General features: G+C 35.1%; 1 protein-coding gene and 2 long non-coding RNA genes across 5 annotated transcripts in view; 2 read left to right on the top strand and 1 right to left on the bottom strand.

The window, feature by feature from the left end:
* Positions 1 to 21,322: 21,322 nt before the first annotated feature.
* On the top strand, positions 21,323 to 39,193 carry LOC145090205 (F-box/WD-40 repeat-containing protein At3g52030-like). Its single transcript, XM_079028529.1, has 8 exons — positions 21,323 to 21,404; positions 37,794 to 37,833; positions 37,931 to 38,018; positions 38,116 to 38,232; positions 38,354 to 38,457; positions 38,625 to 38,714; positions 38,813 to 38,952; positions 39,141 to 39,193. The coding sequence occupies exons 1-8, from the start codon at positions 21,323 to 21,325 to the stop codon at positions 39,191 to 39,193; spliced, it is 714 nt and encodes a 237-aa protein (XP_078884655.1).
* Positions 39,194 to 42,520: 3,327 nt separating this feature from the next.
* LOC145088969 (uncharacterized) lies at positions 42,521 to 44,752 on the bottom strand. The gene is made up of 2 exons (XR_013701348.1): positions 44,342 to 44,752; positions 42,521 to 42,859 (listed from the first exon to the last, which is right to left on the bottom strand). It is a non-coding gene; the product is annotated as an uncharacterized LOC145088969 (long non-coding RNA).
* Positions 44,753 to 71,281: 26,529 nt separating this feature from the next.
* Positions 71,282 to 72,089, top strand: part of LOC145088967 (uncharacterized) — a 2,492-nt gene continuing 1,684 nt past the window's right edge. The window contains exon 1 of one of the 3 annotated variants that reach the window (XR_013701347.1): positions 71,282 to 71,887. This is a non-coding gene — a long non-coding RNA (uncharacterized LOC145088967). The remainder of the gene's footprint in view (positions 71,888 to 72,089) is intronic. The other 2 variants (XR_013701346.1, XR_013701345.1) reach the window with 2 other exon arrangements.

The following is a 72,089-nucleotide window of genomic DNA, read 5'->3' as shown; positions in this document are numbered from 1 at the left end:
TTTTATAAATAAATAAAATCAAAAATTTTCTTTTATTTTAAAACTTTGCGGAAAAACTTATCCTTACAATCCATATGAAAACTTGTTGTTATCTATTCCTAAGTAATATCTCATAACTCCTGAGAAGTAGCTCAAGAATCCGATCTTCAAACTACGTGATAGAAATCCATCTATGCGATCAGATTCAGCATATTCTTTCTTTAAGTTTCTTCACCTTTTTCTTTGATTCTTAAAACATCACCATGTGACCCAGTCACATCATGTATCAAGAATCTCAGAATAGAAACTTAACAGAGTTAGATAGTGGAATTTACTTGAAGTAGAGTCAAACTTATTGACTTTAACATCCTTAGGTAAATTTGGCAGCTTCGCATCCAATGCCCCTTCCTTTGGCAATATAAACATATGGACCCTTTGATAATGGTACACGAGACTATCACAGACTTAGCTTTTCTGTTTACCATTTGGTCAACCGAGTTGACTATGGCCGATCCCTTTCCATTGGGAAGAGAATGCTTTTCTGGATTTCCTGTGTCACTATTGTCAATGTCCATAAAGTTTCAGGAAGTTGATCTTAGCAAATAGATAAGATCATTAAGGGTCTTTTCATAGTCTGTTTCATAGGTGTTCCAAAAGAACTCACTATGTGACTTAGAAAGTAGTTGAACCACCAACTTTCTCAAGACTTTGACACCCAACTCTCTCGGCTTGTCAATATGTGACTACATCTCCAAGATGTGATCACACCTAGACCTTGCCTTGCCAATAGGGCTTGAGTGACCTTAAACTTTTCAAGAACTTGTGGGTTAGGGAGAATAATTGGAGGAGGAGAAAGAAGTATGATATCCATGGGACATCATCCTCATTAGGAAACCTTGTTTCAAGAGATTTGGGAAGATCATAGGTGTCTATTACAGACATCTTTTGGGAGATATTCAAGATAGTTGATTTAAAGTCCTTAATATGACACCTAATATGAAATATTAAGGCTAGGACCCAACAAACTATTTTATAACTTAGAAGAGGTATGCCGTAATCCAAGCTATAAAATATTTGAAGGTAGGTGAATGACGATTCACCAATTTCCACCAAGATAAACGAAATGTATTATTAGGTCTTAATTGGTTTTGAAACTCCTAGATCTTTGAGATTCATTGAACTGTTCAAAGGCATGTTTCAATCTCGAGTGTGCCCTTCAGTTTTTGTGACTGGGATGCCGAGGATCACAAAACAAGGTGTGAAGTAACCATGCAAATTACTTGGTACCCTTAAGTGTTTACCCCTCAATCGATGTGCCGGTTAACCACACACGCTCCATCGATACTATGATAAACATTAAGTCACCCTTTACCTACCTTGTTAAGTCCAAGTTAGTGTGCCGGTTAACCACACACGCTCCACTAACGACTTAGACAAAGTGTAAAGTGTAATTTCATGGATTAGCACCTTATTCACATTTTTCCTAAGTAACTAAGATTGGGTATTATTAAGAGTTTAGTTACTTAGTATTATCATTAATACTTTTAATGAAGGGAGAATTATAGTCCTGTCAAACCCGTTCGGCTAACGACCCTCCACCAGTCAAGCAAGCGGTGGGTGAGAGTGGACACCCATTAAGTTGCCATTTTATAGGCAACAACCTTATACCCACCTTATAGACCGGCTTCGTGAATGAGGCGTACTAGCGGTAAGACTGACTTTACTCTTATACATATATATATTATTAACTTATAATATTATAAAGTATAAGGGTTGAATTTTAACTTTTAAAATTCTAAGGGCTAACTTGGAATTAAAGTATTCATAAGGAAAACTTTTCAAATTCCAAAACTTGAGGGCAAGTTTTGAAACTATTCAAAACCAATTAATTCCATAACTTATGTGTTTAAAGTAGTTTTAATCCAAAAACTCTTCAAGTTCCATAACTTGAGGACAAGTTATGGAAGACTTTAAACTAATACAAGAACTAACTTTTTCTTTATTTTATAACTTATGGATTTAATTATGGTTACATATTTTCCTTTAAAGAAGTGACTCTTGAACTTCCATAACTTGAGGACAAGTTATGGAGTCATAAAAATTATTCAATGACACAAGACTCTTCATTTTGTAACCATTGCCAACTCTTATGAATTTTATGAGTCTTTAATGTGACTCTTCATGTAACTTGAGGACAAGTTACACAAACACATTTTAAACTCAACTCTTAGATTAAAATGGATTGAAAACAACTATTTCACTCAACATTTCTATTAATCTAAGCAACTCATAAGAACAAGATAATTCAAATCAAACTTTTTCATGTAATTAGTCTAAACCTTAAACTAATACAAAACATGAATCTATTGACAATTATCTTTGAAAATGGATTAGCATGAACATTACCACATCAAAAACAAGTTTATAAGTTCAAAAACAACTTAGGGTAATGTTCCTAGTCTATTTCTAGCCAAAAACGTCGAATATATGCTGTCTGGGGCTCCTACTCGGCGAGTGGCATCAACCTACTCGGCGAGTAGGATGATTTTACTCATGTACTCAGCGAGTTCATCAGTGGACTCGGCGAGTACAGTGCCCAGAAAGCCAGAAATTTCAGCATTTTTCAGCAATTTGCATCAAGTATAAGAGAAAGCAAGCCTAGGCTCTGATACCACTGTTGGGTTTTGAGCATTCTAACACTCCTAAGTGTACATGCAACCCTAAATACCTTGGATCTATGTTTTCTCTATTATACATGCAAATAAGAACTTCCAAGGTATTATCCTAATCTAGCATACAAAACAATAACTATAGCAAGATAGAATACATACCTCTTTGGTGTAGAAAGTCTTCATGAAGCTTGAGTGCCAAGTGCCCCAAGTGTGACACCTCAAATGGTTCACACAACACCAAATACACATGGATTAACTTGAGAGAATTCTACACTTCATGAAAATCGGCTAGCCCTTTCTCACTCTCTCTAGTGACCGATTTTTCCCAAGAATGTGATCTTTATATAGTGTTACAATTAGGGTAAACTCTTAATTGTCATGGCTTTCCATTTCCTTGGATCCATGGGTTCAAATACACCATGGAGCATCCATGAACCATCTTATGGGTTTTAGCCCAACTTGATTATCCATGGAGCATAAGCCCACTATACAAGTATGGATGATTTACACAATCAACCCATATATTTAATTAGTCTTCTTTTGATCACTTAATTAATCCTAGATTAATTCTTGATCAATACTAATTAAATAATCTCATTATTCTTATTATTAATATACTAGAACTTATAATATATTAATAACCATAAGTGTCTTATTTCTCTCATTTAGTCTATCCAAGTGCATGATGCCATGCAACCCAAATGGACCATGCCGGGTCGGGTCAAGTCTTACCAATTATAGTTATGGACTTAGACATTAATCCAACAATTCTCTCCTACGCTTAAGGGTACTTAATCCTCTCTAAGGTTTAAAGAGCTAATTACCTCTTTCACACAAACTAAGGTTTATACACCTCGCTTGGACGCATGGTATCTGACTATGGGATACGGGTAAGGGGATCATTTCACAGTTCAGTGGCTTGGTAACCCTCTTATCTTTGAACATAAGTTGATATCCTTAAGGCTTATAACATTTTCATGTTATCCAAAAATCAGGATCCTACCCCAATGATTACTTAAAGTTTATAACATTTTCATGTTATCAAAGATTGAGATCTTGCCCCAGAAACTACAGAAGCTCTATAACATCTTCATGTTATCACATATTGGGAATTTTCCCCAGAAAATACACTCGAATCATAACATTTTCGTGTTATCATAAGTAAGGATCTTTCCCCTAAATTATATCACAAGTTGGGATCCTCCCCAGTATATAACATTAACGTGTTATCTATTGAACCTATGGTGTTGCACAATACATGTTATCCTAAGGAGAAATTTCCCATATGTGATCTGAGATCCTCATCTTTAAGGATCTCCAACAGTAAGGATCCTTGCCCTTAAGGATCCTCATTGACCCTCATTGGTAAAAAGCTTCATTATCGGCAGTGAACCGAAGTTCTCTCCTAAGTTGAGATTTATCCTTTGCAAATTTCAAAGCTTAAGAACAAAATTGGAGATAATTAGTTTCCATCTATCCTTATTCTCAAAGAGGTTTAGATAAACTCTAAGGATCATGAACTTTCCATGATCCTAAACCAATCGTTGATTTATGAACTTTCATCACTTCGGAGTTATTCACTATTTAAATTGATATCTTTAAATAAGTTTCAAAACATATTAAAAACTATTAAAAGAAACTTTTAGGTTACTTAACAAAGTCAATTCTTGTTATTTTTAGTTGTTCAACCCTTATCAAACCATTTTATTTTAAAAAATATTACTTACTATTTTTAGGATCTTAAGTACGCAAAGATCTTAGTATCATTTTATACAGGAAGCGTACGGAGATAAAGGAAAGATCAACCATTATATTTGAAATAAAAAAGCCTACAGTCTTACAAGAGTCATGTGTTGATATCAAAAGATTATACTACCCTAATCACCTAAAAGGCCTAGACCTTAGCCTGGTCATCCTCGACCTTCTTCTTCTTCTTTCTTTCTCTCTCTCTCTCTCTCTCTCTCTCTCTCTCTCTCTCCCCCCGGTCAACCGCAACACAGGATCCTGGCTGGCGGTAGTAGGCTTTCCAGTTAATTTAGCCAGTGCCTCGCGCCAACTAACCATGTCCCAGGAACCTGCATTTTTAAGATCCTTTGCAAGACGGATCTTGGCCTCCCAAACAACCACTACAACACTAACTTTCATGTCGAAGATCACCTCCTCCATCTCATGTATGTGCTACTACTCTCACTCAGCCTTCTCCTTGCTAAGAAGCTCCACCCTCCTCAGAAGATCCTCATTGGTCGCCTTCCACATCTTCTCCTGTCCCTAAAGGGCTTGTTCAGCTCGATCCGCCAGAATCCTTAGATCAGCGAAAACATGATCAGATACCTGTGAGAAGGATATAGCAAGTCAACAAAAAACAAATTAAAAAATGAAGCGAGATTGAAGTCAGCATAGCCTGGGAGAAAGAGACCAACTTCTGGAGCACTTCCTTAGCTCCAAGGCTCTCCAAAGATAAACCTATGGATTCAGCAGTTTTCCTTTTCGGGGATCCCAAAATCTTCACTGTCAAGTCCATGGTTGATATTTTAGGAGGAAGAGAAGACAAACTCGTCTCCTTCTTTACCGCCAGCTGATCTCCCGACATTGTCGTATCAAGATCAGCAAGAGTAAAGCGAGCACTGAAGCGGGTGACTTTGGATCTTGTATATAGAAAATTTTCATTAAGGATCTTTATCACAAGCAAAACAAACTAAGGATACTTGCTTATCAACATGAGGTCAGTGGCAGAAGAGCTTTCCTGCAAGGTGCTTTGATCGAACCAGAAGGATCTCTCGACTTCAGACAAGACCAAGAACTTCTCAATCTTCTCTTCAGAATCCTTAGCAACAGGAACAAGCTCCTCGAATTTGAAAGCTATAAGGAAACAAACAAAATAAGAATAAGATTTCAAGATCACGAGGAAAAGCATTGAAATCCTACCCTTCTTAACCCAATATGTGGGTAAGAGATCCCCATTGGGAACAAAGTCACGTCTCACAAAGAGGTATCTTCCTTTCCAAGCTCCATCATTGTTCTTGGTTTTCAAGACTAGAGAGGATCTGAGGGTTTTGGCCTTGAGGAGGAAACGAGAATTCCCAAAGTTTATGAGGTCATACACGCAAGCCAGTTTAGAAAGGCTTATATCGAGGCCTTTTGTATGCTTTGCCTGGTCGATCCAAAATAGGATCCTCCAGACAATTGGCATGGCATGGATGTACGAAATCATGGTCACCCTAAAGAATTCAGAGATGATCCTGGGGAAAGGATATCTCAAACCTAAGGAGAAAGGATACTCAGGAAAACACACCCAAGTGGGAGAAACAAAGTCAGGCTGAATGAGAGGATCGAAGGGTCTGAAAACAACTTCGGGAGGAAAGGCTCCATTGAGTCTTAGAGACTCAATATCATCATCACCAAAAGAACATGTCTCCTCATAAGAGATGATCCCTTGGTTGATAAAATCATTATCGGGGAGGGCCAAAATCCTTTTACAGGAAACAACCATTATTCAACCCATGGTAGAAAGAGTAAAAGCCTAAAAGAAAAAAGATAATTACCTTCTAAGTTGCAAGATAGAACGAGAAAAGAAGAATAGGTAGAAGATTGTGGGACTGATTGCCTCTATTTATACTGAGAAATTAAGTCTGATTTGACTGTTAACAACTAGTTATCCACCTATTGGATTTTAAAATTACCTAGCCGTTAAGGGTTAATTTTGAAAATTACTATTCCCTTCTTTTTCTCTTTAATTCAATTTAAGTTATTCCTTTAATATTTACAAAACTAACCTTACATTTTCAGGAATAACTTGGGGGCAATTGTTAGAGCCAGGATCCTCAGCTACCTCAGGATCCTAGCTATCACCGTTGTTATTTTTATTCATATTTATAATAGTCATATTTTGTCCATAACTAACACGTGTGCAGAAGTAGTCAAGGGAAGACCAATTTTCAATGAAGAATCATCTCAACTATGCAAAAGACCCGGAATACCTGGCCAAATAACGTTCGTGAAGCTGGTCATAAAGGATCCCGGAAATATTGGACATCTTGTTGGCTAGTTTAGACTATAAATTGACACTTGTATTTGTTGGGTTATGAGAATTCTAACACTCCTAAGTGTACATGTAACCCTAAATACCTTGGATCTATGTTTTCTATATTATACATGCAATTATGAACATCCAATGTATTATCGTAATCTAGCATAAAAAATAATGAATATAACAAGATAGAATACATACATCTTTGATGTAGAATGTATTCATGAAGCTTGAGTGCCTAGTGCCTCAAGTGTGACACCTCAAATGGTTCACACAACACCAAATACACTTGAAATAACTTGAGAGAAACTTGAACACTCCTAAAATCGGCTAGCCCTTTCTTATTATTCATAGTGGCCAATTTTTCCCAAAGAATATGATCTTATATAGTTGTTACAATTAGGGTAAACCCTAATTGTCATGGCCTTCCATTTCCTTGGATCCATGGGTTCAAATACACCATGGACCATCCTATGGGTTTTAGCCCAACTTGATTATCCATGTAGCATTAGCCCACTATACAAGTATGGATGATTTACACAATCAACCCATATATTTAATTAGTCTTCTTTTGATCACTTAATTAATTCTAGATTAATTCTTGATCAATAATAATTAAATAATCCTATTAATATATTAGAACTTATAATATATTAATCAACCTTAAGTGTTATTTCTCTCATTATAGTCTATCCAAGTGCATGATGCCATGCAACCCAAATGGACCATGCCGAGTCGGGTCAAGTCTTACCAATTATAGTTATGGACTTAGACATTAATCCAACAGTCTCCCACTTGGATAAGTCTAAAACTATTATTGCAAGTATGACTTCAAGAACCGACTGGCAATCGTAGCACTCAAAAGCTTCTGTCGAACTCTGACCTTGCCGATTAACTCTGACCTTTGTCAATGACTTGTCCATTAGATAAGTGATCATATATTCCTCCATTCTGGATATCGTATGGACTGAGACATGGATTATCAATCATTATCTCTGTCCATTTGTTGTTTCCCGATTTCCGATTCATGATGACTGACTAATTGAATAAATCAAATCAGTCATGGCTTGGCCAAGCACTCACACGTGTCATCACTAAATCATCGAGGGGCCAACATATATCGCTTTTATCCCGAAGGTAAAAGGAATGGATAAACTTCGAATTATATGGCTTGTTCTACTACTTGTTAAATCATACACAAAGGCACGTTTTATAACATCGAGTTACCAATGTGTTTTCGTGCAATCAATGTACTATCAACTCATAGTAACAACTCATATATCTAGGTTTGAAAAATATAAGATATTATCGTCTCATGATCACTCGTGATAAAATCCATGAAGTGATTCAAATGAGCATGGGTTGAATCCAATACTCAGAACTTATGAGCACTCATGAGTGTTGTAGCACAACTTTGTCCACCAACTTGGACCTCTACAAGCCAACCCATGACAGTCTTGATTCATATCTACTTCCAACATATGATCGACTGTGGATAGTTTGAATAACTTAGTCATTCAGAAAGAACAACCTAGTTATTCTAGAAGTCAAAACATGCAAAGTGAAACACAAGAATAATCGAATCCAATATGGTCTCAGAACTTATGAATATAAATAAACACACCTTTTATTTATCACCATATTGATTACCCATCATTCATTGCATACTGTTTCAAACTATCAACTTTATACTAGAATTAAAACAATAGTTGTCCCATGCTCCAAGCATGTACACTATGTTTTCTAAACACTAGTCATGCCATACACCAAGTATGCATACTATGTTTGTCTATGACCCTTACTTTGTGAAATAAACCAATTGACCAAACTTTCAATGATTCTAATTTCACACTCCCGAATTCTTATGGCAAATGTAGGAATTCCAAATTCATGCCATTTTACCTAAATCTGTTAGATTCTCAACTTATATGCAATGATTCTCTTGTAATGATTATGCACAAAGTCACAAAGATTTGACAACAAACATTACAGAGCATTCCAAAGGAGATCAACTCCTTGGAAACATCCTTCTTGCATTAAGTTTCCTAATCTTATACAGACTTATTGAACAACTTCCACCAATGGGATCATTTCCACATTCCCTTTTTCTGAACAAGAGTTGCCTCTTTTCAGAATATGTCAATATGGTCCTTCCAACAATTAACACTATACTTCCAATCGTCCATGAGCAACCAATCTTTGGTAAACCTTAGATTGTCTTCGACAATTGCTTAATTGTTTTAGTCATATCCAGTTCTAGACCTTTTCCCTTCTTAATTCCCCAGGCATCTGGAAAATTTTAGGCAGGATGAATATAGCACATGTAATCGATCCTATATCTGAAGCATATGGGACACGATTCATGATGCCTCACATAAAGACTAAACCAGTCTTTTGCTATAATATTTTCATTTCTATTTTCCAAGTTCTCATAATTCAGATTATGAAAAGGGATGCCGTAATCATAATCAAATTTTAGAACGCAAATAATGAATTATATATATAGAATTTCCTTATGTTGAGCCATTCCAACATGAAATTCGTATATTTTCTTGACTAAATTTGATTAAAATCTCAATCTAAGCTTTTAGAATTGAAATGAAGTATAATTTCCTCTCCCTTAAATATAACAAAACAACTTTTTCAACCCCTGCAACCTCAAGCATTGAAATTTTTGTTTTCTTTAATTAACATTGTTGTTTTTAAATACTTATCATAATTATCATGCTCCCACTAACATGATGATTATTAGCATAACACTTATGCTCCCACTAGCTTTGACATGTACTCAGAAATTAGCTGAACTTCTAGAAAAACCAATACTTTATTGAATTTCTTACCAAAGTTCAGATTTCTGATACTAGATTGCTTTGATAAAACTTTATCAATATCATACACCTTATCTTAGATAGCTCACAGGTGTGTCTAAACAATTTCAGAACTATGAAAAGGGATTTCGTAATCATAGTCTTAATTGTTTAGACCTTTTCCACTTCTCACAAGTCCATGTTAGTGTGCCGGTTAACCACACAGCTCCACTAACGACTTTGAGAATGCAAATCTCACAATTGCTATCTACTTCAAATCTACTTGGTGGAAGTGTTTCCTCACCATCATTTTCATGAATCAGAGAGAAACCTTATGACCCTTAGATTTAATGGTGTATGTGTTCTTATCCATGTGAATTGTCAAAACCATAGTCACAATACAAGGATAATGACAAATCTAAACTCATATGGACTGAACTCAATCTTAATCTCTTGCCACCTGGCAGCTCAAGGGCCTACCATTGCTTCCAAGTTGTTGTGCAACCAATTGAGAACTCTAAGAACTCATATGCAAAGCTAACTTTAACTGGAATGGGCACGGAATATGTCAACACGATAGGTTATAAACCTCAAGTCATGTGCTAGTGAAGAACTTTAGGTTTTATTATTGATTAGTTCTTGAGACTTTCAAGACCTTTAAGACTCCCACTGTCTTGTTGACATATAAGACTCCCTTGTCAAACATCCAAGAGATAGTGCAGATTCTAATAAAGACAAACACTTCACACAATTGGCCTTAGTTGGTCTTTGTTTTATCCAAAACATCACAACTTACCAATTTCAAATGTACAAGAGTAGAAAACTTTTACTCTTACATTTGACAAGTGTTTTTTTAACCTTCTTTAAAACATGTCACTCAAGTTACAATCTTGGAGTATGACTCTAAGAATTGTTATGGAATGAAATATGACTCATCTTCTTGATTTAACCATTCCAACAATTCAAGATTCCTCTTCTTAGCTATCAGAATGCACTTAGAGGATGAATTGTGATAAGGTCTCAAAATCAGTAAGATGATCTTAAAACATGATACTAAAGTACTCTCCCATCTTTTCAGATTTGAGAAACTTTTATCCTTTTGCCTAATTTGATTCTTCTTATTCGTTTTGTCATACATTGAAACTTTTCCAATGTCTCAGAATTGTACTTAAGCTTGTAAGTATAATCATATTTACTAAACCTTAGTAAATCATGACGAATAGTCTTATCCATATTTTGTGGTGGACTTTGATAAGTGCACAAGAAAGTGTACTCGATCCCTTAGTCCTTCACTTGACTCACACATCCATGTGAACAAGTAGTTAGTCTTAATTTTCAAATGCTTGAAAATTCTCATTCATCATGCTATACAACTTGCATGATTCCAAGTTTCTATCCAACTGAAACTTGGGTGATGAGTATCTTTCCTTATTTGGTAAATTTAGACACTACCACAAATGAAAAAATCAAATTCATATTTCCAATATTGCTATCAATGGAATCATATAAACAACACTTCTTTTCCACAAATGCCATTGTAAGGATATTTTAAAATAAATAAAATTAAAAATCTTTCTTTTATTTTAAAACTTTGCGGAAAACTACCCTTACAATGCAAAAGAGCAAGAAAACTATGTTGTTATATGTTCCTAAGCAATATATCATAACTCCTAAGAGGTAGCTCAAGAATCCGATCTTCAAACTATGTGATAGAAATCCATCTACGCGATCAGATTCAAAATATTCTTTCTTTAAGTTTCTTCACTTTTCTTTGATTCTTAAAACATCAACATGTGACCCAGTCACATCATGTAATAAGAATCTCCAAGTAGGAACTTAATAGAGTTAGACAATGGACTTTACTTGAAGTAGAGTCAAACTTATTGACTTTAACATCCTTAGGTAAATTTTTCAGCTTCGCAACCAATGCCCTTTCCTTTTTGGCAATAGAACCATATGGATCCTTTGGGAATGGTACATGGGATAATCTCAGACTTAGCCTTTCTCTTTACCATTTGGTCAACCGAGTTGACTATGACCGATCCCTTTCAATTGGGAAGAGAATGCTTTTTCTAGATTTCCTGTGTCACTATTGTCCCTGTCCATAAAGTTTTGGGAAGTTGATCTCCAAATCAAATTTGCTTTACTAGCCTTCCAAATCATTGCTGATTCAGCAGCACCAAGCAAATAGATAAGATCATTAAGGGTCTTGTCATAGTCTGTTTCATAGGAGTCCCAAAGGAACTCATTATGTGACTTGGAAAGTGATTGAACCACCAACTTTCTCACGACTTTGACACCTAACTCTCCCGGCTTGTCAATATGTGACTTCATCTCCAAAATGTGATCACACCTAGACCTTGCCTTGCAATTAGGGCTTGAGTGACCTTGAACTTGTGGGTTAGGGAGAATAATTGGAGGGGGTGGAGGAAATGAAATTCCAAGAGATTTGGGAAGATCATAGATGTCTGAACTAGACATCTTTTAGGAGATATTCAAGATAGTTGATTTAAAGTCCTTAATATAACACCCAATATGAAATATTAAGGCTAGGACCCAACAAACTATTTTATAACTTAGAAGAGGGATGTCGTAATCCAAGCTATAAAATATTTGAAGGTAGGTGAATGACGATTCACTAATTTCCACCAAGATAAACGAAAAGTATTATTAGGTTTTAATTTGATTTGAAACTCCTAGATCTTTTGAGATTCATTGAACTGTTCAATGGCATGTTTCAATCTCGAGTGTGCCCTTCAGGTTTTGTGACTGGGATGTCGAGGATCACAAAACAAGGTGTGAAGTAACCATGCAAATATACTTGGTACCCTAAAGTGTTTACCCCTCAATCGATGTGCCGGTTAACTACACACGCTCCATCGATACTATGATAAACATTTTGTTACCCTTTTCCTACCTTGTTAAATACGAGTTAGTGTGTCGGTTAACCACACACGCTCCACTAACCGACTTAAACAAAGTGCAAAGTGTAATTTCATGGATTAGCACCTTATTCATATTTTCCTAAGTAACTAAGATTGGGTATTTATAAATGGTTTAGTTACTTAGTATTTATCATTAATATTTTTAATGAAGGGAGAATTCTAGTGCTTGTCCTACCCGTTCGGCTAACGACCCTCCACCGGTCAAGGAAGCGGTGGGTGAGAGTGGACACCCATTAAACTGCCATTTTATAGGTAGTAACCTTATATCCCCCTTATAGACCGGCTTCGTGAATGAGGCCTACTAACGATAAGACTGACTTGCTCTTTTATATATATATATATATATATATATATATATTATTAACTTATAATATTATAAAGTATAAGGGTTGAATTTTAACTCTTTAAAATTCTAAGGGCTTAACATGGAATTAAAGTATTCATAAGAGAAAACTTTTTCAAATTCCAAAACTTGAGGGAAAGTTTTGAAACTATTCAAAACTAATTAATTCAATAACTTATGAGTTTAAAGTAGTTTTAATTAAAACTCTTCAAGTTCCATAACTTGAGGTCAAGTTATGGAAGACTTTAAACTAATTAATAAAAAAAATAACCTTTTTTTTATTGTAACTTATGGAACTAATTAAGGTTGCACCTTTTTTTTATTTTATTATTTAATGAAGAGACTATTGAACCTCCATAACTTGAGGACAAGTTATGGAGTCATAAAACCATTTAATTAGAACTAGACTCTTCGTTTTGTAACATTTGCCAACTTTTATGATTTTTATGATTCTTAAATGTGACTTTTCATATTACTTGAGGACAAGTTACAAAAACACACTTTGGAATCCACTCTTAGATTAAAATGGATTGAAATCAACTATTTCACACAACTTTTTCTATTAATCTAAGAACAAGATAATTCAAATCATCAATCTTCAAGAAATTAACATGAACATACAAACTAATACAAATCTTGAAATTATGACAATTATATTAGAAATTGGATTAGCATGAACATTACCACATCAAAAACAAGTTTATAAGTCCAAAAACATCTTAGGGTAATGTTCCTAGTCCAATTCCGGCCAAAACAATCGAATATATGCTGTCAGGGGGTCCAACTCGTCGAGTGCATGAACCAATTCAGTGAGTTGGATGCATTTTCCCTTGGACTCGACGAGTCCATTCATGGACTCGGCATTATGATATCAAATTCCTACCAATCAAGAGTGTCACTGATTTGATTTTAAATAAAGATATTATCATAAGGATTCTCCAAAAAAAACAGAACAAACTTTTGGAGAGAGAGAATGGGAAATACAGAGGAGTAAAGAAATGGTTGTGACCCCTCCATCTTTTAAAGCAAGTTAAAATTTGGGTAGGATGATTTGTGTTTTTTTGGTGGGTAATTTTTTTCCATTGGATTTATTGTATCTTTGTTGAAATTATTTTCAGAAATTGGATGTACAAAAGTAAGGATTGGAATTAGTGTAAAACAAATTGAGTGGATGTTTGTGATAACTTTTGAATACAGTTTATTAGTTTTTTAGCTTTTCAAAAAGCTAGTAAGCTAAAAAAGTGTTTGTGTATTTAAAAATCGTTTTTTAAAACAACTTTTTAGATATGAAAAAGTAAAACTTTCAAAAAGCTGACAAATCCTAGCTTTTTAGCTTTTTTACTCCTAAAAAGTAGCTTTTCTTATCCAAACATTTTTTTAAATCCACTTTTCCTTAAAGCCATAAACTAATAAGCACTTTTCATAAAAATCAATTTTGGGATAAAAAAAAAAAGCTAACCCAAACACACCCTGAGATAGAGATATAGATGGAATGGTTGATTAAATGGTTCAAAACGTGATTTTTTATGCATCAATTACTTGTAACAAAAATGTAAAAGTTGTCTTTAAGATATGTTTTAAGAGATGCTATGTTTCATTGTACACAATGCATAATAAATTGTATTTAAGACCTAAATATGTATGCTTTATAATATATATATATATATATATATATATATATATATATATATATATATATATATATATATATATATATATATAAGTGATATTTTTAGGGATGTGCTGAGCACAACCCACAAAGGGTAATTTCATGACGAGTAGTTTAGGTATTTTAGAATAAAAATGCAAAATATTATATTTCAAAGTACAATGTCGTACTAGGAAAAAGTTAAACTTGAATTTTATAAAAAGGAAAAAAATCAAATTATATATATATATATATATATATATATATATATATATATATATATATATATATATATATATATGATATTAGACCTCTGGTGAAGTAGTGGCGTCTTGGTTGAATGGATTCTGGTGGAGATCTGTTATCGCAACAACAAGAAACAGGCCGTCAGTCGCTCTCTAGGTGGTCTCGAAAGAACGCTCCGATGGATATATCAGTCTCTTAAGGATATGAGTGTGTATGTAAATAGCGTAAGGCTTAGAGAGTGGGATTCTGATCTATTTACCGTTGAAGGCTTATTGCATTTTATAGTGAGGACCCGGGCACAAATCCCGCTCGTGGAGACAGGGGTGTCAGGTCTCGATCAGGACAGAGACGTTGATTGGTATATCGTACCTTTGTCCCTCGCCTAAACTACGGTTGTCTTAGCCGTGGTGATGCGTGCACCTTCACTAGAGTCAATAGATGCAAATTTGTCGTTTGTTGATTTTCCCGCGTATGTTCCAGGTTGGCCATCGGATACCCCCCCCCACCGGGGGGGGGGGGGGGGTAGTTAATATTCATACGTGAATATAAACCACCACCACCACAACACGCAACCGCCACTGGGCTACATATTTCTTTTTGCCGCAAAATTCTCCAGCGTACCGGTGCAAATCTATACATATTCTCAAGTGATTATTCATATATATATATATATATATATATATATATATATATATATATATATATATTATCTGTTCCGTTGTCCCGGTACGCTGGAGTGCTTAAGCGGCAGATTTGTAATATGCGAAAATCTACTTACCTTTATATTCACATGTATGGACTAGATTTGTTCTCGCATCCTTGAATTCATAATTGTTCTCAATTGAAATTTCATTTATATATGGGGATGAGCATTTGGACCTGTGGACCAGACCGTTTTTTTGGACCTCCGGGCAGGTTTTCGGTTCTAAGATTTGAGCAAAACCGGTGCGCTCCGGCCGGTTCCATGTAAAACCAGTTTGGGACCGACTTATTTAAAAAAAATGTATATTGTGAAATTATTTAAACAATTATATCTCATTCATTTTAAGTCAGATTGACATGCGGTTTTTTCCAACGTGTATTTTAGAGTTTGTAGATGATTTTAGACTATAATTTTTTATTTTAGGTGTTATATTTAATGAGTTACAATCCTTCAAACAAATGGTATAAAGTATAAACAATTAGTTCCAAAGGGCACAAGAAACGGGAACGTATTCATTCTCCATGTTGTACCGTATCAAACCCAAAAAAGTATTCATTTTAATAAGTTTTAACATATCAACCCCAACAACATATTCATTTTAACAAGTTGCATCAAACCCTAAAAACGCGTTTTAAAAAGTTGTACTGTATGCATGTAAAGTTGTACCGGTCCAAACGGGTCTAAGAACCGAAAAACCCGGACCTGGACCCGGTAAGTCTCATCCGGTCCGGTCTACGGTCCACAATATTCTTCGAAACCGGTTCGGTCCAAGATCCGGTCTGGTCCGGTCCAAAAGCTCACCCCTATATATATATATATATATATATATATATATATATATATATATATATATATATATATATATATATCGGGCTAGGTTAAAGTTGTTTTTTACATTTATTGTGTGCTAGAATGCACCAATAGGAATTTAGTAAAATTATATTATTATTTAATTAAATAATGATAGATATTAAATGGTTTCCATAATTGTATGTAAATTAAATGATATCCATACTTATAATTTTCTCTTTATGGAAATTAATTAAATTCGTTATTAATGTAAGCAATAACATTCTTTCAGAATGAATTCGTATCTAGGTTTTTATGTCAGCAATAACATTATTTCAAGTCTCACTCACTTAAAATACAATAAAGTCGTATGTAATATGAAGAATGAGGGTGTATTCTAGTAGAATATACTCTCGTTCTCCTACAATACACTCTTATTATTTTATATATGAATTCATTCTGAAAAAATATTATTATTGACATTAATGACGAATTAAATTAGTTTCCATAAAAAAGATTTATAAATATGGATATCATTTAATATACATTTAATGTTTACTCAATTCTTATTGGTGCATTCTAGCACACAATAGATGTGAGAAACATTTGAAACCTACCTCTCTCTCTCTCAACATTTGAACCTACCTCTCTCTCTCTCTCTCTCTCTCGATATATATATATATATATATATAATATATATATATATATATATATATATATATATATATATATATATATGTAAGGTTAGATTCATGTGAAACAACCTAATTTTGTGAAACTGTGAGACCACTTTTTTTAATGAAAAATTATATTATTCTAGTGTTTATAAAAGTTAAATATGTGTAATATTCTAATATTATACAACAATAATTTTAACATATTTTATATTGAAATATTCTAAAACATATAATGTTAGAATATATTGCATATTTTATTTTTACGAACAATAGAATATTAGAATATTTCCATTAAAAAAATTTCGTCTCACGGTCTAACAAAATTATATTCGTTTTAAATGAACTTATATATATATATATATATATATATATATATATATATATATATATATATATATATATATAGAGAGAGAGAGAGAGAGAGAGAGAGTTAAGATTAAATATGAATTACAATTATTGTGTGAATGTATGACCATTTCTCGTGCATTTGATTTAAAAAAAAAAAGAATGAGTGTGATTTGAGGGTACATATGATTAACATAGGATATCATGTACTATATAATTACATTTATTTAATTATAATTGTATTTTAGTCTATTAACTTATATTTAGAAAAGAAAGATTACTAATTAATTGCATAATTTAATGAACTTTTTATTAAATACGTAGTTATATTATCTTACAAAATTAAACATGGATAATTAAACATCTTTTAAAAAAAACGCAAGTCCATAAAACTATTTTCATGCATGCAATAGATTTCATTCTTTAAGAATGATTCATGAATATTGTATATTATATTCTTGAAGAAAATACAATATTCTTTTACGTAGCCAATGTAATAACATCAAATGGAAATTCTTGAGGAATATAAAATAATTTGGATACACACAAAATTAATCGTGGTAAAAGAAAATATATTCTTAAAGAATGTGTTCAGTTTCACATAAAATTAATTAAACATATAGTGTGTAGTAAAAATAAATATATATTCTTAAAGAATGTGTTTGGTTAGAAACAAAATCAATTGAACCTATTGATAAGTAATGATAATAAATAGATTCTTTAAGAATCATCTAATCCACTAAAACTAACCTCCAACATCGGAACCTTAGTCGTGTACGATTAACCTCCCAAATCGAAACTTTCATTCATATTTTAATGATTTTTTATTTAATTAACATTCCTTGTTTAAAGAATCAACATTAATTGTAAACATAAAAAAACCCTTGATTTCTCTAATTTTTTAAACAATCAACGTCAAAATCCATGGAGGTTGAAATTTTTTTTCTCATTCTATAGTTTATTATCTCCTGTAAGGTTCTTTTATTTATTTATTTATTTATTTATTTATATTTTTTTATGGTGAGATTGTCATATAAGAATGAATGTGATGAATATTTGGAAACAGTTGTTCAAAGGATAATTTTATTAATTCCATATATATTGCTTATGAATTAATGAAAAATAAATAAACTTGTTACAGATTCTATAATTACTTACAGATTCTATAATTACCCCAGACTATTGATTGGACCAAAATTGGTCATACATTAACACAATATATATTGGTTATATATGATCATAACTATTTATATATATATATATATATATATATATATATATATACACACACACACACACACACACACACACATATACTAGCCGTTTCCCGCGCCAAGCGACGGGTGCAAATTATTTTTTTAGAAATTAGTTTCTAATGACAATTAGTTCTTTTACGCACATAATTACTATATCTAAACAATTATCAATAAGAGTCATGCTAGCATAAACGAAGGCAATAATAATTAAAAATGAAAACTTGGGAGTCTTTACAAATGTACATAAACACACGATTGATTGTGTATTATTAATCGTGCAACATTTATTTACACACTACATTTGATGTATAGACTTCACTATCGTTGAATTGTTCGTTAGAGATGACTAATATTTTTGTATCGACAATTAGGTTCTTTCTACAAAAAATGATTAGTTTTAATTCAACAATTAGTTTGATTTTGGAAATATGACATATTATAAATAGGACACAATGTATTATTGGCAAGTATCATTAAACATTAGTACCAATTCAACGGGAGTGAATAGTTGCTTGAAATATAATTTGTTTCGATGATTAGTTTCGTTTCGACGGACAATATTATCGACATATAGTTTCTTTTTGAAACTTTACGTACTGAGTATTGATCATGGGTTGATGTTTATAGTAGAACCATTCAATTGGACAAATTAGTTGGTGTTGTATGGTTAAGATATTAGGAGTTTTGGATGCATGTATTAAAATCGAATTTGCGATATCGGATAGTTTTGATACTAAATTGAGAATAAAATAGCCCAAAAAATAAATTAACTTCTTATTTAGTTATTTAGTTATTTATATAACAATAAATCATATATTAATTCAATAATAGTTGTTTCTATTTAAATTAAATTAAAAGGCATGCCTAGTTAAAAAACTTATATTAATTTATAATCTTTTTAGATAATTAATCATAATAAAACTTTATGTCATATAAGATGTATTATTTTGAAAAGTTGTGTCTACTAATAAATTTTGACCAAAACAATAGTAGCAATTAAAAATGAAATCAATTTTCGAGCATTTTTTATTTTAAGATCTATATTGTTATAGAAATCAACTATTATCTCGTTTCTTAGCATCCTTAACTATATTACTGTTTAAATGAATAATGTAAATCATATAAAAAGAATGAACCATCCTATTATAATCTTATTTTTTCAGTCCAAATAAAAAAAAACATCATGCATGCTTCTTAATATAAGGTTGCAAGATCCAAAATGAAATGTGGAAACCCACGACAACAAAACTTGTATCAAAGGGATCTATCTCAATTTACTCCAAAAATTCTAAAACGCAATTACAATGCCTTAAAGGTAAAAAAGTATAGTTGAACCTTTTACATTACATACCTAATATGGTGAGGGTGTCAAGAGATATAAGGTTCCCATCTGCTAAAAAAAGTTATATACAAATCAATAAAAAAATTGACCAAGAATTATCCCTTTAAAAATTTAGGAAAAAAGCAATCAATAGTGATTATACTGCAATTATCATTTTGTAAAGAGATTCAAATTACAACTGAATTTATTATAAATAAAGTTAAGTCAACATTCGACTTTTGGTCACCAAATACTATGAGCAAGATACCTTTGATTATGTTTCATCTCCACCGTGACAACAAGATTAACAATGAAGACACTGAATCACCACTAACTAAAAATTGAAAAAATAAATAAATAAATAAATCAATACACAAAAAGGGTTTATAGAAAGATTGAGTTTCTTGATTTCAATGAGACTATTTTGAACCTGTAGCAAATAAAAGCAATAAATGTTTACCATATCTTCATTTAAACAGTTAATTTTAGTCACGTCTAAAACATTAAAGATGAGTTGGTAATGTCAATTTATAAACTGACACTTCATAATAACAAAATCAACCATGAATCTAACCAAAACCTATCTTCCAATAAATAAACACAAAATGAATATGCACCTTAATTGATGCTACCTCTAGGGGTCATTCTTTAACAATTCCTAGGTACTATGTGAAGTTTATTTTCTTTCATGTTTTGTTTGTTAGTCATATATCATGAACAAATCAGTCCATCAAAGATTGGAAACCCAAATCCAGATAGTGAAATTGAAAAGGAAACATAATGTAACAATCTTACCAATAGTTCGTTCATTTGATCCATCTTCAAATCAAAGCAAACATTATAGTCAGTAGTTCTTCTTTTGATCAAAAAACAAAAAACAATGATTTAAAAACCGATTGACAGTACCACAGTTCTCATAGGTTTGGTGCTTTTTGTGATGGCATTTCAGAGTATCTTGATTTTTTTGGACTCTTGACATTTTCGCCCCTTCATGTGTGTTGGCTGCTTCTCGGTTACTGGTTTGTTTTGTTTTCATTGGTCTGATTTGGTGGTCTTGATTGTGTTTTCATAGTTTGGTGATCTGGTGAATTTTCTGTGATGTTGACGTTTTTCCCCTTGACCTGTTTTTTCAGAAGATCTACGGATTAACCACATTTACCTCCAATACCGCATAAAATATTAATCTTATAACCAATTAACCATGATCAAAATCCCAAATAATCAAACGTTTATCTAACAAGAAGCATAAATAAAAATTAACTCGGAAAAAATATATGAAAAATACATGAGCATACCTAACCAAAATCAATGTGGTTTCATGATATGTTGCAAATCTATAAAAAAAATCATTAATGAAAGTGATAAAGAAGAAATTGAGAATGAAGAAAACAATTTTGTTTCCAAATGTCATTGAAATATCAAGCAATGAAAAAGAAAAACAAAAAAGATGTAAAGATGTAAAAGGTAATTGCTTGTTACCTGTTTCAAATCAGAAACTATTTTTTCTGATCGTGTTTATCCAAATCTAAACACTTCTTTTAAAACCCTAGAGATAAAACGGTAAATGGGTAAAGAAGAACCAATGGCATTCGGTGGCGTCGATCTCCAGGGTGGGTGGCTGGCATTTGGTGGCGTTGACCTCCACGGTAGGTGGTTAGCATTTGGTGGCGTCGATCTCCATTGGAGTTTTCATTGATATACACCGAGAAATGAAGAAATTAGGGTTTCCATTAATAATAACCTCTTATTCAACAAGTTACATAAGTAACAAATCTTATTTAAGATATGTTATTTAAGTACAATAAACCATATCTTACTTAAGGCATGGTTTGGTAAAGTATGGTATTGCATTAAAGGTTTGTACATTAAGCCATTTTAATTGTACCTCTTAATTTTCAAGAAATAGTCAATATGCTTAATATATATATATATATATATATATATATATATATATATATATATATATATATATATATATATATATATATATATAGGTAGGTTCAAATGTAGATGAACAAATATTGTGTGGATGTAGGGATAAATATGGATCAAATATTTTTTTAATTTTAATAAATAATTAATTATATCATTTACCCTTTAATTTAGGCAAATTACTTTATTTAAAACCATATTGCCTCTTCCATCGAGACCCACAAAACTGTATCCCTCCCGCCTCCATCGATGTTCGATCCCAAACGACCTCACCCCACCACCATCTTTTCTCTTATATCTCGCGATCAGTTGGAAACTGATGTAGGCTCTTTGCTTCCATCGAAGAACTGACCGTTCACAATGTTTGTTTGTGGAGAATGACTGTCGAATGTGGAAGATGGATGACTGAGCGGGGAAGAGGCAAAGGATGGTGCATCCAGCAATCAAACCTCCATCGTATCTTCTGAGAACTTGCAGAGGTGAAGATTGGTTGCTAGGTTTCCTTTCCGGCGAGTTCCTAGAAACAAAGACGAGATTAATTGGTTCGTTTTTGTTGTTGTATGCTAATAACACAACCGTTGGACAACCCTAAACCTCCACAGTCGTTGTACACCACCACCAAATATGTAAGCCTCCTAATTCCATCAGAGATCGGACCATCACAATTGGCAATGACATTGCCTGATAGAAGCCCCTCACTATCCATTCCTACCATTTTCCCTTTACAGGCCATACCATCATTCCATGGGACTTCAAGCCACATCTATCATACTCTATTCTAAATCAGGTAAATAGAAACGCTCCTCAAGTCTTTTGCTTTTCTTGGTGAACATTGTCACACCCCCAAACCAGAACGGCGGAAACGTTCGGGGGCGGAGGACGTCATATTCAGTATCATAACAGTTCCTAGAAAGGAAAGTACACACCACCATATATATTAAAGTTTCCAAAATGTTTACATAATTGTATCCGTTACATGTTCAAAAGTTAAATACATAAACATCTTTCAAAAGAAGTAATTAACGTCAGCACGTTAATCTCCAAAAGTTGATTTCCAAATCTACTTAGCGGTTCCCTGAGAATACAAGTTATTTCAAAGAAAAAGTGTCAAAATTTAAGTTGGTGAGTTCATGAGTAGTGTTTTGAGAAAATGTACGCCATTCGAAAGTTCGTGTATGTTTTCCAGAAAACGCAGTGTTTCAAATGTAAAGAGTTATGATTTGTTGTGTTGAAAATGAATGTATTAGATCCAGAAAAATCCCATATTTTCCCTAATGGTTGAGATATGAATTGTTGTGTTTTCCAAGAAAAACCCTTATTTTCTTATAAAAGTATGAAATGCATATAAATGTTCGTGTTATAAGTTGTAAATGGTTGCACCAAGAAAATCCCTTATTTTCCTATTAGTTGTTTGGTTTGTATACAGGAAAACCCTTATTTTCCTGACATAACTGGCAGTCTCCAAGACCGAAAATCGCAAGCAACCGACGTGCTTGTAAGTTGTGTCATAGTTTTACATAGTAAAGCTATACGAAGATCGCACTTGTTAGATGAAGAATAGTTTTAATAGCTACTCGTTCATAAAAGCATAATACCATAATAGTTGTATATCCGGTGAGTTTTATAACCATACTAAACATAATATGCCTGTTGCGACGTTCTTCAGGCGTCGTAGCGTTATGACAACTGTCACCCCAAAAGATGGACTGTAGCTAACAGTCAGGGCGCGGGATCATGACTTCCCGTATAGATCTATACACAGTTGACACGTTCTCCGTACGGGAGACTCTGGTTATATATAGGACTTGTAGCGATACCTTTTCTCAAAAAGGCAGTGTTTGAAGATGTACACGTCTCACGGATTCTCAACTAAGTCTGTATTAAAGTAGTAGTTTTGTATGCAAAGTTTATCCTTTTTCACAATGTTTGACAAAGCATAAATCATAAGTTTTTAGAATGTATAAGACGGTTTAGTAAAGAATGTTACCCTTGATATGATGTATTTGTATGTAAACGTATAAATAAAACATATTTCTATTTATAAACATATTGTATCCCAAGAGGGTAAAGCTGTGTTGTGAGGTGTTTTGCATCATAATAACTTCATAAGATAGTTAAAACAACAGTATGAAAAGTATATCAAAAGATCGATGTTTCACACGATTTTAGCCGTGTGTTTACTTGTATTGCCCCCCCTAAAAGAGTATAAAAAGCATTTAAAAATGTATTTAAAGGGTGTTTGCAGGGTATGAACTCACTTGAAGGTTTGAAGAAAGCGAGCAGAAAACCGGGCAGAGTTTCGTCTCGGGAAACGGATTTTTCTCGGGATTCTCGGGAATCTCGGGAGTGTAAAACTTTCTCCCCACCTTGGATATGAAAACCGGGCCTTTGGGATGACTCCGAGGGTTGAAACGCAGAGCTTCGGCGCGAGAAAGGAAAGAAATTAGCAATTTTGGCCGACACCCTCGCACCCCTTTTATAGGGCCTGGAAGCCTCGCGTACGCGGGGCGTACGCTCGTACGCAGGGCGTACGAGACGTCACTGCTTACCGCATCCTCGGAAGAAACATCAGAGCGACATGGACAGTTCGGAGCCCTTGATTTGAGTACGCGGGGCGTACGAGGGTACACAGGGCGTACTCTGGTCCTATCCGCTGACTCCTCTTCGGATATTATCAAGAGTTTTTATTTATTTTTATTTTTATTTTAAATAAACTTCTAAAATTCATATCTCCTTCATACGAACTCCGTTTTCGACGTTCTTTATATCCACGCGTAGGTGAGACTAAGGTCTACAACTTTCGTTTAGATTCCGTTGGCAAATTATGAAATTATTTTTATTATTTATTTATTAAAATGCCGTGATTAAGGAATTTCTTCAAAAATTCATAACTTCTTTATCTGACGTCGGTTTTTGCCAGACTTTTTACCGCTGAAATACCATTGAGGAGACCTTCGATTCTCGTTTAGGTCATTCCGGCCAAAAGTCGCTCGATCTCCGATTCGAGTTTTTACGTAACTTCGTATTGCCGGTTTTTGTCGGAAAAACTTAGAATGGTCATAACTTCTTCGTTATAACTCAGAATTTAGTGTTCTTTATATGCTTGGAAACCTTAAGACGATATCTATTACATAGCGTACTCCAAACAGAGCCTTTGAATACTTCATTTTTCGATGATATTCTAATTACCTTTTCAAAGAGGTTACAAGACTCGAATTTCAAGGACCTGAAATGACGGGTTGTTACATCATCCCCCCGTTAGAGGGAATTTCGTCCCGAAATTAGAGTTCGTGCTACGGATAGAAGTTTTATTTGCTCCTCATGTTCTTAATTGAACTCGGTTCCTCGCTTGGCATTCCAGCGAACCTTTCACTATCGGGATACGACTTTGCTTCCTTCGTTTGACTTCACTGGCATGATAACCCTTCTTGGTCGAACGTATGTTGAATGTTTTTGTGGACTGTGAGAGTAGTACATCTTGTACCCTACAAGTAGTGTCTCCAGATCTTCGAAGTAATTACCGATGCTCCTGACTCAAGATCATGTGTTGTATAGTTAACTTCATGTGTCTTAAGTTGTCTTGAGGTATAGGCAATGACCTTTCCTCTTGCATGAGAATGCAACCAATTCATACTGGTTATGATGTAAAAATCTTGGAAGTGGATTAGATGTCATGAAGATCTAAAAGAAAGTATGATTATTCCCGAATTAAGGAAAAAGGATGGGTATTTTTGTTCTATCTGCCTCTTTAGTACCAATCGACAGAAAGGGGCATGTGTTGTGCTTCTAAGTTTATTTGTATGGTAGCACGATCATTCGTAGTCTTAGGCAGTCTCCGTCCTGAAGTTCATATTAGAAATTCATACATGGTTCAACGATTATAATCTCGTGTATACGAGTTGTATATAATTAAGATTGAAAAGGTAGTCGAATAATTGATTCTTCTTTAAGCTCACATCCCATCGAGGAAAAAGAAGTTAAAGTGGAATCGTCAATTCTAAACCTGTAGAACCTTGATTATATATCATCTCTACGTATACATTCATCAATGACAGACCAATCGTATGGATCTTTGGATTTGAACTTGACGTACTGTATGAGTGGCACTTCGGGGGCTTCTTCGGAAAGGAAAAGAATTATGAGGTACTCCATTCATGAGTAATTGGTGTTCTGATATGACGGCTTCGCTGGAAAGGCGATTTCGAAGAAAGAGATGTACGTATGAAACTGTTTTTGTGAGAATCAAATTGAATCAAGTCGTATGATAATGTCGGAATCATAAGGAAAACTTAAAGACATTAGATTTGAACATAAGACGTTTACCGACAAAATACTACCGTTCAACCATCAACAGAGTTACAGTACTTTAGACTATTACAAGACTATTGCTGCGAATAAGGTATACTACAAAGGCAAGTATACGCAGCATGAGTATCCCTATACCGACGGGATCCCGCAAAAGACAAGGCTCTGGTTGCACTAGTTTTTGATGGTTTATAAGTCTGATACAACGAAATGCCTAAATTACATTAATGTGGGTTCGGAGTAGGTTCTCCTGCAACTGTGGTCCTGAGAATCCTACCGTCTATGCCAGAATTCTTTGTGATAGGGCAATCCTTCTTGAGGTGCCCTTATCTCCTCGCATTGATGGCATGACTAGCTAGCACTAGCCTTAATGGCGGGAGTGAGGTGCTTAGCCAGTGTTATGTGGGCACGAGTGCCTTCCTCATTACCCCACCTTGGAAATTGCTTCTTAAAGCGTTCTGCAGGAGTTGCCACTTGTTGGTTTCCCGGCTTGGTACTACCATCGGAACTCTCGACTCCTTTGTCGGTCTTGCTTGTGTTGCCTGAGTTGATGTGTGTAAGGAAGGTTGTCACAGCAGCTGCTACTGCAGCTTGTAATGTAGCGGCGTCGATATGGAGGATGGGGGTTTCGTTGCTTGGCTGATTGTTTCCAGAGTGAGTGCTTCTGGTCCATTTGTTCCTCTTGTTCCTTTATGAATCTAGATCCTAATGTGCATACTTCAGCGGACCTTCTTTACTCTGCCTATCACTTCGACTGATCGGGATCGTGTGGTTTTGGGTTTAATTACTTATGTTCTTCTAAATGTTAGCATATTTACTCGATGCATTAGGGCAGCTACGTTTTGAAGCTCATGGTTGAATTCACTACTAGTTTCTGGGCCTAGATTTGACTTGTTGCATGCGTGTTATTTCTAAATGATTCGTTGGGGGGGGGGGGGGGTACTACGGGAAGGTTGCAAAGATTCCTCATATGAGTACCTCGGGGTTTTGAAACTAGAAACCAATTGGGGTTTGTGTGGGGGTTGTCATTATAAATCGATCGAGTTTCGTTAGTGGGATAGGGTATTCTACGTATGTGTTTTCAGTGCTTTTTAGTCTATCTCTATTATTACTACTATGAAAGTTTTGTTTAATGATTAGGGTGTTTATTCGAGTAGATTTTTAAACTTGCGACTCACGGAACTCTTCTGCGTTCCTACTATCAATGGAATGTATGCAAATAAGTTATCAAGGAGAAATGTACCCAGAATAACCGTGGGGTCTGCAATAGCCTCCTCTTGGCCCATTGTGAATACTTGGCCTTCTCCACCAGCATTCCTGATGCTTGACTCCAGGCAGTCCCTTCGGAAGTGTCCCGTTGCTCCGCACTCATAACAAGCGCGATCTACTCCTACGTTTGTGGCTAGAGCAGTTGGTTGGGCTAGTTCTCTGCAGTAGTGGACGGTGTGTCCCTTTCTATTGCACCTAACGCAATACATTTCACGACAAGATCCATGATGATGAAAGTTGCATCGGTTGCACTTAGGCTGGTTGCCGTTGTACGACCTTTTGGGTGTAAGGGTAGGGTTTGTTGACTGCTTTTTGGCATTTCTTTGAGTTGATTTGCCTCCCCTCTTGCTCCAGGGTTTTCGTTTCATGTTCTTGTGTTCGCACCTTGCGGCATTCTTATAGGTATCTACTGGTAGGTGGTTTCGATTGTTTCTTTGATTAGGATTTTTGATATCGTTTCCTTCCCTGCTTGAGTTGACAGAGTTATTGTATGCTGTAACGGCTGCCACTGTGGCTATAACTGTAGCTTGCAAAGTGGCGGTGTCCAATCGTAGGAATGGGGTTGCGTTGGTAAGTTGATTATTTCCAGCCCTTGCTGCGCTGCCAAAGTTTGCTTGAGACAGTGCAGCTGTTACTGCCGCATCGATAGCAGATTACACTATGTTGGGGTCATATCGAGGAGGTGGTGGTGGGGTTGCGTTTCTACGTGCTGATCTACGAGGAGACATTGTTCTGATAATGAAATAACATGAAAAACTATAAGTTTTAATGATTCGAAAGTCGCGCATTAGTGATTTGCTATATCTTAAGTTTGGCTTACCCCTGAATAGGGTTTTAAGTTCGACTTATGAGGAAAGTAGATAAACTCATGAATTTGAGGGGTATGCAAAGGGTTTAAATAAAGGGAATACATCATATATTATAAAACATGGTGCGTTACATTTTGTAGTTAGGAAAATTTTGACCTATCTAACGGTCTCTGGTTACAAGGTTAAGAAAAGTAAGGACTTTATCCGAGGTCTTATGCTATGACAAAATTTTGGAAGTCAGACAGGTATTATTTGTTACGCGAGCTGGCTACAGGGGCCTTAGACTCTGCCAACTGACGCCCCATCTCGCGCATACGTAGATCATGTCTTGCATGGCGTGCCCGAAGTTCTATCACTTCGGTTTGAGTTGCCGTTAGCTCTCTCTGCAACACTTCATTTCGATTTACGATTCTCCCGTGAGCTAATCCTAACTGTCGGATGCGAACCGTGTTGACTCCAGTGTTCGCATCATTTTCCTCAGTTTGATGGACGGTCGTCCGTCCTTGTTCACCAATGCGAGAAATACGACGAACCAATATAGGAAGGGCTCTGTCTGTTGAGCCTCCCTCGGTTAGGTTGTAGAAGCTTCGGTCTCTGTTGAATGGAAGGGGTTGATCCTGTTCGCAGCTCCACCTATCTAGGTTAGTTGCCCAAAGGGGCGTCGAGCCATGAAATTCCGGTCGAGGATTAGGGTTTTGAATTGGAGCCGTTAAGGGTAGGTTATTGTCCTCGGGATCTGAGTCTGGTCCTTCTTGCATTCCTTCTTCAGTATCATTCTCTATCCCTTCTCCATTACCTTGGTTGGGGTAGTAGGGGTCACCGGGGTGATGGAATCCAGCCATTGAGTCTATACGAGAATAGGGTTAAGAATTGACTATAAGCTAAAGCACATGGAATTTACTCTTTCAGTTTAAGGGTTGAAGGCACTCGAATACTCCTTTAGTATTCTTTAACGATATGCTTTTGGTAAGTTTTAAATTTGTTGTCCATTGCAGACACTCCTTGGCATACGTTAGTCGGCTCTTGGACAAATATAGTTGATCAGACTATATTCTTCCCAGTTCCGATTACATGTCCCAAGGCATACCCGCACTACACAACTTATTTATAATACTTTTATATTGTTTTAATTGTGATACTGACCATGTTATTAATATGAACTGAATGCATGCCTACTTTACAAAAACTAAGTAAATTTAATTTTTAAAAGTATGACTCTTACTCAGAGTGTTTTTGCCCAGTTGTGTTTATAGTTGTATACCAGAATGGTTTTGATATACTTAATTCACTATAAACAATGCTCTGATACCAATCTGTCACACCCCCAAACCAGAACGGCGGAAACGTTCGGGGGCGGAGGACGTCATATTCAGTATCATAACAGTTCATAGAAAGGAAAGTACACACCACCATATATTTAAAGTTTCCAAAATGTTTACATAATTGTATCCGTTACATGTTCAAAAGTTAAAACATAAACATCTTTCAAAAGAAGTAATTAACGTCAGCACGTTAATCTCCAAAAGTTGATTTCCAAATCTGCTTAGCGGTTCCCCGAGAATACAAGTTATTTCAAAGAAAAAGTGTCAACATTTAAGTTGGTGAGTTCATGAGTAGTGTTTTGAGAAAATTTACGCCATTCGAAAGTTCGTGTATATTTTCCAGAAAACGCAGTGTTTCAAATGTAAAGAGTTATGATTTGTTGTGTTGAAAATGAATGTATTAGATCCAGAAAAATCTCATATTTTCCCTAATGGTTGAGATATGAATTGTTGTGTTTTCCAAGAAAAACCCTTATTTTCTTATAAAAGTATGAAATGCATATGAATGTTCGTGTTATAAGTTGTAAATGGTTGCACCAAGAAAATCTCTTATTTTCCTATTAGTTGTTTGGTTTGTATATAGGAAAAACCCTTATTTTCCTGACATAACTGGCAGTCTCCAAGACCGAAAATCGCAAGCAACTGACGTGCTTGTAAGTTGTGTCATAGTTTTACATAGTAAAGCTATACGAAGATCGCACTTGTTAGATGAAGAATAGTTTTAATAGCTACTCGTTCATAAAAGCATAATACCATAATAGTTGTATATCCGGTGAGTTTTATAACCATACTAAACATAATATGCCTGTTGCGACGTTCTTCAGGCGTCGTAGCGTTATGACAACTGTCACCCCAAAAGACGGACTGTAGCTAACAGTCAGGGCGCGGGATCATGACTTCCCGTATAGATCTATACACATTTGACACGTTCTCCGTACGGGAGACTCTGGTTATATATAGGACTTGTAGCGATACCTTTTCTCAAAAAGGCAGTGTTTGAAGATGTACACGTCTCACGGATTCTCAACTAAGTCTGTATTAAAGTGGTAGTTTTGTATGCAAAGTTTATCCTTTTTCACAATGTTTGACAAAGCATAAATCATAAGTTTTTAGAATGTATAAGACGGTTTAGTAAAGAATGTTACCCTTGATATGATGTATTTGTATGTAAACGTATAAATAAAACATATTTCTATTTATAAACATATTGTATCCCAAGAGGGTAAAGCTGTGTTGTGAGGTGTTTTGCATCATAATAACTTCATAAGATAGTTAAAACAACAGTATGAAAAGTATATCAAAAGATCGATGTTTCACACGATTTTAGCCGTGTGTTTACTTGTATTCCCCCCCTAAAAGAGTATAAAAAGCATTTAAAAATGTATTTAAAGGGTGTTTGCAGGGGTATGAACTCACTTGAAGGTTTGAAGAAAGCGAGCAGAAAACCGGGCAGAGTTTCGTCTCGGGAAACGGATTTTTCTCGGGATTCTCGGGAATCTCGGGAGTGTAAAACTTTCTCCCCACCTTGGATATGAAAACCGGGCCTTTGGGATGACTTCGAGGGTTGAAAAGCAGAGCTTCGGTGCGAGAAAGGAAAGAAATTAGCAATTTTGGCCGGCACCCTCGCACCCCTTTTATAGGGCCTGGAAGCCTCGCGTACGCGGGGCGTACGCTCGTACGCAGGGCGTACGAGACGTCACTGCTTACCGCATCCTCGGAAGAAACATCAGAGCGACGTGGACAGTTCGGAGCCCTTGATTTGAGTACACGGGGCGTACGAGGGTACGCAGGGCGTACTCCGGTCCTATCCGCTGACTCCTCTTCGGATATTATCAAGAGTTTTTATTTATTTTTATTTTTATTTTAAATAAACTTCTAAAATTCATATCTCTTTCATACGAACTCCGTTTTCGACGTTCTTTATATCCACGCGTAGGTGAGACTAAGATCTACAACTTTCGTTTAGATTCCGTTGGCAAATTATGAAATTATTTTTATTATTTATTTATTAAAATGCCGTGATTAAGGAATTTCTTCAAAAATTCATAACTTCTTTATCTGACGTCGGTTTTTGCCAGACTTTTTACCGCTGAAATACCATTGACGAGACCTTCGATTCTCGTTTAGGTCATTCCGGCTAAAAGTCGCTCGATCTCCGATTCGAGTTTTTACGTAACTTCGTATTGCCGGTTTTTGTCGGAAAAACTTAGAATGGTCATAACTTCTTCGTTATAACTCGGAATTTAGTGTTCTTTATATGCTTGGAAACCTTAAGACGATATCTATTACATAGCGTACTCCAAACAGAGCCTTTGAATACTTCATTTTTCGATGATATTCTAATTACCTTTTCAAAGAGGTTACAAGACTCGAATTTCAAGGACCTGAAATGACGGGTTGTTACAAACATCTATCCTCCCCTTTCGTTTTAGATTTTGGTTAAATTTAAACCAACCAAAATTTCAACTCTTTTACTATTTGATTTAGTTTCTATATTTTTTACTTCTCTATCTACTTCCATCCCCAACTTGTTTTTTTCTTCCTAAAATATGTGTGCTTAATTTTGCCCGCTAACTGTTCTCTAAAATGGTTGAACGAAATATTCTATCAATTTCATCGACTCTTCAATTATTATAACTCCACTTAATCGAATGTTTATTTGCCTAACTGTTGAATTTAATGATTATTTTAGACATAAATCATGAAACTCAAAGCCCTTATAGTTTGATTAGTTCATTTGTATATTATACTTTGGTTGCCAAAGGAATTACTCTAGAAAGTTCAATTTTCTATCATCAATTTAGTGGAACTCAGTTTGATTGAGTTCATAATTACTGAGCTGAATGGCTCATTCATAATTATTTGAAGTTATCTATGGTATTAATCATATTAGGTCATGTGCTTCATCAGAGATGTTGTTGGGAGTTGCTACCCTTCCAGGTGTTGCAATTTCAAATCAGATACAGTTTATCAAAGGCTTCGTGAGTGCATAAAGAGTTGCAATTTCAAATCTGATACGGTTATCAAGAGCTTCTTGAGTGCATAAAGTAGGAGTTGAAGGTGCATAGAAAAATGAAATTTTGGATGCGGTTTGATTGTAATATCTTTGAATAGTTTCTCATTGGCTTATTTTCCATTGTTGTTGCAGACTCTTGTAAAGAGAATTGGTCCACCTTACAAAAGCAACATCATTCTTTCAGAATATCAAGGTTCATTTTACAAAAGCAACATCATTCTTTCGGAATAGAAGAGTCTACCTTACAAAAACAACAATATTCTTTAAGAATAAAAGGGTCCATCTTACGAAAACAACACCATTCTTTCTTTAACGAGAAATCTAGCAGAATACATTCTTAAATTTTATATCAGTTTTTGTACCTTCAAGAATTGTATATATCTTTTTTCCTAAGAATGGTTGACATTAGCTAGAGAATGAATGAAATTTAGTATTATTCTTTAAGAATGTATTTATATTTTTCATGTTTGTTATAAGTCATTAAAGAACGTGTATTATTGTTTCTCAGAATGAATGTTGTTATTATTTAACTCATGGTTTAAAAGTTTGTTATTCTTCAAAATTTTCATTCAATCAGAATATGTATTCTGTCATAATTAATATTTAATCAAAATATTTATTCTATTAGAATATGTATTTTAAACTCTTGGTCCACATTCATCCCTACATCAACACAATACTTACCATCCACATTATAACCTAGCCCTATATATATATATATATATATATATATATATATATATATATATATATATATATATGGGATGGTTCACTTGAGATTTAAAAAAAAATAGATTCACAGCTTAAATATTATATTCTCAGTTTAAGAAACCATATAATTCACTAATTTAGAGTTTAATGCAAAATAATAATAAAAACTAATACATTTTTACATATTTATACAACACAAAAAATAAATATATTCATAAGAAAATCAATATAAACATACTTACATAAAAACATTCATATTTTAACACAAAATTCATTAAAATTTCAAAGCTTAATACAATCAATTAACAGTTTAAATAGAAAATTCACAACTTATGCAATTAATTCACATTTTTAAACACAAAAATAACAATTTAATATAAAAAAATCACAACTTAATATAGTTAATACAGTTTAAAGAAAAAATTCACAGATAATGCAGTTAATTCACAGTTTAAAACATAAAAATCATAGCTTAATACATAAAATCACAACTTATTACAATAAATTCATAATTTAATACACAAAAATATAAATTCACAACCATATTATCAACTTAAAACTCTTAATACAGTTAATTCACAGTTTAATATATAAAATCCACAGCTTAATACAGTAAGTTCACAATTTAATACACAAATTCACAGCGTGGTATAATAAATTTGTTGTTTAATACACAAAAATTATACATTCATTACTATATTCTCAAATTAAAACTCACATTTTAAGAATTTAATTCACAGTTTAATAAACACTTTATGACACTCATTTACAGTGTTCACAACTTAAAGACACTTTTCAAATTTTATAATTTTCATTCACCCAAATCATCACACACCTTGTGTGTATCAAAAAAACCATTCACAATACTTATACAACTCAGATTATTCATAAATACAAAAAAAAAAAGATAAAGTAGCATTTAGGTTATTCAAATACTATTACATAAGTTTATACATTTATTCAAAACTTAATGTACAAAAAAACACTATTTACGGTTTCAAATTTTCATTCAGGAAAATCATCAAACACATTGTGTGTTTCATGAAATGATTCTTGATTCTAATTTTTACTAAGCCTTTAACACATAATAGGTAGCAAAGATGGAGTAAGATGTAAAACACATTAAATAAACATGAAAATAATTGTACAAAGGTGAGCCTCATCGTAATGTACATGATGTGAAGAAGATGATGAGTGACACATTGGTTGTAATAACACCACCAAATCTTATCGATCTAGCTTTGCCACTCGCAAGATCTCATACATCTGGTCTCGTCGGATGCTGATGCTCCTAGCCTCGTCAATCGTCAATGACATTGTAGTCATCGTTGCTGGTGGCGATTAGTGGTAGAACTTATAAATCAGGAGAAGTAAGACACTACTGGTGGTTCTATAGTGGTTGAATGGTGGTGGATCTCATAGATCTAGAGCAGAAATCACACATCTAGATGGCGACACCGGTGCCAACTTGGATTCCATTGGAACTCCTTTTTCTGAACATTAGATTTCCTCGGACATCCTTCCACGTCTCGAGATCCCATCGAAACTCCTTCCACATCACAAGATCTAGCTGGAAAACTTGTAGATCTAAAGGGGGAAATTGTAGATCTAGTGTCAAAAAGCATAGATCTGGAGTCGGATCTCGTAGATCTGCAAAAAAGAGTGTGTGGAAGAAGTGACGATGGATGTTTAGACATGAAGGGAGTGGTAATGACGTGACATCGAAGGTAGGAGGAAGATATTCTAATCAGAATATGAGAAAACACATCATATCGGAGATACTAGCGGTGATGGAGACATCGTCGCTGGTGGTGGCGGTGGTGCAACAACCGATGATAGTGATGGTGTTCATCAGATTGGTGGTTAAGGATATAAATGAAGGTTTTTGCTCTAAATGTTAAAAGGGAAGAATTTGAAGTTAATAGATCTTAGACGCATCAGGTAATGGTTCTTATGGTTCTTATTCTTTTTTGGTTATCATTTGAACCTTTACCTATATATATATATATATATATATATATATATATATATATATATATATATATATATATATATATATATATATATATATATATATATATATATACTAGTCGTTTACCCGCGCCAAACGACGGGTGTAAATAGTTTTTTCAGAAATTAGTTTGTAGATGTCATTAGTTCTCTTGCGCAAATAGTTTACTACACACGATAAAAAGTGTGTCTTAAAAACTGGAGTTGAGGTAATCTTAAAACTCTCATACTCATCCCACCTGGTAAAACATAATGAACCAAGTACATCATCATACTTCAGACTTTTTCTTGTTACAACATTGTAGTTTTAAGAAAATGAAAAGATCTGAAAGTATGATGCTATTTTCCAGAACCTACATATATAAGAAATCTATAAAATAATGTGTCGTCCATCCCAAATCACCAGAACACAATAAAAGTACATTGTTATTTCTTGCAATAAACCAAAATTATATTCAATATATAATAACCTAGTTTTGTTTATTAGCAAAAGCAACAACTTACTTCAATTTCTTTTTACAAATAACCACACACATACACATGCAAATGGCATTGTACTTTCAGAGTACAATGCTTAAATAAGAAATTTTTTAAACATTAATAAATAAAAAAGAAAATAATATGTTATAATAGATAAAGAATCAAAAGTGTATATATATATATATATATATATATATATATACACACACACACACATGCAGACCTTATTTCATACGCTATAGCATTGTACTTTCAGAGTACAATGCTTAAATAAGAATTTTTTTATAAATTAATAAATAATAAAGAAAATAAGATGCTATATATATATATATATATATATATATATATATATATATATATATATATATATATAACCATCAACCTTTTTAACTATTGAAAAATCAAACATTTTCTCGTTTACATGAATATGACATGTGGGGGTGGGTAAGAATAAAATTGTAAAATATATTACTAAATATATAACTATGATGTTAGTTTTATTAGCCAAGGGACTGGCCATGTCAAAAAAATCAAAACTTGGACTAATATGATATATGAAGGCAAACCATATGGACCAAAATTATAATTTACTCTTAAAATTGATTTAGTATTGCTAGATAAATGCTATATAGCTTCTTTTGTCAAATAATATTTAAACTTATTATATATATATATATATATATATATATATATATATTAAAGTTCTGAAGAAAAGTAACAGTAAAATTGGTGGTGGTTTGGCAGCAATGGTCTTTTATTTCTAGTGGTATCTGATATTTTCGCTTTTTTGTTGTGCATTCTTTTTCTAGGCAGTTTTTGTCATTTTCTACAAACATTATCGACATGTGTTTTTCACCTATTTTCTTCACCGATTTCCTACCCAATCAAAATTTTATTGTTGTTCTAACTCCACCGCTTTGAGTCATCGCCACCAGCTTTAATCCTTACTTCCACCACCTTACTCGACCGCTTACTTTATCCTCTTTGAAAATCGCTCCTCTAAACCTCTCTCAAAGCGTCAATCCCGGTCAGTTGTTTGTGTACAGGTGGCCTCACCATTTTATCGACCAATCAGGCTTCGATTTATGGCTTTATCAACAGCAGATAACATGTACGCATATATATGGTGGTTGGTTCCATTCTCTCAATATGTTATTCACCTCCAACCTCTGACGAATGCAGACGCTACCTTAATCATCACCGCCACCACAAATTCAATTGTTCATCGGTTTCGATTCACCATGGTAGGCGATAGGCAATTTCAATTCAACTGCTGCCCTGTGAATATTTCTATCGTAAAGTCTAAGAACAAAATGACCCTCGCCACGTTTTTCGCTTCAGAAAAAGATGAGTCAACAGCTGATTCGGGATTTATCGGCTCACCACGAAAACCAAGTTGTCCTCAAACTGACCGCCTCTCTTATTAGATATCTTCTCCACCGCCTACACATAGTGAGAGTTTGGAAGAAAGTGAGAAAAAAAGATAACCCTATAAGTCACTTATCGATTCCAATCAGGTGACATTTTTAAATGGTTCATTTTTTCTTTAAATTCTCATCCCCCAATTTTACATTCGAAGATATAGAAGGATATCATAAACAGTGGCATAGTTGGTGGTGGAATTGAAAAAATTCTGATTTGCACACCATCTGTTTGTTAATATGTCTCGGTGAAATTTAGTTACTAGATTTACGTACTTTTCTTCTTTCACAACTTTCTCAAAAGAATTTTCTTCCTTTTTTAACATGAAACAAGGCAGTGGACCGGTCGTTCTCCCACCCACGGTCTATTGTCACCGGTTGCAGAGAGCTTAAGAAAGCGCTTTTTGGAAGAATCGAGAAGCTACGTCCCATATTTCATCTAAATTGAATAATGTTTGTGTTGTTGGTCCCTGTTTCTACCCATGTCAGATTTAAGGGTAAAATAGGTTCATCTAATTTCATGTTCCTTTCAATTAACTGCTTTAAATCATCCTTTCGTTTCTTCAGACTGGATTTTTTATGCCTGTGAGACTCTTCAATTATTTGATTAAGTGGTTCCATGGGGAAACTTGATGAATGTGATTTTATTGCATGTACATGGAGCATTGCTTATTTTGTAATGAACATCTATTATTTGAACTCTAAACATGATTTTACAAGAAACTAAAATGTCACTCTATACATTATTCTTTACGTGCAGATTCTGTTGATATTTATCAATGGAGAGGTCATTCTAATGGGTAATAAAGTTAATTAACCAATGTATTTTATTTTTTTCATTGTTCATATGTTTTCAATGTACTATCTTGCTTTCTATATTGGTTTATTATTCTCAAGACATTTGGTTATTTATGTTACATTTTACTTCTTTATAAGATTGTCAATTGCAAATGGAAGGTGGGACCACTCCTCGCTGGTGGAAGTGGTAAGATATTTAATTTATGCATCGTTTTTCTTTCATGTATATATTTTTTCATATTACGTTATGTTAAGGAAATGCATTCCTTTTTTATAAACATCAGTATTTCAACATTTGGTTGGTGATGTGCCTATGGTCTATAGAAAGATACAAATGTCTGGCCGAGCATCATCTTCCACATAGAGGTTCTTTAATTGACATTGATTTTGATGAGGGCAAGGTACTTCTGTTTACATTCCTAATTCTTGCACTTAGCCCTAAAATTAAATTTACAATCTTTATTAATGATCCTAATGTATATCATTCTTCACATTTTGTAACCATGGTACTTTTTTTTAAAGGTTGATGGATTAGTTGGGAGTAACATTTGTCTATGGAGGCGCAAAGACAATAAAAATATATTTTCTTCACAAGGTGTTCAATTTCCTAAAGGTTCTTGCATGTGGTAGATTGTTATTCTCATAAAGGCATCATACTTTGAAAAATCTACCCAATTATTGTTATAATTGGGTAGATTTTTCAAAGTACAATGTTGTAATAAGTAAAATATAATAATTTATAACAAATCATTCAAAGTACATTGCTATTTTCTTTCACCTTAGTCTTTTGCAGCTATGCAGATCTAGAAGTTGTTGTTGGATGTGAGGATGGAAGAGCTCTTGTATTTGATATGTATGGAAGAAAATGGGCTAGAATCATAAAGTATATACTCTTCACTCTTGACATGCAAGTAAATAATAATAATTAAATTTATTTGTTACAAGTATTTTATTAAAGTTATTATAATTAAAATATCGTAGGATGCATAATGGACCTATTACATGCTTATCTTTGAGTGATGACCATTTGCTTATTGGTGGTTCCTCTTTTGGGCGTATATCTTTATCACATCTTTCATCTGATCAACAAGTGGGAACACTCAAGATAAATGATTCTACAGGTTGGTTGTGGGCCCCTTTTTAAAAATATTTTAATTTTTTCAATGTTTAAAAACATTTGAGAAAATTACAACACAATTGGGGAAAATATATCAACACCTATATATTAAGTCAATTATTTGACTTTATGTGTCATGTGTAACAAATTTAAGAACTTCATGTTGAGTTATGCTTCATTTTTTTTTTGCAGGTACTTCAAATTTTAATATTTTCTGTTTTCGTATGAAGTTGGTAAATAATTGATGTTGGTTCAGGTATCCACTGCAACATCAGCCAACTTATGGACAAGGTGTTGGGTTTTGAGCATTCTAACACTCCTAAGTGTACATGCAACCCTAAATACCTTGGATCTATGTTTTCTCTATTATACATACAAATATGAATATCCAAGGTATTATCCTAACTAGCATAACAAAACATTGATACTAGGGTAATAAAACAGATAAAATACATACCTTGTTGTTGTTGCTTGACTCCATGAAGCTTGAGTGCCTAGTGCCCCAAGTGTGACACCTCAAATGGTTCACACAGCACCATGAACACTTGGAATAACCTTGAGAATAAGGATACTTTGGTTCTCTTTAGTGAAATCGGCCTTGCCCTTTTGTGTACACACACTAGTTCCAATTTCACCAACCAAGGGCATCTTTATATAGTGTGGAGATTAGGGTTAAACCCTAATACCCATGAACTTTCATTTCATATGATTCATGGGTTAAACACTCCATGGACTATCCATGAAAGCTTAGCCCAACCTAAATGAACTTGGCCCATCACACACATACATCTTAGAGTCCATATTTAATTAGTTCATTTTGATCACTTAATTAATTACAAATTAATTCTTGATCAGTACTAATTAAATAATATGATTATATATTAATATATTAGAACTTATAATATATTAATATAAATCACTAGTATCCTTTTTTTCCTCATCTTGTCAATCCAGTTGTTCCGATGCCATGCAACCCAAATGGACCATGCCGGGTCGGGTCAAGTCTTACCAATTATAGTTATGGAATTAGACATTAATGCAACAGTCTCCCACTTGGATAAGTCTAAAACTATTATTGCAAGTATGACTTCATAACCCGACTAGCAATCGTAGCTCTCAAAAGCTTCTGTCGAACTTTGACTTTGCCGATGAATTGTGACCTTTGTCAATGACTTGTCCATTAGATAAGGGATCATATATTCCTCCATTCTAGATATCATATGAACTGATACATGGATTATAAATCATTTTCTCTGTCCATTTGTTGTTTTCCGATTTCCGATTTATGATGACTGACTGATTGAACAAATCAAATCAGTCCTGGCTTGGCCAAGCACTCACATGTATCATCATTAAATCATCGAGGGCCCCACATATATCGCTTTTATCCCAAAGGTAAAATGAATGGATAAACTTTGACTCATATGGATTGTTCCACTACTTGTTGAATCATACACAAAGGCACGTTTTATGACATCGAGTTACCAATGCGGTTTCGTGCAATCAATGTATAACCAACTCATAGTAACAACTCATATCTCTAGGTTTGAAAAATATAAGATATTATCGTCTCATGATCACTCGTGATAAAATCCATGAAGTGATTCCAATGAGCGCGGGTTGAATCGACTACTCAGAACTTATGAGCACTCATGAGTGTTGTAGCACCATTTTGTCCAATATCTTAGACCTCTACAAGCTAACCCATGACGGTCTCGATTCATATCTACTTAACATATGAACGACTGTGGATGATTTGAATAACTTAGTCAATCAGGAAGAACGACCTAGTTATTCTGGAAGTCAAAACATGCAAAGTGAAACACAAGAATAATCGAATCCAATATGGTCTCAGAACTTATGAATATAAATAAAACACCTATTATTTATCACCATATTGATTACCCATCATTCATTGCATACTGTTTCAAACTATCAACTTTATACTTGAATTAAAACAATAGTTGTCCCATGCTCCAAGTATATACACTATGTTTTTATAAACACTAGTCATGCCATACACCAAGTATGCATACTAAGTTTGTCTATGATCTTTACTTTGTGAAATAGATCGATTAAACATTATTCCAAAGATTCTCATTTCACAATCCCAATTCCTTACTGCAAATGCAAGAATTCCAAATTCCTATCATTTACCTAAATCTGTTAGGTTCTAAACTTATATGCATTGGTCCTCTTGTAATGATTATGCACAAAGTCACAAAGACTTGACAATAAACATTACAAAGTATTCCAATGGAGATCAACTCCTTTGAAACATCATTCTTGTAACGTCGTGATTTTTTACCATAATTTTTTTTTCATTTTAAAACATTTATTTAACATAATACATTAGCGGAAGACTTAGTTTTTTTTATTCAAAACATTTTTGAAACCACAACGTTACTTCAAAAATTCAATCATAATTCCAAACCATTTAAAATGTAAACAATAGTACTTTAAAGTAAATAATCAAAAACGTGTCCAAGAGTGGTATCGTTAATATAAATCTACTACCCATAAGAACCCCTCTCACCAAGGCTAATCTTCTAAACTGCTTGTACCAATCATAAGGCACAAAAGAAAAAAGATACAAGTATCAGCCCCTGCTAAGTGAGTTCAAAAAGTTGCACATAAAACATACAAACCCCAAATGGGTCAATCATTCATTTTAAGATGAAGCATCAAAAAGATAGACAAATACCACTTAGAAAACAATCGCATATCATAATTATTCAACCGCATACATGCATATATGTTTAATCATAATTCTACCACATAACATATATGATCAACCAAATACCACATAAGCAACCGCATAACATATAATTAATCACCTTTCATATATAAGCAACCGTTAAATGTTCACTTTTTATTAATAAGCAACCTTTGATATATATTCAACCTTTTAATATGTAACCAACCTTTTGTTACATGTTCAACCTTTTGTTAATAATTAACCTTTGTTATATATTCAACTTTTTAATATGCAACCAACCGTTTGTTGCATGTTCAACCTTTTATTATATCTATCCAACCGATTGATAGAAAAGTGTCTCTTAGTGCTACCTAACCCGAGAGAAACACCCTGTTCACTACTTGTGTGCACAGCCAGCTGAATGCTCTAAGTGGCTCATGACTTCCACCCGAAACACCAACCCCGTGACTCCACTTTCGCTACTCCGACTTTGCAAAGTACAAGTACCCTGCGGTGTCGTTCAGGATCGGTACAAACGGTGCCAATTCCAACGATACACCTCCCGATTCCCACGTGATGTTTGCGCTGGCCGCGAACGAGGGACCAACATCACTCCAGCCCACGAACACCGAAGTGCCCGCAAACCATGTGTCACACGGTCATCTAGAAATACCGGCAACTAATCACCGTTATGGCTATAGCTCTTCCTATAGGTACTCTTTCAACCTAGTAGGCACCCTTAATGATCCAGATAAGGTTTTAGGCAAAGATCATCAAACTACCCAAACCCACTACACATAACCCCGCAATGTCATTTATACATTAAGTAAAGCATGTAATGCATACCATATAAATGTGTATTAAACATGCAATGTATTCATAACCAAAACATCAAAACATAACCATACATCATATTTCAAGTAACTTAAGCTAGCATGTCGTATACATCAAGGACATCAAAGTGTAAGCAACATAGCAATTAGGTCATATCATGGCATTAGCACAAAGCGTATTTTAGCATCACAAATATCATATCATCATCAAGCACAAATAATGACATGGTCATCCTAAAGTGAAGCAAATCACCATCTACAGATTGCAAGTTTCAATAATGCAACCTTAGTGAGTTAAAACTATGAACTCACCTTTAGCCTTGATGAAAATTTCCTTCTATTCCAAGTCTTGAACTTACTTGAAGTTCTCAAGGCTCCACCTAAACACCACACATAACATTCAATTAACAAATAAAGTATATGTTTCAATAGATACAACTTTATTCTAACTTTTATATTATTATTTTTTTTATAATTTCCCAGCCCGACCCCCGTTTAGTGTTTTAAGCATAAAACAGAATCTACAGCTCTAATGGGGATGACATCGGACTTTCTGGAAACTAGACTCGATTTCCTAGAACTACATGAGAGAGGAGCATCTACCAATTCTGCCCGAATTAGCAGCTATAGCTCTCACAAGATGGGGAAAAGTTGTTGTGCAGAATTCTAACATTCACCAAAAATCATTATATGATTCAAAACTTTAGGTAAATGATTATAGATGCTCAATTTTACACACAAGATGATTGAATGATAGTATTAAGACATCGATTGGGTACTTTATAAGAATATCAAACAGATGACACAAAAATGTTGAGAGTTGAATGTCTAAACATATAGACGAACGTTTAGAACAAAGTTCAAGATTTTGACCCGTAACAGCCACATGTTCAAAGCCATTTTAACACCACCAAGGACGGCAAATTATACAGTATTTTTGTATATTCCAGTAGTTTATACTTTTAGCTTTTCAGAAAGTACTTTTAAAAGTCCAAACGATTTTTCTACAATTTTATATGATTTTTGCAAAACAGTCTATCCATACAGCTAATTTCCGACCGGTCAGTGAAAAAGTCAATTTTCACCTAAGTTGGAGGCAACAAAAGGGCTTGGAAAAATTCATGGACAACCTAGACTCAAAATGAAAGCTTTGAGAGTTTACAGATCATTGATACGACTTCTGATGATTTTTCTACATTTTTTTCAAAACAGGGGCAGAATGGGAAATATTCAGAATTTCCCGGCGAGTTATTTGACACTTAACCCATTAAGCCATAACCAAAATCAACTATAAAGATTAAAATTGAGTACTTGCCAGTAGCAACATGTCAAGAAATTAAAATAACAACTTCAACCTCAAACCATGACTCAAAGTACATTGCTTATATCGGGAAAAACAAAGTACTTTGCTAAAAGAGAAAACACCACTAGGGCTTGAATTTTCTCCATCATTAAGCTTCACATCAAGACCTTTTAGGGACTGTTTTTAAGACCTTTTGGATAGTTCAAAACAAGGTCTTATATGAAGGAAATCACTGACACGAATCCAAGAGAATTGAAGATAACAAAAACATGAATTCTTACAACAAAAGAAAGCATTTGGCTCCAAGATTGTAACCAATTCTTGAGTACCAATTCCAACACGTGATGAAGTGTTTTCAAAAGGAATTTTGACAGCAAGAAATAGCCAAGAACACACCTCACACGGCTGGTACTTGCTCCCTCATAAACACTAGAATTGAGAGTAGGATGGAGAAGATTATTATAATCAATTGAAAAGCAATTCAATCTCATAACTAAATCAAATTGCCATAACTTTGGAGTTTAATCACATGAGAAAGATGAAAAGTCGGGAAGGCTACCTGTTGAGTCGAATTCCACAGCTTCAATTGAGTCCAAAACAATCGATGTCTTCGGCTTTCCTACTCGCCTCCTTTCTCTCGGCCATAGATCGACACAACCCAACTCCATCTTCACCTTCACGTTCGACTTTACCTCTTTCTTACTGTCGATCGATGCAAACAAATAGCAACAACCCATAAATTGATTTGGTTCGTTCTTGATCTACGCATAGAAAGCCAACGAATTGGATTCGTTTTTTTTTTTTTTGTGATACGCACACACGAGCCGAAGAAAAGAAACGCACATGTGGCCATTCATTTTTTTTTTTCTCTTAGATGACGGACGCACAACACCCAAATCAGTTGGGACGAGGCTTCCTCTGATCGTGCACATAAGCCCAAGAAAACGTATGAATCCCGATGGACGCAACCTTAAATTCATTTGACAATTTCAAATGAATCCCGATGGACGCAACCTTAAATGCCTTAAATCCCAAATTACATCATTTACCCCCTAACTTTGCTCCTTTGCTCATATTCCACCCTATAATTTTGTTAGAATTAATTCTAACCTTCACTTATATTAAACATTTTGTTTATATAATTTAATTTATTTATATAGTTTATAAATTTGATTAATTCTTTTAGCTATTATTTAACACCATTTTATCTAATTTATTTTGATTTTATATTCTTAGAATACAAATAGCTATACAAGTCATGTAATGGAAAACTAACATCGTTAACAACATGATTTTCGGGTCGTTACACTTCTTGTATTAAGTTTCCTAATCTTACACATATTTATTGAACAACTTCCACTTTCCCATATTCTCATTTTGACTATCAGTTCTGAACAAGAATTGCCTCTTTTCAAAATATGTCAATACGGTCCTTCCAAAAATTAACATTATACTTCCAACTATCCCTGAGCAATCAATCTTTGGTAAACCTTAGATTGTCCTCGGCAATTGCTTAATCATTTTAGTCATATCCAATTCTAGACATTTTTCCCTTCTTAATGCCCTAGGCATTTGGAAAATTTTTAGAAATGATGAATATAGCACATGTAATCGATCCTATATCTGAAGCATATGGGACACGATTCATGATGTCTCACATAAAGACTAAACTAGTCTTTTGCTATAATATTTCCATTTCAATTTGCCAAGTTCTCGTAATTCAGATTATGAAAAGGGATGTTGTAATCATAGTCGAATTTTAGAATGCAAATAATGGACTCATATATAGAATTTCCTTATGTTGAGCCACTCCAACACAAAATTCATATATATCCTTGACTAAAGATGATTAAAACTTCAATCTAAGCTTTTACAATTGAAATGAAGTATAATTTCCTCTCCCTTAATTATAGCAAAACAACTTTTCAACCCCTGCAATTTCACGAATTGGAACTTTTGTTTTTCTATAATTAACATTGCTATCTTGCAGTACTAGTAATAATTATCTTGCTCCCACTAACATGATGATTATTAGCATAACACATATGCTCTCACTAGCTTTGACATGTACTTAGAAATCAGCTGGACTTCTAGAAATCAATATTGTATTGACTTTCATACCAAAGTTCAGACTTCTGAAATGAGATGCTTTGAAAAAACTTTATCAAAATCATACACCTTTCCTTAGATAGCACACATGTGTGTCTAAACAATTTCAGAACTATGAAAAGGGATGCCGTAATCATAGTCTCAATTGTTTAGACCTTTGTTATCTGCTTCAAATCTACTTGGTGGAAGTGTTTCCTCACCATCATTTTCATGAATCGGAGAGAAACCTTATGACCCTTAGATTTTATGGTATATGTGTTCCTTCCCATGTGATTTTTTTTTGTCAAAACGATAATCACAAGACAAGATTTGGGACAATTCCAAATTTATCTGGATTGAACTTGTGTAATCTTGAATTCTTGCCACCTGGCAGCTCAAGGGCCTGCCATTGCTTCTAAGTTGATATGCAACCAATTGATAACTCTAAGAATTCATATGCAAAGCCAACTTTAACTGGAATGGGCACAAAAATAGAAATATGTCAACACGATAGGTTATAAACCTCACGTCGTGTGCTAGTGTTAAACTAAAAGTTTTTTTATTCTTGATTAGATCTTGAAATTCTTTTTAGGATCTTTAAGACTCCCACTGTCCTCTTGACATATAAGACTATCTTGCCAAATATTCAAGAGATAGTGCGGATTCTTTATCAAGACAAACACTTCACACAATTGGCCTAAGTTGGTCTTTGTTTTAATCAAAACATCACAACTTACCAATTTCAAATGTACAAGAGTAGGACACTTTTACTCTTACATTTGACAATTGTTTTAAACCTTTCTTTAAGATATGTCACTTAACTTATAGTCATGGAGTATGACTCTAAGAATTGTTTTGGAACGATGTATGAATCATCTTCTTGATTTAACCACTTCAACAATTCATAACTCCTCTTCTTAGCTATCAGAATGCTCTTAGAGGATGAATTGTGATAAGGTCTCTTAATCATTAAGATGATCATATATCATAAAGTACTCTCCTATCTTTTCAGATTTGAGAAACTTTTATCTTTCTGCCATAATTTGATTCTTCTTATTCGCTCTGCCATACATTGAAAATTTTCCAATGCTTCAGAATTACACTTAAGCTTGTAAGTGTAACCATATTTACTAGACTTCAGTAAATCATGACAAATAGTCTTATCGATCTTTTTTGGTGGACTTAACCAGTACAACAATGTGTACTCGATCTCTTAGTCCTTTACTTGACTCACACATCCATGTGAGCAAGTAGTTAGTCTTAATTTTCCAATGCTTGAAAGTTCTCATTCATCATGCTATACAAGTTGCGTGATTGCAAGTTTCTATCCAACCGAAACTTGGGTGACGAGAATATTTCCTTATTTGGTAAATTATGAGACTACCACAACCGAAAGAACCAAATCCATTTTCCAATATTGCTATTAATGGAAACAGATAAACAACCATTTTTCACAAATGTCACTGTAAGGATATTTAAAATAAATAAAATAAAACCTTATCTTTTATTTTAAAACTTGCGGAAAAACTTATCCTTACAATGCAAATGCATATGAAAAAATTGTTGTTATCTATTCCTAAGCAATATATCATAACTCTTAAACAACAGCTCAAAATTCTGATCACAGAACCATACTATCGAGATCCATCTTCGCGATCAGAATCAACATATACTTCCTTTAAGTTTCTTCACTTTTCTTTGATTCTTAAAACATCAACATGTGACCCAGTCACATCATGTAATAAGAATCTCATAATAGAAACTTAACAAGGTTAGATAGTGGACTTTACCTGAAGTAGAGTCAAACTTTTTGACTTTACCAACCTTATGATCTTTCAGGTAAATTTGATAGCTTCGCAACCAATGCACTTTCCTTTTGGCAATAGAACCATATGGACCCTTTGGGAATGGTACATGGGACAATCTCAGACTTAGCCTTTTTCTTTGCCATTTGGTCAACCGAGTTGACTATGGCCAATCCCTTTCCATTAGGAAGATAAAGCTTTTACTGGGTATCCAATGCAACCATTGTCAATGTCCATTGAAGGTTTGGAAAGTTGACATACTAATCAAATTTGCTTTACCAAAGCTCCACATCATTGCTGATTCAGCAGTACCAAGCAAATAGATAAGATCATTAATGGTCATGTCATAGTATGTTTCATAGTAGTCCCAAAGGAACTCACCATGTGACTTAGAAAGTGATTGAACATCCAACTTTCTTAAGACTTTGACACCTAACTCTCCCGGTTTGTCAATATGTGGCTTCATCTCCAAGATGTGAGCACACATATACCTTGCTTGCCATTAGGGCTTGAGTGACATTGAACTTGTGGGTAAGAGAGGATAATTGGAGGAGGTGGAGGAAGTGAAGTTCCAAGAGATTTGGGAAGATCATAGATGTCAGAACTAGACATCTTTTGGGAGATATTCAAGATAGTTGACTTAAAGTCCTTAATATAAAACCCAATATGAAATATTAAGGCTAGGACCCAACACAATATTTTATAACTTGGAAGAGGGATGCCGTAATCCAAGCTATAAAATATTTGAAGGTAGGCGAACGACGATTCACCAATTTCCACCATGAAAAACAAAATAAATTATTAGGTTTTAATTGGATTTGAAACTCTTAGGTCTTTGGAGATTCATTGAACTGTTCAATGGCATGTTTCAATCTCGAGTGTGCCCTTCAGGTTTTGTGACTGGGATGCCGAGGATCACAAAACAAGGTGTGAAGTAACCATGAAAATTACTTGGTACCCTTAATATTTACCCCTTAATCGATGTGTCGGTTAACCACACGCGCTCCACCGATACTATGATGAATATTAATTTACCCTTTGCCTACCTTGTTAAATTAAGCTAGTGTGTCGGTTAACCACACACGCTCCACTAACCGACTTAAGCAAAGTGCAAAGTGTAATTTCATGGATCAACACCTTATTCACATTTTCCTAAAGTAACTAAGATTTGGAATTATAAAAACATTTTAGTTACTTTATATTTATCATTAATACTTTTAATGAAAGGAGAATTATAGTCCTTGTCCTACGTGTTCGGCTAACGACCCTCCACCAGTTAAGGAAGCGGTGGGTGAGAGTGGACACCCATTAAACTGCCATTTTATAGGCAATAACCTTATACCCCCCCCCCCCTTTATAGACCGACTTCGTGAATGAGGCCTACTAATGGTAAGATTATTTGCTCTTATACATACATACACACACACACACACACACATATATATATATATATATATATATATATATATATATATATATATATGTATATATAATTAACTTATAATATTATAAAGTATAAGGGTTGAATTTTAACTTTTAAAATTCTAAGGGATTAACTTGGAATTAAAGTATTCATAAGGGAAAATTTTTCAAATTCCAAAACTTGAGGGAAAGTTTTAAAACTATTCAAAATTATTCAATTTCCATAACTTATGTGTTTAAAGTAGTTTTAATCCAAAAACTCTTCAAGTTCCATAACTTGAGGACAAGTTATGGAAGACTTTAAACTATTAAAAGAATATGACTTTTCTTTGTCCATAACCTATGAAATATTTATGAGTTTTGTGAATCTTAAATGTGACTTTTCATATAACTTGAGGACAAGTTAAAAAACACATTTTAGAATCAACTCTTAGATTAATTTGGATTGAAAACAACAATTTCACATAACTTTTCTATTAATCTAAGCAACTCATAAGAATAAGATAATTCAACCAAACTTGTTCACGTAATTAGCCTAATCCTTAAACTAATACAAAACATGAATCTATTGACAATTATCTTTGAAATTGGATTAGAATGAACATTACCACATCAAAAATAGGTTTATAGGTTCAAAAACATCTTAGGGTAATGATTGTAGTCCAATTCCAGCCTTAAAAGTCAAAAATATGTTGTCTGGGGGTCCTATTCGTCGAGTGTATGAACCTACTCGACGAGTAGGATGATTTTCTTCATGGACTTTGCGAGTTCATCAATGGACTCGGCGAGTCCAGTGCACAGACAGCCCGAAAATCGAGTTTTTCAGCATTTTTCAGCACTTTGCATCAAGTATAATTGAAAACCAGCCTTGGCTCTGATACCACTGTTGGGTTTTGAGCATTCTAACACTCCTAAGTGTACATGCAACCCTAAATACCTTGGATCTATCTTTTCTCTATTATACATACAAATATGAATATCCAAGGTATTATCCTAACTAGCATAACAAAACATTGATACTAGGGTAATAAAACAGATAAAATACATACCTTGTTGTTGTTGCTTGACTCCATGAAGCTTGAGTGCCTAGTGCCCCAAGTGTGACACCTCAAATGGTTCACACAGCACCATGAACACTTGGAATAACCTTGAGAATAAGGATACTTTGGTTCTCTTTAGTGAAATCGGCCTTGCCCTTTTGTGTACACACACTAGTTCCAATTTCACCAACCAAGGACATCTTTATATAGTGTGGAGATTAGGGTTAAACCCTAATACCCATGAACTTTCATTTCATATGATTCATGGGTTAAACACTCCATGGACTATCCATGAAAGCTTAGCCCAACCTAAATGAACTTGGCCCATCACACACATACATCTTAGAGTCAATATTTAATTAGTTCATTTTGATCGCTTAATTAATTACAAATTAATTCTTGATCAATACTAATTAAATAATATGATTATATATTAATATATTAGAACTTATAATATATTAATATAAATCACTAGTATCCTTTTTTTCCTCATCTTGTCAATCCAATTGTCCCGATGCCATGCAACCCAAATGGACCATGCCAGGTTAGGTCAAGTCTTACCAATTATAGTTATGGACTTAGACATTAATCCAACACAAGGATCGCAAGAAAGTGCATTCTCTAACTGATAGCCATGAATAGGAATACCATAAGGAAAAGGAATGGTATTTTAAGGTATTTTCTCTTTCACTTTTAGTTTTTTCAAAATCTTAATAAAAGCTTGACTTAATCAAGTAAGCTATATATACGAGTATTATCAACTTAGTTTATTCATAATTGAGTAAGTTATACGAACACTCCCTATGGTTTGGGATAATTTACACGTTTGGTCACTAACTTATTTTTTTAACTCGGAAGGTTCCTATTGTTTGTTTTACTTCCTTTGTTTTGTTCATTGTTTATAACACTTGCTTTCATTTTCATAGTACAATGCCTTCATAAAAATAATGTGACAGTAGAATGCTATAATGACATAAACTACAATATTATGAATAACAATGTACTTTCATTGTTTTGTTTGTACTTTGAAAAAAACGGTTAATCTAAAAAAATACTTCTAAATGCTTCCAAATAAACCCTCAATTTTTTTAGTTTTCCTCAAAAAACTCATCACATTTTTATAGTATTTTTCTGGCTAAAAAAGACTAAGAGGGACAGATTGCAAAAAATTAATAAATACAATATCTTTTTCCGGAAATCATTCCAAAATATAGTAATTTTCAATGCCATAATTGGGTAGAGTTTTAAAAGTATGTTCTGATAAAGAAAAAATTTGGAAGTACAATGCTGTAATCATACTTACTTACTTTTGGTTAATGGCAAATATTTTTGTGAATGATTAAGGAGAGGTAGCATAACAGGGTGGACATGAATTTTCACAAGGGTAAAGGGGTGTTGAATCGATTGGAGAACAAAGAGGTTGTGGGGTTACATGCGAAATATTGAATCAATAGTTTTATTTGCTCATTCATAAACTGCTAAGGAACTAAAGTTTTTCTATGTTTTTCATTACTATTTGTGGATGGTATATCGTTGAAATGGTATGCTAGGATTTGAATTTGGTTTCTGGTTTCTTTTGAAAAGAAATTGAGTTTCCCTTTATGAAATTTTGTTGGTTTGGTTTGTAATAAAAACACGGGCTTACTCTACAATTGATACAAACGCGGTAATCAAGCTAATGAATATTAAATGCAATTCCATTTAACTATAAAAAAACGACATTGAAGGCTTCTGACCCCCGCAAAACGGGGGACACTTCTCTAGTTATGTAATAAAGTTTTCAAAAACACCTTATATCAATTACTTACCGTTAGACACTACAAACTTTGTTTTAGTTTTGCATGTCATATGTATACATATATGCATATTTCTTGTTGCTATATACTATAATAGACTAAATAACACTAATATAAAAATGGTCAGAATATTGACAATTTTAATTATTTTTTATATTTATCAAAAGTATGTTAAGAAAAAGTAACCTCGATAATAAAGAAGGATAATGGTGACAAAAAAATCAAGCTCTTCGATTAGAGGTCAAATCCCATTTCTTCACTATATTTCATAGTACTTGATATCGCCAAAGCAAACTTTAAGCAAAAAATAAAATAGCCGACTAAATAATCAAAATCACAATGTCATAATTAAATACAAAGCATCAAAACTAAAAACTACAACAAATAATCGTTATAATTGAATACAAAGCATTACCAAATCATTAGATAACTTCCCCTCTCTGCTTTTTCTTTAATAAGCTAACAACATTAAAAGACTTGAGGATGTAATTTAAAAAGTTGGACCATTCTTAAATTTTGAGTACGTGTACATAAACTGCTGACAGAATGAAACATATATTCCATTTATTAAACCATAAAAAATAACCAGGACATAACGATGTCTAAATAAAATGATTTGACACCAATATTTAACTCCTCATGCTTCCATTGATGAGAATTTCTCATGTCTTTAGCAAGAGCTAAAGCATTTAGCAACAACCCACCAAGATATTTTTGTAACATAGTGACATTCGTCATAATTGCATATTTGATTTCATGAAATGAAGGCAATTACATATATAAACTATTCGTGTTTGGGTTGGTTCTAGACCTCCAATGACAGCTTCCAAATCGGATCAAGATTGAACACTGCAAATAAAGACAACATTTATTAAACGTAATCATCAGCTTCAATAGTTAAGCTGTTAAATTTATAAAAATGACAAAGCCCAAAAGAATGATAATGACATAAGTCATTTGTATCCTATTTTTTGTTTTTTGACTTTTATATGCAAAAACTGTTAAAGCAACAAACCATGAATTTCAAATTCGATCCTCTTACTCCACATCCCTATAAGACATAAAAGGGACCTTGCATAGGCTCAACAGAAAATTTTGGATCTGAAATAAAAAAATCCTTAATGATAATTATGCATTATGCTTCATAGGAAAGGAAAAAAAAGTGGCAGTGAATGGACCTCAAAGTGTTGTAATTAGCTAAAAAAATTTCATAAGTCCCTTATGGCTTATCCTTTTAGAATTTCATTTGTTTTGTATATTATGTTCTTGTGTACATGGAGCTCACAAACTGAAATAGTTAGTATTTTCAAAGGCTTTGACAAAATTACAAATCAAAGAACCAGATGAACTGAGAGGATGTTATACTTTAGAATTGTAAGAATAAAATATGAAAATAATTAATAAAATAGAAACCATTTAGTCTTGTTTATGAGAACTGTGAGCCGTTTACATGGATTGAGGGTACAAAGGGCTATTTCTAAACCCAAAATCCATGATCTGGTTCCCGCATATGAAGTGTAGTATATCATCCATTGTTTTTATAATTTTACTTTAATGTCAAATATAATAACTTACTTTCATTATAAGTGTAGTATATCATATAATCATTTTTAGAGACCCATCAAATGATCCAAAATATGGGCCTCATCATTACACATACCAGAATGCATGTATTCATCACCTAATATTTGCAATTTGTTTATCAATTAGTGTTTAAACAATCAACTTTAAAACCAAACCATCTTTAAATACAGAGGGTTATGGGAGATAAATAAGAAGATATGGGGGTAATCATATTGTATTGTATTTAATGATAATGAATGAAAATATGATACCTCTGCAAACCATGTCAATTTCATCAGTAAATATTATGCTTACATTATGAAATAGAATACTACAAAAGCGATCGAGCAGAGGATGTTTTTATGACCAGGTCAATTCCAAGAGGACAAACTCTTAACCAAAGGAAGAATTGGTCACTATCTTCAAAATATCCTATCAAATTGACAACAAAAACAATAAGGTTGAGAACCAACAATGTACAAAAAGACATAGATGTCTCCAAGATTGAATTTCTCAAGAGACATAGTTCTAGATGGAATATATATATATATATATATATATATATATATATATATATATATATATATATATATATATAAAGTATTAATGATATATTAGAAAACAAAAAACAAACCTTGAGACCAATATCAAACAAAAACCATTGGTTCCTTTTCTGCATTGAAAAATCATCAATACCCCACACATCCAATAGAAAAACGTATAAAAAGACATCGATGACACACTTCTTCAAGACAAATCAATAATACAAACCGGGGAAACAAAAAAAACATGATGGTGGCGTGGTGGTGAGGCTAGGGTTTCAGCAGGCGCGGTGGTGGTGCGATGTTGCGTGTGACATCCCCAAAATCACGACCAGAAAAGACCGTTTTAATTTATGTTTTTAAAATAATTTCAAAGTAAATCCATTGATTTAAAATAGTTGCGCAAGTTGTTCCCAAAACAAAATATGATAAAATAATATTTACCAAAGCATTTCATAAAGAAATGTATTTTCATTATATAATCAAAAATCGAGATGTCATATTCTGATACAGACCAAAAAGCATAAACGACATTTTACAAGCCATACAATAGTTATATACATGTACATGCTTATAAACAAAATAACTTGATGATTCATCCATCTTATTCCCTCGCGCCACTACCTGTAATACAAATAAAACTGAGTGGGTCAGGCTTGGGAGTCTGGTAAGCATATAGGGTTTTCAACCCATAATAAATAATTATATTTAATTTCACCAACCAACAATAACCCGATTACCCATTCCCGTTATCCTCACTTTACGTCCCTAAAACAACATCTATCTCAAGGGACCTAATCTAGGATTTTTCATCGGGTCGGACATTACTGCAAAGGGGTTTCCTCAACAATAGATGTCCTAAAGGCAACCATGAGGGGGATAGAGTACACTGGTGAACACATCGTTCACAACACCTACATGTTATGAACCTGCCAGCGTTCCACTGGACAGTCTAGAAAGAGTCTGTGGTCGTCATCCATACTCCGCTAGATGACTAGATCAACAACAACATCGAGGCCTCTCATCAGTTTATCACACGACAACTATCTACCCAAGTTCTACCCAACATTTTGTAGATAACAATATACATATGCACACATATGCAACTTAGAAACTGATAAGATATTCATTTAATACTCGTTCCAGATATACAGATTCATTCCAAGTAACATATAATATATATCTATATACACATAACATGTATTCACTCGGAGATACTTTATATCTATGTGCTAGAAGAAAAGGAATATACACTCACTTGATCAGAAGATGATCAGACAGCACTACGGCTCTATGAGTAGTATTTCTTCGGTGAAACCGGGAGATCTACACAAAAACCGGGCTTCTCACGGGTTAAGTTTCGACTCGGAAACTTTACTTCTCGGGATCTTCGGGGCTTCGGGACTCGCTTTGGGTCTCGGGATGATACCGGGGCTTTGGGGATATAATTTACACGTAGATCGATGAAATAAGAGTGAGAGAGAAGAGATTTGGCAACCACAAACGGCTTCCCTTTGTGTTCTATTTATAGGGTTGGAGTCAGCCGCGAACGCAGTGTGTTCCCCAAACGAACGCATGGCGTTCCCCGAACGCAGTGCGTTCCCTTCGAACGCGATGCATAAGAGCGGGGTTCCGATCCTATCCCTTATCCGTTCAGCCAACATCGACGTGGCCAATCCGGAGCCAAGCACTGAACGCAGGGCGTTCCCACTTTGGGATGCGTGCCTCGAACTTCAAAAATTCATAACTTTCGCATACAATCTTCGTTTTCAACATTATTTATATCCACGCGTAGGTGAGATTATTCTTTACAACTTTCGTTTAACTCCGTCAGCTAATTTTGACTTTTATTTTTATTATATTATTTTTAGTAGGCTGGGACAGGAAAACTCCGTTAGAAATTCATATCTTCTTCATTGGACATCCGTTTTCATCTGTCTTTTTACCATTGGACTACTATCGACGAGATCTTCGATTCTCGTTTAGATTGTTTCAGCTAGAAATCCCTCGATCTCAAATCCGAACTTCGGGTTGAATACCGCTAAGTCGAAACTTAGAAAAATCATAACTTCCTCATACAAAGTCAGATTTAGACGTTCTCTTTATGCATGCTCTCAGTTTAACGTATTCTACAACTTTTGTTTAGATCACTAAGTCTAAATATTGCTCTATCGTAAATTCACTATTTACGTCACGCAGTGTCGCGCCGGTTCTGTCGAGAAACTTCGACAGGTCATAACTTCTCCGTTATAACTCGGATTTCGACATTCTATATATATTCGGAAACCTCGTCACGACCACTATGTCTTCATGTATCGATATTGGGTTTATCTAATATTTTATTTTTACGCTTATTTTTATTCTTAATTCATTTAAGCCACACAATTAAGCAATTAAGCATAAACACATAATACTCAAATAATACATTCTTATTATTTAAAAATGGTTACAAAGGTTAACCTAGACTATTACATCATCATTAATGTCTGGCCCAGAAACACGGGCGTTACAATTCTCTCCACCTTAGAATGATTATGTCCTCGGAATCACAAATCAACAAACAGATGCGAGTAGCGACTCATCATGTCACTCTCCATCTCCCATGTGAGATTTGGCCCATTCGTATGGTTCCATCGGACAAGCACTAACTCGACCATCTTGCGTCGCAAATTCTTAGTCGTTCGGTCAATGATTGCCTCTGGTTCTTCAATCAACCTTTTGTTTTCATCAATTCTCAACTCCGAAAGTGGAATCATGTCGGGAACTTCTCCCGTGAACTTCCTCAAATAACACACATGGAAAGTGTTATGAATTCCATTCAGTTCTTCGGGTAGTTCTAGCTTGTAAGCTTGGTTCTCAATCCTCTGAGGAACTTTAAACGGTCCAATAAACCTTGGACTCAACTTTCCCCTTTTACCAAATCTTATAAGTCCCTTCCACGATGAGACTTTAAGCAATACCGAATTTCCAACTTCCAAAGTCATCGGTCTTCGCTTGTTGTCAGCATAGCTCTTTTGATGATCCTGAGCTGCTAACATTCTCTCCCTAATTATTTTCAACTTTTCAGCATTTTGATGGACTATATCGGGTCCCATAAACTGCTTTTTCCCCGCCTCAAGCCAATAAGGCGGCGTATGACATTTTTGTCCGTACATAGCTTGATAAGGTGCCATCTTTATGCTCGAGTGGAAACTATATTGTAGGAAAATTATACCAAAGGCAAATGTTCATCCCAGTAGCCTTGGAATTCCAGGGTACATGCTCTCAGCATATCTTCAAGCATTTGTATCGTTCGTTCGCTCTGACCATCAGTCTTTGGATGGTAAACTATACTCAAACACAACTTGGTACCCAATTCCTCTTGTAGACTTCTCCAAAACCGCGAGGTGAAACGACTGTCACGATCTGAAACAATCGTCAACGGAACACCGTGAAGCCTCACAATTTCCTTCACGGAAGAACTCGCAAGCTTATCCATAGACCATTTCTCATTGGCTGCTATGAAATGCCCACTCTTAGTGACGCGATCAACGACCACCCAAATCATGTCGTGACCATTCTTTGTTCTGGGAAGTTTGGTGACAAAATCCATAGCAATGTCTTCCCATTTACCCATAGGCACATGTAAAGGTTCTAAACTCCCGTATGGTTTCTGATGTTGTGCCTTTACCCTTGCACAAGTCACACACTCGGCCACATACTTCACAATATCGAGCTTCATCGTCGGCCACCAGTAATAGGGTTTCAGGTCCTTAAACATTTTAGTGCTACCGGGATGAATCGAGTACATGGTTTTGTGAGCTTCTTCCATCAGAAGATCTCTTATTCCTCCTGACTTAGGTACCCAAATACGATCTCGGAATACCTCCAGTCCGTGATTGTTTACACCGAACACTAACGTTTTGCCCAAACTTTCTCCCTTTCGGTCATTCTTCTTAGAAGCTTCTTCTTGAGCTTTCTTTATACTCTCCATAATTGTCTAGACAACTTCTATTCTCAACGCTCTTGGCCTTTTTCTCTCAAGATTGACTTTCCGACTGAGAGCATCAGCGACAACACTTGCTTTACCGGGATGGTAAAGTATCTCACAGTCGTAGTCCTTAAGTAGTTCTAGCCAGCGTCGCTGCCTCATATTCAAATCTTTCTGAATAAAGAGATATTGGAGACTCTTGTGATCAGTGAAAAAGTTTGCACTTCATGCCATAAAGGTAATGCCTCCATATTTTTAGAGCGAAAACTACCGCTGCCAACTCCAAATCATGAGTGGGGTAGTTCCTTTCATGCTCTTTCAGCTGTCGATATGCATACACGATCACCTTATCTCTTTGGGTCAAAATACAAACCAATCCAACCCCATACACATCGCTACAAACAACGAAGTCTTCAACTCCATCAGGTAGAGATAAAATCGGTGCCTCACATAGCTTCTTCTTTAACAACTCGAATGCTTCTCTATGCTTATCACTCCCAGCATAAGCAGCTCCTATGTGAGTCAAGGTTGTCAATGGAGTAACAATCGAAGAAAAGCCTTGGATAAACCTTCAGTAATATCTGACTAATCCTAACAAGCTTTAGATCTCCGTGGGACTTTTCGGTTATTCCCACTTCATTACAGCTTCAATCTTTGCTGGATCAACCATTATCCCTTCTTGGTTGACCACGTGACCCAAGAATTGGACTTCTCAAATCCAAAAATCACATTTGGAGAACTTATCATACAACTTCTCCTTCTTCAGTACTTCTAACACTTCTCGCAAGTGTCTGCGATGCTCCTCTTGGCTTTTTGAGTAAATCAGAATGTCATCTATGAACACTATCACAGATTTATCAAGGAATGGATTACAAACCCTGTTCATTAAATCCATGAATGCTGCTGGAGCATTGGTTAGTCCAAATGACATAACCAAGAACTCATAGTGTGCATATCGTGTTCTAAATGCAGTCTTCTCTATATCCTGCTCTCTTACTTTCAGCTGATAATATCCTGACCTCAGGTCGATCTTTGAAAAAATAACTTGAACCTTGTAGTTGATCGAACAGGTATTGTTGCCTTTTTTAGCTCTCTGTAATCGATGCACATTCTCATACTTCCATCTTTATTCTTCACGAATAACACTGGAGCTCCCTAGGGTGTTGAACTAGGTCTAATGAAACCTTTTTCCAATAACTCCTGAAATTTTATCATCACCTCCTTCATCTCCTTCGGTGCTAATCAGTAAGGTGCCTTTGCTATTGGTGTCGTCCCTGGTAACAAGACTATTCTAAACTCCACTTGTCTGTTAGGCGGTAATCTGTGAAGATCTTCGGGAAATACTTTCGGATAATCACATACAACAGGAATGCTCTGCATCTCCTTTTTATCCTTCTTAGCATCGATCACGAATGCCAAATATGATGTACATCCCTTGGCCAAACACTTTATGGCTTTCATTAGCGAAATGATTCCAGAATTTACTCTGCATTTGTCCCCATACACCACAAATGACTCTTTCCCTGGCGGGTTTACTTTTACTATCTTCTTTCTACACAATATCTCGGCGTCATTGGCGCTAAGCCAATCCATTCCCAACACGATGTCGAAACCGTTAAGTTCGATAGGCAATAATTCCTCGTGAAACTTATTCCCATTCAAGTCAATTAAGATGTTTTTCATACGATGGCTAACAGGTACAAACTGTTGGAATAGTGTCTAAGGCTGCAACTATATTAGGCAAGTATTTGACCCGATTGTGCATGGTCCTTTTGGGTTGCCTTCACCATAGCAACTTGACAGGATGATTTATTATGAGAGAATAAATATTATTAATATATTATGAGAATAATATAAGGAATAATAATATTGTTATTTGATTAATATAAGTCATAAATTAATTAGGATTAATTTGGTGACTTAAAGAGATTAATTAAATACGAGGGTATAAACTGTCAATTGTTTAATAGTTACACCTTGGGCTGTAAATCCTTCTTGGATAGGGTTGGACGATTTCTAGGGCTTGGGATAAGCCACAAATCGTCCAAGGGCTTATCATGGAAAGGATTTGGATTGCTTTGAGTAAAGTTATCCAACTAGGGTTTAAGGGTGAAACCCTAGGAGCCTTACAAGTATAAATAGACCCTTAGGGCAAGGGAAATCGGCACCTCTGCTAAAGCAAAGAAACCCTGGCCGATTTCTATTCCCTCTCCTCTCTCTCAAATCATCCTCTTGCTAGTTGGTGTTTGTAAGCCATTAGAGGAGTGACATTTGTGACTCTAAAGCTCCAAGAACAAGAAGATCAAACAAGTGTTTCAAGGTAAGCTTCTAACTCTGATTTTGTATTGTTCTTATGCTCTATTAGCTATTAGAAGTCTTGGATCCAATGCATGTTTAATTAGAGAAACCTAGATCCAAGCATTAGGGTTTGCATGTGCACATATGAATGTTCATATGGCCAAAACCTATCAGTTGTATCAGAGCCTAGATTGGTTTCTATTAAATTGATGCTTGATTGTTTGTTTCTTGCTTGCAAAATTTGAATTTTGTGTTTCTGTGTCATGAACTCGACGAGTCCCATTGTGGACTCGACGAGTTGGCCTGACTCGGCGAGTCCGAGCGTCAGGAACGGCCAAATCGGGATTTTTTGATATTTATCTTATGGAAACTTGCCTTTATCATATTAGATCAACCCTAATCCGATTTTTTGATATATATGACTAAAATCTTGATCTAATTAAAGATATTTATCAATTAATAAAATATTTAATTTCCTTATATGATAATTAATTAATTATTTTGATTAAATTGGTAAATTATTTTGCAAGAAATCATTAAATAAATCAAACATGGATAATTTTGGAATTAATGGTTAATTAAGATTATTTGTTATTTGATCCTCCATGTTTTAAATGTTTAAAACTTTCCCTCAAGTTTTGAAATTTATGTTTTGTGATTAAAAGTTTTAATTTAGACAATTTAAATTTCAAACCCTAGAATTTTACAAGTTTAAAATACAACCCTATACTAATATAATATTACAAGATTAATATATATATATATATATATATATATATATATATATATATATATATATATATATATATATATGTATGTATAACTAAAATGCTAGTCTTACCGTTAGTAGGCCTCATTCACGAAGCCGATCTATAAGGTGGGTATAAGGTTGCGGTCTGTAAAATGGCGCTTAATGGGTGTACACTCACACCCACCGCTTGCTTGATCGGTGGAGGGTCGTTAGCCGAACGGGTAGGATAGGGCAACCTCATCCTCTCATTAAAAGTATAATATGAAATACAAAGTAACTACATGTTTTTTCAAAAATTTCCCAATCTTAGTTACTTTAGGAAAAGTGAATTGATGCAATTCCATGAAATTACACTTTGCACCCTTGCTAAGAAGTTAGTGGAGCATGTGTGGTTTACCGGCACACTAATTGGTTCTAAGCGAAGGTGGCAAAGGGTGATTCATTGGTTATCATAGTTCGATGGAGCGTGTGTGGTTTACCGGCACATCGAATAGGTGATCGTTACAATGAAGGCACCATGTAAATTTGCAAGGTAATTCATACCCGCTTTGTGATCCTCGGTATCCCAATCACAAACGAGAGGAGCATATCGAGATTTAAACATGCCATTGAAAAGTTTTAATGAATCTCATCTAAACCTAGGAATTCTCAAATACATTTAGAACTTAAAGTTAGGTTTTCATGGTGGAGAATTAGTGAATCGTCATTCACTTACCTTCAAATTGTTTGCATGTTAGATTACGGCATCCCTTTTCTAATATGTAAATATTGTTGTTGGATCCTAGCCCTAATTTTTCTTATTGGGTGATAATTAGGGATTCATATTCTAATTTATCTTTGTCCTTTTTATTTGTAGATGTCGAACGCAAACAACGTTGCTGCTAGTTCATTCACATTGATGAGCCTTTGTCAAAATGTCACTTTCGATGGGACGAACTTTAGTGAATGGATAAGATACATTCGCACTATTGCCCGCTATGAGGACAAGGAGTATGTCCTCGATGAGAAGCTCGAGAAAATCAACCCTGAAATCGCTACTCCGGCTGAAATGACCGCTTTTGAAACTCACGAGCGTGATGCAACGAAGGTACATTGCATCATGATAGCCACTATGAACTCCGAATTCCAAAAGTCCTATGAGGACATGTACCCGTACGAGATGCACCAAGACTTGTTGGAGAGATACCACCAAAATGCGAGACAAGAGCGTTATGAGATTTTCACTAACATGATTTCCGCTAAAATGGGTCATGGAGAGTCTCTTACCGTGCACCTGCAAAAGATGCAAATGCATGTCGACCGTCTTCGCAAGTTGAATGTTGACTTTGGGGAAGACTTGGCGATCGACATGGTGCTTCACTCTTTGCCTCCAAGTTACAATCAATTTAGGATGACCTACCACATGAACAAAGAAGAGGTCACCCTAAGAAAGCTCCAAGGTCTCTTGAGGGTCGCTGAGAGCAACTTCAAGGACAAGTCTGTTGTACCAACTCCCAATCCACCCGCTGCTCCTGTCTTGGCTATTAGACAAGGAAGGGGAAAGAAGAGGAAGGCTTCGTCTAAGAACCATCGCAAGTTTAAGTCCCGAGATGGTGCCTCTTCTAGTGGGACCAAAGTTGATCCTGCTAAACCCTGCCCTAACCCAAAGGAGGCAGAGTGCCACCACTGCCACAAGATAGGACATTGGAAGAAAAGTTGCCCAGAGTACCTGCAAGCCATCAAGGAAGGAAAGATCAAGCCATCTTTCGCAGGTATATACACAATTAAATCTAACGATTCACCTCATGCTATTTCTTGGGTTCTTGATACCGGTTGTGGTTACCACATTTGTTCTAATATGCAGGGACTAAGAAGAAATAGAGAAGTGGAGCATGGAAGAATAAATCTAATCATGGGGAACAGAAGATCGTCGCCAGTGACCAAGATTGGAGTGTATTCTTTAGTGCTTAGGAATGGTTTAACTTTAGATTTGAACAATTGTTGCTATTCGCCAGAAATGGCTAGAAACATCATTTCATTTCATGGTTTGTTTAGAAAATGTTTTAGATTTTCTTTTAATAATGAGAATGGTTCTATTTTGGCTTATCTAAATGGTGTCTTTTATTTTGAAGCTATACCATGTAATGGAATTTATGAAACCGTTATGATTGTAGATAACTTAGGAAATGATGTTTTATGCATGGATTCTTCCAATAGTATGGATAAAGCATCCTTGTGGCATTGTCGTCTTGGACATGTCAACAAGAAACGCATAGCCCAACTCCAAAAGGATGGAGTGTTGGAGTCATTCAACCTTAAGGAAGATGACACATGCGAATCTTGTTTACTTGGAAAGATGACTAAGTCACCCTTCACAAGTACGTGTGAAAGGGGTGAGGGTCTATTAGACCTAATACATACCGATGTATGTGGACCATTTAGATCAACCACGAAGGATGGGAACCGCTTCTACGTGACTTTTACCGATGACTATAGTAGATATGGGTGTATCTACTTAATCAAGCAAAAGTCAGAAACTTTTGAAAAAGTTCAAAGAGTTTAAGAATGAAGTGGAGAATCAATTGGGCAGGAAAATCAAGATGCTTCGATCTGATCGAGGAGGAGAGTACCTAAGTCTTGAATTCCACGATTATCTCAAGGAGTGTGGAATAGTTTCACAATTGACGCCACCTAGGACACCACAATTGAATGGTGTGGCAGAAAGGCGTAATCGAACCTTGTTGGACATGGTTCGCTCTATGATGAGTCGTGCTTCACTATCAATCTCTTTTTGGGGGTATGCCTTAGAGACTGCCGCCCATATCCTTAACCGAGTCCCTACTAAGAAGGTTGCCAAAACACCTCACGAGATGTGGACAGGAAAGCTCCCTCGTTGGCACATATCAAGGTTTTGGGTTGCGAGGCTTTTGTAAGACGAGATACTCACGACAAGCTCGAACCTCGTAGTGAGAGATGTATTTTCATCGGCTACCCGCAGAAATCCTTTGGATATCTCTTCTATAGACCGAAGGACAATGTTGTCTTCGTTGCGAGGAGAGGAGTTTTCCGAGAGCGAGAACTCATAAGCCAAGGAGACAGTGGGAGGCAAATCGAACTTGAAGAGATTCAAGAATTGATAGATGAAGGAACCTCTACCGCTGGCACTCAACCCGAGGAGGAAACTCCGGTTGAACCGATTGACGAATCCTTACCTCTTAGACGTTCCGAAAGAGTTAGAGTTCAACCCCAGTTTTATGGTTTTCATATTACTACCGAAGGGGACACGTATATTAGTGATGGTACACTAATAAACCTTGATGAACCTAATAGCTATAAGGAAGCCATGGCAGACCTGGAGTCTGCGAAATGGAAAGAGGCAATGGACAGCGAGATCCAATCCATGTATGATAACCAAGTTTGGAATTTGGTTGATAATATGCCCGGACGTAAGAACGTTAGGTGCAAATGGATCTTCAAGAAAAAGACCGACATTGATGGAAACGTACACACATATAAAGCGCGATTGGTTGCGAAGGGCTTTACTCAAACTCCTGGAGTTGACTATGATGAGACCTTCTCACCATTTGCGAAGATAAAATCTATTAGAGTGATGCTAGCGATTGCCGCATTTTATGATTATGAGATTTGGCAAATGGATGTCAAGACCGCTTTCCTTAATGGGAAGTTGGCTGAGGATGTTTACATGGCTCAGCCAGAGGGGTTTGTGGATCCGAAGCATCCGAATAGAGTGTGTAATCTTGAGAAGTCCATTTATGGACTTAAGCAAGCATCTCGCAGATGGAATCTTTGCTTCGATGAGAAAGTCAAAGAGTTTGGATTTGTACGAAGCGAAGATGAATCGTGGGTATATGTCAACGCCAGTGGGAGTATAGTTAGCTTTCTCGTTTTGTATGTCGATGACATACTACTCATAGGAAACGACATCCCGACTCTGCAGGAGGTTAAGTCCTGGCTCGGGAAGTGCTTCGCTATGAAGGACCTCGGAGAGGCTTCCTATATTTTGGGAATAAGGATAGTAAGAGAAAGAAGTAAGAGACTAATAGGACTTAGTCAGAACACTTACTTAGAGAAGGTACTAAAACGTTTTAGTATGGAAAACTCAAAGAAGGGAGAATTACAGATACAAAGTAATGCCAAGTTGAGTAAGACTCAAAGTCCGAGTACCGAAGCTGAAATAGCAGAAATGAGCCGAGTACCATACGCTTCCGCAGTTGGCTCAATCATGTATGCTATGACTTGTACTCGCCCTAATGTAGCCTTTTCTTTGAGCATGGTTAGCAGATATCAAGGGAACCCTGGCAGAGCCCACTGGATTGCGGTTAAGAATATCCTTAAGTACCTTTGGAGGACGAAGGAATGGTTCTTAGTCCTCGGAGAGAGTGATGACTTGAAGGTGCGAGGGTATAGTGACGCCAGCTTTCAAACCGACAGGGACAACTACCGTTCGCAGTCGGGCTGGGTCTTTACCCTAAATGGAGGAGCAGTGACTTGGAAAAGTTCCAAGCAGGAAACAGTAGCTGATTCAACGTGCGAATCAGAGTACATTGCAGCGAGCGAAGCGTCGAAGGAGGCAATATGGTTGAAGAACTTCATCAGTGATCTTGGAGTTGTACCTGCCATAAAGGAGCCCATGGAGATTTTCTGTGATAATGAAGGAGCGGTTGCCTTGACCAAGGAACCGAGAGATCATGGTAGATCTCGACACATCGACAGAAAATATCACTTTATTAGACATCGTGTAGAAGAAGGACAACTCGTAGTGAAGAGGATATCATCAGAAGATAACCCAGCAGATCCGCTTACGAAGGGACTGAGTAGGGTTAAGCACTTGCAGCATGCTAGGAGTATTGGGCTGAAGGATGATATTAGCATAGATTAGATAGTAGTAGAAACGTGTAATAGATCAATGTAATTAACATTTGATGATTAAATAAAAGAGTATTATTTATGAGTAATGTTACTGTCTTATGTTAATTGTTTAACTATTGTTTCATTTTGCATGTTTTGACTTCCAGAATAATTGAGCTTATTAAGAATAATCGAATTATTCAAATTGTCCACAATCGTTCATATGTTGGAAGTAGATATGATTGAAGATTGTCATGAATTGGTGTGTAGATTAACTAAATGTTATTAGACATAGCAAAGGGTTGCTGCGACGTTCATGAGTGCTTATGAACTAGTTTTGAGCATTGGAACAAACCCGCGCTTGCTGGAATCACCTTATGGAATATGATATAAAAGGGTGATCGCAAGACGATAATATCATATAGTCTTAAAACCTAGATATATGGTTTGTTATTTGTTAATTGGTTGTACATTGATAATGCGAAAACGCATCAGTAACTCGGTGTTATAAAACGCATTGTTGTGTATAGTTGATTAATGAATAAGTAAATGCATATAAGTCGAAGTTTATCTGTTACTTTTATCCCAAGAGGGTAAAAGCGATATCTCGGCCGCTCGATGATTTGATTTGACTTATGTGCCGGGCCCGGTCAGAACTGAATTGATGTGTTCGATTAAGTTATATGTCAAATGAATCGGACATCGAGAAACCAAAATGCTAGAATAATTATTCCATAGGATTGTCAGCATGATATCTAACAGAGGACTGTACGATCCCTTATCTAAAGGACAAGATTGATTAAATCAGAGTTTGACAGCGTCTTTGAGAGATACGATTCCAAATCGGATTGTACTTGTGCATATAGTTACTAGACTTATCCAAGTGGGAGACTGTTGGAATAGTGTCTAAGGCTGCAACTATATTAGGCAAGTATTTGACCCGATTGTGCATGGTCCTTTTGGGTTGCCTTCACCATAGCAACTTGACAGGATGATTTATTATGAGAGAATAAATATTATTAATATATTATGAGAATAATATAAGGAATAATAATATTGTTATTTGATTAATATAAGTCATAAATTAATTAGGATTAATTTGGTGACTTAAAGAGATTAATTAAATACGAGGGTATAAACTGTCAATTGTTTAATAGTTACACCTTGGGCTGTAAATCCTTCTTGGATAGGGTTGGACGATTTCTAGGGCTTGGGATAAGCCACAAATCGTCCAAGGGCTTATCATGGAAAGGATTTGGATTGCTTTGAGTAAAGTTATCCAACTAGGGTTTAAGGGTGAAACCCTAGGAGCCTTACAAGTATAAATAGACCCTTAGGGCAAGGGAAATCGGCACCTCTGCTAAAGCAAAGAAACCCTGGCCGATTTCTATTCCCTCTCCTCTCTCTCAAATCATCCTCTTGCTAGTTGGTGTTTGTAAGCCATTAGAGGAGTGACATTTGTGACTCTAAAGCTCCAAGAACAAGAAGATCAAACAAGTGTTTCAAGGTAAGCTTCTAACTCTGGTTTTGTATTGTTCTTATGCTCTATTAGCTATTAGAAGTCTTGGATCCAATGCATGTTTAATTAGAGAAACCTAGATCCAAGCATTAGGGTTTGCATGTGCGCATAGGAATGTTCATATGGCCAAAACCCATCACAAACTTGCCACTTGCAACTTCGACTAATAAAGCATTATCTAGTCTATCGACAGGCAAAGCTAGTTTTCTACCAAATTCCTGCGAAATAAAGGAGTAGTTGGCTCCATAATCAAATAAAATTTGGGCAGGCAATTTGTTTACAAGAAAGGTACCTGAAGCGACATCAGCTTCATCTTTAGCAGCTTCCAGTGTCATCTGGAAGGCTCTCGCCTTTGGCTTTGGCAGAATGTTGGGTTTTGCAGCCTCCTTCTTCTTCGGACATTCCCTCGACATGTGACCCTCCTCACCGCAACCATAACAAACTTTCTTGGTGAGGGCGCATTCGTTGGCATAATGCCCTGGCTTTCCACATTTAAAACATGTGGCTACTATGTCACATTTTCCGTGATGCTTCTTCTTACATTTGTCGCACCATTTCGCTTCGCCTCCTCCTCCTCTCGAACTAGACTTCGAGAACTTGTTTTTCTTGTTGGACCCTGAAGGTCCATCGAACTTCCTCTTTTCACCAACCTCTATCCTTTCCAGACCCTTTTCCTTTTGTTGGGCCTCCACATTCTTAGCTTCTCGAACAATTGTTTTCAGAGTGGTTGCCATCTTGACTGTCGGGCCCAAGTCAGCAGGCATTCAATTAGCGAACCTCTCGATCTTGGAGAGTTCTGTTGGCACTAGGTATGGAAATAACTTCATTTTCTCTGTGAATGCAGTAACATAGTCATCTACGCTCACTCTCGCCTTCTTCAAGTTTTGGAACTCATTGTCCAGATCAATCAGATATATCTCTGAACAGTACTGCACCCTTAGTTGTTCCAAGAACTCCTCCCATGACATTTTCAAGGCTTCTCCTCGTGGCATAGTATCCGCCAACAACTTCCACCAGCTCAAGACTCTGGTCTTTAGTTGTCTAACTGCAAAGACAGTCTTCTGTTTTTTGCTACAATCGCAACTTTGAATTACCATCTCCATTTCGGAGATCCAACCCATAATCTCAACAGGCTTTGGGCTTCCAGAAAGACTTGGAGACTTGGCGCCCAAGAAATTCTTATACATTCGCCCATCCTTATTGTTTCCCCTTTCTGGGTCTTTCCTTCGTTCTCCTTGAGTCCCAACTTGACTCACAATGCGACTATTGTTCCCTTCCTCCGATTGCTTGGGAATCAGCTCCGGTTGCTCAATGGACATGATAGGTTCGTCCCTATTTTCATGCAACATCTGTTGCATTTCTTCCATTTATTCGGCTAACATAGCCCGAATCATGGCTTGCACCCCATCCATTGTCATTGGCTCTGGTGTTGCTGCTACAACAGGTGCTTGCTCAATCACTGGTGGTTGATTCCTGTTTTCATCTGTGTTTCCAACGCCACTTCTGGTTCTTACCATTTTTGATCTACATACCGAATAAGGTGAAATTAGATCCTCATCCATGATAGATAATTAAATCATCCTTATCACTCCGAAATGTTTACATGCTAGTTCTAATATTGTAATCCTACGCTTAGAATCCTAAACACGTAAGGTCTCCAGATCCGGTTGGCATCAAACCATATATCCGAACAACTAATATCATATATGGCAACATATAACATTTAGCACATAAAGACATTTTAGGCATCTTTCCTAAAATAAACTATTGCTCGTGTCTAAAATATCACAGACACTCATCTCAAAATCTTCACTTTGGATTCTAAGTTTAAGTCTAGAAATCCTACAAATTCCTAGTTCGCTTAAACTAATGCTCTGATACCAACTGTGACATCCCCAAAATCACGGCCAAAAAATACCGTTTTAATTTATGTTTTTAAAATAATTTCAGAATAAATCCATTGATTTAAAATAGTTGCGCAAATTGTTCCCAAAACAAAATATGATAAAATAATATTTACCAAAGCATTTCATAAAGAAATGTATTTTCATTATATAATCAAAAATCGAGATGTCATATTCCGATACAGACCAAAAAGCATAAACGACATTTTACAAGCCATACAACGGTTATATACATGTACATGCTTATAAACAAAATAACTTGATGATTCATCCATCTTATTCCCTCGCGCCACTACCTGTAATACAAATAAAACTGAGTGGGTCAGGCTTGGGAGTCTGGTAAGCATATAGGGTTTTCAACCCATAATAAATAATTATATTTAATTTCACCAACCAACAATAACCCGATTACCCATTCCCGTTATCCTCACTTTACGTCCCTAAAACAACATCTATCTCAAGGGACCTAATCTAGGATTTTTCATCGGGTCGGACATTACTGCAAAGGGGTTTCCTCAACAATAGATGTCCTAAAGGCAACCATGAGGGGGATAGAGTACACTGGTGAACACATCGTTCACAACACCTACATGTTATGAACCTGCCAGCGTTCCACTGGACAGTTTAGAAAGAGTCTGTGGTCGTCATCCATACTCCGCTAGATGACTAGATCAACAACAACATCGAGGCCTCTCATCAGTTTATCACACGAAAACTATCTACCCAAGTTCTACCCAACATTTTGTAGATAACAATATACATATGCACACATATGCAACTTAGAAACTGATAAGATATTCATTTAATACTCGTTCCAGATATACAGATTCATTCCAAGTAACATATAATATATATCTATATACACATAGCATGTATTCACTCAGAGATACTTTTTATCTATGTGTTAGAAGAAAATGAATATACACTCACTTGATCAAAAGTGTTGGATTAATGTCTAAGTCCATAACTATATTTGGTATGTACTTGACCCGACTCGGCATGGTCCATTTGGGTTGCACTTCACCGACAAAACTTATATGGATAATCCTTTGAGAATAGCATGCATATGACTTATTTTAATATATTATAATTTCTAACACTACAAGAAAAGGGGCTTCTGTGACTAAAATATCCGAGATTGATTAATCAGTCTTGGATACAATGTATCTGAGACTGATGATTAGTCTCGAATACCATCTAGGACTGATTTTATTGTGTGAATCTTTAGAGACTGACCAAACTTATTAGAGACTAAAATTCAGTCCCTAATTTGTTTGTGCCAGTTTAGGTTTGGTGGGAAACACATTAGTATTTCAATCTCGAATAGTCCAAAGTTAACTATGACTTTGAACGGAAAGTTATTTGGGACTGAGTTTGAGTCCCTGATAAATTTGCGTCAGTTTTGATTGGGTATGAGACTTATTAGGGACTGAATTTCAGTCATTATTACAACCACACCTATTTGTGATTTGGATGAGAAACTTTCTAAAGACTGAATTTCAGTCCCTAATAGAGATGCACTATTTGACATTTGAATGAACACTTATAACTGATTGAATTTTAGTATATATGATTGATTATTTAGTCATAGATGCCATACATTAGAGATTGGTGAATTTAGTCAAGAATACTATTACAAATGAAACTTTTTAAGGTCTAAAATTCAGTCTTTGATAGAATAGTCACTTTAACTTTGGATGTAAATTATTAGGGGTTGGAAAACTTCCATCTTATTTATTATTATTATTTTTTTAAATTCCTTCTAAATAAAATTATATAAATACGAAAATTTGATGTTCCTAAAAGTAATAAAAATTTATACAACTTTTTTTATAAAGATGTTATATCTCAAATATATCGTTTTAAATTATTTTCAAACTCATTAAAAAAAATTGAAGTACCCCAAAAAATTTTGAACTCCCCCCAGATTCCCCTCCCCCTCTCCCGGTTTTGGTGAACACCCTTAATTACATTACATATATGCAATAAAATCACAGTATCCATATCTAACCTTTAATCATTGATCCACCGCCTCAAGTTCATCCATATCTTTAATCCTCTTCCAAGTGCCACCGACTACATGTTTCCTTCCCTTAAATCCCTCCACCATTTAAACCTCCGACCTTCTGGAGATTTACCACCGCCATTATCTTTCTTCACAACTTGTCCACCTAATCGAATCAATTGGCGTCTCAAAGCCCTAGAGACAAAATGAGAGAGATAGAGAGAGATGAAGGAAATAAATGCGTCTTTGCTACTGTTGGTCAGTGACGGCATCACCGGAGGGCAGGAATGGCGACCAATTCCTACACCGATTGAAACCTATGTTTTCCCAATTTCTGCATCTGAATTCTTCCCCAAAATATAGTTTCCGTTTTCAGATAACACGCTTCAACTAACGTTTATGAGTTTTTTTTTCTGTCAGCTTTTGATTTCTCGAGGTAATGAAGGATGAAGGAGAAACCATTGTTTACTTATTCTTTACAATTTTCAAATAATATGTCTGCATTACGTGCTCCAGATGATTTCATGAAGAATCATATTGATGAATGTTCATCGGTAATTTCATATAACTCCTTCAGTATCGAGATTACTTTATTTTCACCTAATTGATTTAATTTTATTGATACTTTTTACTTTGCCCCTTGGAATATATGTATCCAGATGTCCTGACTAATTAAACATTTTCTACTTTTTGTCGGTTGATTAGTAATATCCACAAGAAATTCTAATCATTTAACACATCTGAAGATATTTCACA

Source organism: Lactuca serriola, chromosome 2, assembly GCF_051521515.1.
Source record: "Lactuca serriola cultivar US96UC23 chromosome 2, Lser_US96UC23_V15, whole genome shotgun sequence".
Lineage (NCBI taxonomy): Eukaryota > Viridiplantae > Streptophyta > Magnoliopsida > Asterales > Asteraceae > Lactuca > Lactuca serriola.
The sequence above is the reverse complement of the archived record's forward strand: the minus strand, read 5'-3'. Positions and strand labels throughout refer to the sequence as shown.

What these genes read in the sequence shown, in the direction of transcription:
- LOC145090205 (XM_079028529.1), top strand. Translation starts at nt 21,323, where the DNA reads ATGGGTAAAGAAGAACCAATGGCATTCGGTGGCGTCGATCTCCAGGGT. An exon ending in TGGTGGCGTTGACCTCCACG is followed by an intron (nt 21,405 to 37,793) that starts GTAGGTGGTTAG and finishes CTTTACGTGCAG; the next exon opens with ATTCTGTTGATATTTATCAA. An exon ending in TTGATTTTGATGAGGGCAAG is followed by an intron (nt 38,233 to 38,353) that starts GTACTTCTGTTT and finishes TTTTTTTTAAAG; the next exon opens with GTTGATGGATTAGTTGGGAG.